The sequence below is a fragment of the Sarcophilus harrisii genome, chromosome 3 (assembly GCF_902635505.1).
Source record: "Sarcophilus harrisii chromosome 3, mSarHar1.11, whole genome shotgun sequence".
NCBI lineage: Eukaryota > Metazoa > Chordata > Mammalia > Dasyuromorphia > Dasyuridae > Sarcophilus > Sarcophilus harrisii.
Window position 1 is genome coordinate 595,759,401 of NC_045428.1, and position 72,089 is coordinate 595,831,489.

The 72,089-nt window shown below is 39.8% G+C and overlaps 2 protein-coding genes across 2 annotated transcripts; both read left to right on the forward strand.

Moving 5' to 3' along the window:
* Positions 1 to 1,101: 1,101 nt before the first annotated feature.
* On the forward strand, positions 1,102 to 9,053 carry LOC100929488 (myeloid cell surface antigen CD33-like). Its single transcript, XM_031963287.1, has 6 exons — positions 1,102 to 1,387; positions 2,450 to 2,821; positions 3,394 to 3,681; positions 4,774 to 4,861; positions 4,981 to 5,077; positions 8,299 to 9,053. The coding sequence occupies exons 1-6, from the start codon at positions 1,354 to 1,356 to the stop codon at positions 8,401 to 8,403; spliced, it is 984 nt and encodes a 327-aa protein (XP_031819147.1). The 5' UTR covers positions 1,102 to 1,353; the 3' UTR covers positions 8,404 to 9,053.
* Positions 9,054 to 23,340: 14,287 nt separating this feature from the next.
* Positions 23,341 to 53,964, forward strand: LOC100920816 (sialic acid-binding Ig-like lectin 10). The gene is made up of 18 exons (XM_023501088.2): positions 23,341 to 23,637; positions 24,456 to 24,827; positions 25,357 to 25,647; positions 26,687 to 26,780; positions 26,897 to 26,993; positions 30,926 to 31,027; positions 40,116 to 40,207; positions 42,148 to 42,227; positions 42,532 to 42,906; positions 45,588 to 45,869; positions 46,572 to 46,619; positions 46,922 to 47,176; positions 47,684 to 47,731; positions 49,634 to 49,894; positions 49,978 to 50,262; positions 50,771 to 50,864; positions 50,957 to 51,068; positions 53,765 to 53,964. Exons 1-18 carry the CDS (start codon positions 23,604 to 23,606, stop codon positions 53,906 to 53,908), a joined length of 3,066 nt encoding a protein of 1,021 aa, XP_023356856.2. The 5' UTR covers positions 23,341 to 23,603; the 3' UTR covers positions 53,909 to 53,964.
* The last annotated feature ends 18,125 nt before the right edge of the window (positions 53,965 to 72,089 follow it).

Here is a 72,089-nt window from a genome sequence, read left to right on the forward strand (position 1 = left end):
ATAAATCTCATTATCTATAAGCAGACAAGCTTTTTTCACACTAGGATTTTTGGAATTTTTCTCCACTCACTAATGGAGGGGGAGGACTAGAAACGTCAAAAGAAGGTAAAACCTTCCTAGGCAAACCTAGACTTTGCTAGCTAACAGATCTTGATGTAGAAGTGCATACATGGGCAATTAGATAAAGTAAATTCTGGGTCAGAATGCAAGGAATCAAACACAATTTTTGAATTAGCATGGGGACCTTGTGCAATCGAACTCATAACTTTCAAAGGAAGGATATACTTTATTCTAAAAGAACAGATGTTATTTTAAAAAATAACAAAAATTTAAAAACAACAGATGTTAAGTGAGGAAATTCAGAAACTAGGAGGAGGAAACATCCTGGAAACTCTGAAAGGATCAATAATGGAACAAGGAAAAGTGACAGCATTTAGGGGATATTTCTGATCAGCTGGACAACCAAAAGTGATAGAAGAGGCTTTAAACATATAATTGAATTTATTTTTTAATTTTTTGATATTTTGTTTTCAAACTCTCTCTCTCCATCAGTTAATTACAGTTGATTTTTCATCATAATTCTTTTATAATTGTAGTAGATCATTGATGTTTTTCTTTTTAAAATCGTATTTCATTTTTCCAAATACATGGAAAGATAGTTTGCAATATCCACCTTGTAAAACTTTGTGTTCCAAATTTTTCTCCCTCCTTCTTCCCTCCCCAAGTTAGCTGACTAATAATGTCTAACATCACATTGTGCTTAAGCTACATGCTAATTATTGTGTTAAGTGCTTCACATTGATTCTCTGACTTGATTTTTAGAACATCAGTGGTGTAATTATGTTCTGCCTTTGGAAGATGTGGAAACTGAGGCAGGCAGGGGTTAGTTGACGTGTTTGGGCTCTCACTGCTGCACATCTAGGAAGTACATGAGGGGCTAGGCTCTAGATTTTGATTGTGACCCTTGGTTATCCTGCACCTTTAGATATCACACATTTCTGTCTACAACATCCACTTCTCTTTTTTTCTCAGTCTTGGTTGGGAAAATGTTGAAAGTTTCCCCTTTTCAATTGTTTCTCACCCTTTTCTCTCATGCACAGTTACAGCCTTATTAGACTTTATACTTCTGGCCTTTTTACTAGACAATGTCAGCGTGGGCAGGTTAGGAGAATCAGGTTAGAAGGTGGTGAGAGTTTCTTTGGGTCCTTCAGCTCCCACCTTGTTTCAGAAGCTGCTCCCTAAGGAGCCAGTGATCCCACCTGGATTTTCCCAATTTTCCCCTTGTTCTGAATCCCTGGCACTCTTTGGGCAGAGTGATCCGGAACCGGAGCCTGGTCTGTTCTTGATTCAGAGATGTTGCTGCTTCTGTTTCTCTCAGCCATAGAGGGTGAGTAGGGTCAGGATGGGTGTGGGAATGGGCGAGGAGGCTCCCCTAAGCCTGCGGAGGATGGGGGTGTAGGGTGGAAATGTCCCGGTCATTGGCTGGGGTCCTGCTTCTGAAGCCGGGACAGAGTTTTGGCCACATCACCAAACTTCTCTGATGCTCTTTTTCCTTCTCAGTAAATACAGGGGTTGGATTAAATGGGCTCTGATGCTTTTTAAAAACCTTTTATGAAGAACTACCTGCACCCAGAGAGAGAACTATAGGGACTGAGTGTGGATTATAACATAGTATTTTCACCTTTTTTGCTGCTTGCTTGGTTTTTTTTTCTTTCTCATTTCCTCCCTTTTTGATCTGATTTTTCTTGTGCAGCGTGATAAGTGTGGACATATATATAGAACAATCACACATGTTTAACATATATTGGATTACTTCCTGTCTAGAGATGGGGGAATGGAAAGAAGAAAAAGAAAAATTTGGAATACAAGGTTTTGCAAGGGTGAATGGCAAAATATTTTTACATGGATTTTGAAAATAAAAAGTTATTTTAAAAATATAAACTCCTGGAGGGCAAGAGAGGTTTCATTTCTATATTTAGAGCCCCATGATTTGACATAAAACAAGTGCTTAATAAATGCTTCTTTTTTTTTTATTTAATAGCCTTTTATTTACAGGATATATATATATGGGTAACTTTACAGCATTAACAATTGCCAAACCTCTTGTTCCAATTTTTCACCTCTTACCCCCCCCCACCCCCTCCCCTAAATGGCAGGATGACCAGTAGATGTTAAATATATTAAAATATAACTTAGATACACAATAAGTATATATGACCAAAACATTATAATAAATGCTTCTTTATCTGAAAAATAAAACCCCTCCTATGAAGTTCTAAGTAAGGTTCAGGTAACTTCTATTTTCAGTGTTCTAAGGTTTGTTGCCACATTGGATCATTACTAGCTCTGACTTCTCTCTGGAAGGTCTTCCCAAGTTCTGACTTCTCTGAGGAGATCTCTTCCTGTTCTTGTTCTATTTACTGTTGCCTGAATCTCTCTCTGCCCACAGGGCTCCAGAACTTGCCACCACCTCATTACATGCAAATGCCAGGGGCAGTGACAGTGCAGGAGGGCTTGTGCATCACTATTGTCTGTACTTTCCATCACCGTCCAACCTCCTCTTCTCCAATTCATGGATACTGGTTGAAGGTGGAGCCTGGTACCAATCAAGGCAAACCTGTGGCTACAAATGATCCAATGCGAGAGGTGCAGGAGGAGTTTAGGGGACGATTCCACCTGGTCGGGGACCCTCTGAAGAAGAACTGCACACTGCGCGTCACAGACGCTCGGAAAGAAGACAGTGGGAAATATTACTTTGACATTAAAATTGGAGGGGAAAAATTCACTTACATCGATTATAAACTTGACCTGAAGGTCACAGGTATGATATGTTAGGGGGCAGGAAGAGCCCAGGATCCCAGAAGCTTTTCTGAATAACTCCCAGGGAAAGGACAGAGCTCAGCATCCCATAAACTTTTCTCGATAATGTCCCAAGGGAAGGACAGAGCCCAGGGGTTTGAATCAGGGCAAGTGGCAAAGCTGGGGCAAGGTCTGGAGGGTGGGAGAGCGGGAGAGGGGGACACCCTCTGGTCTCATCTCTGGGGAAGCAAGGTATGGCTGAGTGATGCACACCCTGAGGACTTCCTGAATGCCCTGAGAAGGGGGGAGGAGAGCCAGTGGTGTCAGAGGAGGAAGGGGCAAGGAGGTGATGAAGAATGGGGGACAGCTTTGGTTCCGTCATCAAAAAGGGGAACCGGTGTGGGAAAAGCAAAATGGCTCAGACAGAAGTTCCAGGAGATCCTGGGGGAATAAGGACAAAACTGGGGCTTGAGGGGTCACACAAGAGATAGGACACCACAGCAACATGGAAAAGAGTGACCTGTGGCATTAGCTAAGAGAGGATCTGGATGCCAGGGGCTTTCTTCCTCACTCCCCCTTTTTATTCCCCTCTAGACCTGACAGAGAAGCCAGTCATCTACAGTCCAGAGCCCCTGGAGGAGGGCCAGCTGGCGACCTTGCTCTGTTTAGCCCCCTCGGTATGTAGGGAGGGGATACCCCCGACCTTCTCCTGGAGCGGGGCCGCTGTCCCTTCCCAGCAGCCCAGACAAACCTTCTATTTCTCTGAGCTGTCCTTTGTGCCAAAGCTCCAGGACCATGGCAGCAACCTCACCTGTGGGATGACCTTCCCTGGAGCCGGTGGGAGAGCTCTCACCGAGAGAGCCGTCCAGCTCAATGTAACCTGTGAGTGGGGGGGCCGGGACGCCTGGAGTCTGGAGCAGCAGGCGGATGGAGGGGGAACATGAGGCTGGGAGCCACAGCACCAGGGACAGGGGGAAGGGACAGAGGGTCCCCCAGGGAGCGTGGGACAGAGTAGGGGAGGCTGCTGTGCCGGATGCTTCCTCTGACTCTTCCTTAGCCCACCCAGAAGGGTGTCAGCCTGTCAGGGACCTTCCTTGGGATCAAGCAGGGTCCTCAGAGCCATCAGGTCCGGCCCTTGCTGCTCATGTTACAAAGCAGGAGAGAAGTGAAGCAAACAGGCTGTGAGCGGGGAGCAAGGAGCAGAGCCAGCATTTGGACCCAGTCCTTGAATCCCAGCTTCTTTCTCTCCCCAATAATAGTTATTATTATTATACTTGTGGTATCACTTAAAGTCAGGAGCTCTCTGGGCCCTGGGCCAACAACCGTTTGAATCTGAGGGGAAAGCCTGGCAACCTTGGCCCCCACTGGGAAGGGGAAGAACCAGCCCGAATCTCAAGTCTTCCCATTCCGGGGGGAGTTCTGTAGGGGGAGATGCTGTGGGGCAGGGAGCCTTGGAGAGTAATGGGGCAGGATGCAGGATCCCAGGCTGAGGAGGGAAATGGGAGCTCAGGGGCCAGTGGCACCCAGACCTAAGAAGAGAGTGAGAGGAAATGTGGTGAGGAGGGAGGGAAAGAAACTAGAATTTGGAGGCAATGAGTCTCTGCCCATGGAGACAAACAAATTCAGTCCCCGGGAGGGTCTGAGATCTTGGTGATGTAGAAAAATTTAGACAGCAGTGAGAAGCTCTGTGGCCTCCCCCAAAGCCCCTGGAATGTGGTTTTAGGAAAGGGAAGCCTGAAACACGGCTCACTTCATTGCCTGATTCCTGGCAGTCCCTCCCGTTCTCAGCCACGGTAACTTTTCTGCAAAATAGAATGATATTTGCACTATGGAGCTTCCAACAACCACGGGGAGTGTTTTCTAGAACTTCTCAATGCAGTGAAAGTTTAGATAAGGGAATGTAGGGACCAGGGACAGGATGCCTGGCTCCTTGGGAGAGCCGCCCTTACCTAATCTTTTTTTTTTTTTTTTCAGCTAAAACAAAGCCAGACCTTTTCACCACAGGGGCACTTTTGGGATCTGGAGTCACAGCCTTTCTCATTTTGTGTCTCATCCTAGCATGGTGAGTGGGGAGCCAACACAGGAGCCCAGACAGGGAGTGGCAAGAGAGATCTCTGCAGGGGTGGAAGTGGAGGGGAAAGGGTTAGGGCTCCTGTCACAGCGTTGGGCTTATTTCTTCAGTGTGAAGTTTCTGAGAAAGAAGAAGCCGGCAGAGGACGGAGAGGTCCAGGAGAGGAAGGAGGTGGATTGTAATGATCAAGTTCCTGGAGTCTCTTTGGTGAGTGAAATGACTATGAGACAGAATACTTATTTATACCCACCAAAAGACAGAATAGTTGGAGTGAAGACATTCAAAAGTGACTCCTCCCATTTATTTGGCAATTCTATGTCCAATCATAGATTTGTTCTTACTGCTTAAGAAAAAATACATAAGCATTAGAGATAAAGAAATTTCCCCAAATTATAGCTTTTGTTATCACACAAATTTCAGTACATTGACTCATCATTGTTCTTGGATGAAATTATAATTTCTTTGATTTGTTCTTTGACCCATTCTTTAGGATTTTATTACTGTTTCCAATTAATTTTTAATTTGTGCTTTAAAGGCTCCATACTGAGTGTATTATTTCTTACATCATGGTCAGAAAAAGATCCATTTAGTATTTCTGGTTTTCTGTATGTATTGATGAGCTTTTTATGTCCTGTTGATTTTTTGAAGGTGCCATGCAAGCTCAGAACAAGACATGCTACTTGCTATTGCCATCTAGTATTCTCCAGAGCTCTGTCATGTGGAACTTTTCCAAAATTCCAATCAGTTTCTTAATTTCTTCCATTTTGTTTTTTTACTCAGATTCATCTAGGTCTGAGAAGGTCAATTTGAAGTTTCCTCTACTATTGTGGTTTTACTATTTTCTTCTATAACTCAATTAAATTTTCCTTTAGTGTCTTGGAGCCAGATTAAATTCAGATAGACAAATCTTCCTCATTTCAGGCCTAGTACTTTATCCACTGCTTAGTTGCCCTTTCATTATTCCCATTGTATAACATATATTCATGCAAATATATACTGAATATATACCCTCCCCCAACGCTGCAGGAAGTTATGGAAAACAGGGTTCTAATAGCTGGGGAATCAGTTAAAGCTTAGGTAGGCACGAGGGATTAAATAGAGTCTTGAAGAAAACCAGACATTCTAAGAAGATGTCAGAACCCTTGGCAATAAAACGGAGAACCACATGAGGGGGGTGGGTTGGAAGGGAAGGAGCAGGGCACCTCCAGAAAATCAACAAGGCATAAAAACCTCATCACTAAATGCAGAAAAGCAGAAATATTAAGTGAATCTTTTTCTGACCATTATGTAAGAAATATCACAGTCAGTATAGAGCCTTTGAAGCACAGATTAAAAATTAATTGGAAGTAATAATAAACAAATCTAGACTACAGAAGTTAACCAAGGACTGACCCTGTATGAGCCTTTGGCTGAGGGATAAATATCTGGAAATTTTAATTAAAACAATGGGAAATAATGAGATCACAAAATGAGAGAATATATAGAGAAAGAGAAGACCCAAAGTAGAATTTTAGGGGATACCCCCTAAAGAGAGTATGACTTGGATGATAAATCACTCAGGAAGAAAGGCAGGAGAATGCAGAGCACATAATCTCTCAACTGGTCACGGGTCAGAGCGATTTTTCAGTCAAAGCTTTATTTCACCAAAGCAGGAAGAGCAAATTTCCTGGGTAAAATAATTGGCAATTAGGATCAACGTAAGAAAGCTTATGTACCATCATTTTGGTTCCAAGCCATGTTGGGAATTGTAGGCCCTAAAAACAGCATTTTGTCAGGCAGTAGCTTAGCCACAGGGTCTGTTAAAAGCAGAATCAGTCAAAATGGCAACTTGGTTGTCTGAGTTCAAGAAACGTTTACTGAGCAAGAGTCCTTCTGTGGGCCCAGCAAGGCGAAAAGTACTAACGTTAGAGGTTTTAGAAAGTGGTTTGGTATTATCTTTCATAAACTCCTGTAGGGGCCAGGATGTCCTTCACACTCAGAGAGAAGGAAGTATCCAAGGGCAGAGCTAGTTAGCTGAGTCAGAAGCACCAGGGACATGAACCTAAAGAATGGGTCATGGGATTGTTCAACAGAGAGATTTTAAGTAGAAAAATTTCAGGTCAACAGTGAGATCAGAAACTTGATAGATGGGACATAAGAAGAGAGAAGGAAAAAGTGCAAGTGGGGGTGTCCCTTCCCTTATCTGGGCCCCAATTTTCTTATTTGTCTAAAAGGAAAAAACTGGTCTCTGAGGTTATTCATATCCTGGTGAACCTTTTGTTCCAAAGCAGGAAAGCCTCAGGCCCTGGTCATTTTCTTTCTCCTATAATGCTCCCCATTTGCAAGGCTCGCAATCAAAACATCATTTTTTCTTTTCTCCCCTGGCTCAGGAGGATCCTTCCTGAAATGGGATCATAAGATCATGGACTTAGAGGTAGAAGAACTTTAGAAATCACCCACTCTGAGCTGCTCACTTCATAGACAAGATCATTAAACATTGTCAAAGGGAGAAAGAGCCTGAGCTGAGGTCCCTTCATGACAGAGGAAATGTTTTCACACGTAGGACTTCTGGCTCCAACCCACATAGTGTCTCCTCTTCAGAGCAAAAAAGCTGCTTAGAGATCAGCCCATCTCAGGATTTTAGAGAATAATACTGAGTCCCAGGAGGGAAGGAAGGTCATACACTTACCTCTTTTAGGTTTTTTTTTTAAATAAAGCAGGGATTCAGACAGGGACAGGGACACTATTTAATGTCCCACAGTCAGTGACTAGTACAATCTTAGTGCCCTACCTCTCCATTCATCTTACATAGTTGTAAACTGAGTCCAAGGGAAGGAAGACATTTATTCAAAAATCTTAGTGATAGCCTGTTATCTTTTCTTTGGGTAAAGCTGAGTCCCAGGAAGGGAAATCTTTGGTCACACAAGAGCCTCCAAATTAGCTCTAGTCTAATTGGAGGTAGACCAAATGGGCAGTAGTGAAGAGGGTTCAGAGCCTCATTTTGATACTTTGTGCATAAATCATGTAATGCCTTTGAGACTCAAGATGCTCATCTGCAAAATGGCACTAATAATTCCTCAAATACCTTCATGAGAGTATTCTGATTCCAAATGAGAAAAGCATGCAAATCACTTGGTAGATTTTAAAATGTTACAAAATTAGCTTTTATTTCAGAAGGGGAAACTGAGACCTCTCCTATGTTCTCCTATGACTTCTAATCCTCTCACTATTTAACACCTCTCCCCATCCCACCTACCTGACTTCTCCCTTCCTCTCATGGCAGATGGGTCACAAGAAAAAGGAAAGAGCATCAAATTGCCCTAATTGAAAGTCTCCTCATCCCCAGACCAAGGCGATTTCCTTTCCAATGTTGGATTCCTGATGGTTGGGCCAAGATCCCAAGATCCTCCCTGGGTCTGTGTTCATTCTTCATTCTTCCCTCTCTGCAGGATCAACAGAGGGATTCCAGACCTCCCACCCCTGACCCAACCACACAGTCGTCCTCAGGAGAGCTGTATTATGCAACCATCAACTTTGGGAGACCCAAGTCCTGAGAAGACCTGGAGAGCCAGAACCCAGGGAGTCTCAGGGGCCAAACCCAACCTTTCAAGAAAGGTTCCTTCCCTAGGAGGTATCTGGGACTCATGGGGAAGGAGAAGAAATAAAGAGAATCCCTTCTCATTCATGCTTAGAAGATGCTCATTTGCTCTTTCTGGAGCCCTCAAGCCCTTTTCTTCTCTGCTCCCCCTGATGTTCTATTAACTGAAGCAGTTTTCCTTCTGCACTTCTCAGGAGTGGAGAGAGAGGGCATTAGAGAATTAGGGAAGCAGAGACTTTTTTCAGGAATATTCCTTTTTTTTCTCTAGGCTACTTCTCAATGGGACAAAACCCCGACTATTTTAATTACTTAATTAATTAATTATCATAGTACACTGAATATCAGAGGTTGGAGGACCCTTGTCTGATATATATTTTGGAACTGTCATGTCCCCTCACGCTTTCATTGTTTTAGGTACTGAGAATCGGTATACTAGTTTTCCTAGGGGAGTAACCCCTACATACTGGGTTTTTTCCTAGTTCTTATGAACCCTCAATAGTGTGCATTCCAACATGACTGACAGTTGATATCAAACAGTCAACCAGACTTAAAGTAATGATTTATTTGTTTATACTAATAATATACTATGCAATATATATAACAATAAGCTAATGATTATTACTAATTAATTGATAATATAATACTTAATAAAATAAATTTTAAAGCTTAAAATATCCTTTTGAAAGAATATTTTCTAAGATGTTATCATTGGAATGGCTGCTATCAAATATACTCCCTCCTAAATGGTCGACACACTCTGCCACAAGTACACCTGGTGTCCAAAGAAAAATGGCTCAAGCTCAGAGAGCACGTGGAGCAAAAAGACAATTCACTCAACCTTCTTGGGGATCCCTTTTTCTGGAGTTTTAAAAATTTCCCCGCAGATCTGGTGTAGCTTTTTTACAGGGCTCTTTGTAGAGCGATGAATTTGTATCCTCTCTTCTTGGATTCCAAATGCTGAATCAGAAGTCTATGGACATTGAAGATGGTGATGGCTGCCAAGTAATGCCATAGTGCATGGAGGGCTGAACATGGAGTCAAGGAGAGACATCTTCCTGATTTCAAATCTGGCCTTAGATTATTAATAGTTGTATGACCTTGGGCAAGTGACGTCACCCTATTTGCCTTAGTTTCTTCATCTGTAAAGTGATCTGGAGAAGGAAATGAAAAGATCTATTATGCTTCATCTGTGCTCAAAAAAAAAGCAGGAAGAGCAATCACAGGTTTAGGTAAGGTCAAAGTAAGTATAGGCAAAATAAAGGGAATTAAGCAGGAAAATTATATCAATCTTAAATCAGAGAGGGAGAACTAAAGGTTGTAAATACTGGAGGTTCCTTAAGAAGCAAGAACATTCCCAGCATAGTCTACACTATATATTGTTGCCAAAAAAACCCAAATGGGATCAAGAAAAGTTAGACATGATCAAAAAATGGCTGAATGACACAATGCTAATGGGAAAGGAGGAAATTCTTAATTCTACACACACTTCTAAATTCACATCCAAGAAGGTGGTCAAGGAGGCAGAGTTGCCCTCCTATCAATCCAAATGGCTTAGCCCACCTTAGTGCTCTGCCTTCTGGTGCCTTTCTCCCGTTGAAATCTTAGCTTACAAAGGCCAGGGTCCCCATTGCATCCAAAGCCATCTCCTGTCCTTCTGATCTGTCTCTGGCCACTGGACCCAGATGTCTCCAGAGGAAAGATCAAGACAGGTGACTGTGACCAGTCCTCCCTCACTTCAATCCAATTCATTTGCATGTCATGGCATGACCTCCTTCACATCATGGTTCTCTTTGAGAACAAAGGACACACAAGAAAAGCAGGACCATTCTTTCTCTTCTGTTTTCAGGAATTTTATTTCTTATGTTCTCTCAGTTTCATCTGAATTAGATTAAAAAGTTAGAGAACAATTTTGCTACTTTCCCCCAACAGATTTCCATTTGGAAATACAACAATCTTGAAAGGGAATTAGGACAGATTAAGGGCAAAGCAAAGGGAGGTGTTAATGTCCAGGACTAAGAGGGAGTACAGGATTGATAAGGGAACAGTCATTGGTACAGCAATCTGAAATGCCAGTCTATCTGTCAACCAGTAAACCTTTCTTAAGCACTTTCTTTGTGCAGTATACTATACTAAATATGGAGGATACAAAGAAATATTAAAGAGAGCCCCTTCCTGCAAGGGAAATGGGGCAAGAAGACGTGCACATAGCCATGTGCTAATAAGAAGGTAAAAGGGGGATTAAGAGTGAAGGAAAAAAAAAGTAAAAACATCAGGGTCTCTGATGGGTGAAAAGGAAAATGAGAACTGAAACACAGATAATAGGATGTTTTACATATAACATCACACTTGCCAATCAAATGCCTTCACTCACTTTCCTACCTAATCCTTTTTTAAACTGTTACTTGTAGAGTATAATGGCAACTAAGTGAAACAAAAATAGGTCATAGAACAGAAGGAATCACAAAATTCGTAATTCTAACTGTGAATATAAATGGGAAGAACTTAACTATAAAATGAAATAGGACAGCAGAAAGGATTAGAAAAATGGAATTTGACAGTATGTTATTTACAAGAAAAATACTTGAAATACACACATATACACACAAAACCCATATACATTAAATGGCAACTTGAATCAAAATCTGTTCTGCTTCATCTGAGCTCCAAAAAAGCAGAGAGAAAAAATGCAGAAAAAGAGCAGGTCAGCAAACCTGAAGAGACCTCAAACAGCAAACATGCATCAGACTGTCCTTCTTTACATGATGCTCTCATAGAAGAGACCATTAAAAGTCTCAAAAGAGTTAGAAGATAAATGGGGAAAGGAAAGAGAAGCCTTACAAGAGACAACAACTTCCTGAAATACGAATTGGAAAAGTTAAAAATTCCCAGGAAGTCCAGGAAACAAAATTGGTGATTGGAAAAATAAAAAATCTCCAGGAAAGTAAGAATTGTGAATTGAAAAAATTAGAAATTCACTAGAAAGTAGGATTTGTGAATTGGAAAAGACAAAAACTCCAAGAAATAGGATCTGTGAATTGGAAAAGACAAAGAACACTCAAGAAAGTAGGATCTGTGAATTGGAAAAAGAAAATAATTCACTAAAAAAAAAAATTAGTGAAATGGAAAAAAAATTCCACAGACCAAAACAATACATTTAAAAACTCAATTGGACATATACAGAAAGAAGTAAAAAGCTAATGAGAAAAATAATTCTTTAAAAATTAGAACTGAACAAATTGAAACTAATGATTCATTGAGACAGCAAGAATCAGTCAAGCAAAAACAAAATGACAAACTGGAAAAAACCATGAATTATCTACTTGCAAAACGACAGACTTAGAAAATAGATCTAGGAGAGATAATCTGAGAGTTATTGGACTTTCCGAAAACTATGATGAAAAAAGAGCCTAGATACTATTTTACAGAAATCATCAAAGAGAACTGCCCAGATGTAATAGAATCAGAAGGTAAAATAGGCATTGAAAGAATTCATCGAACACCTTCTGAAAGAAAACCCTAAAATAAAAACCCAAGGAATATTGTGGCCAAATTTCAGAACTATCAGATTAAGGAAAAAATTTTACAAGCAGCAAAAAAAAACATTTAAATACCGAGGTGCCACAATAAGGATCACCCAAGATCTGGCTGCCTCTACATTAAAGGAAAGAAGGGCCTGGAATATGATATTCCGAAAGACACAAGAACTTGGGATGCAGCCAAGAATAAACTACCAGCTAAGCTGAGCATTTTCTTCCAAGGGAAGAAGATGGACATTTAATGAAACAAATGAATTCCATTTGTTTCTGAAGAAAAAACAGAAACTAAACAAAAAATTTGATCTCCAACCATGAACTCAAGAGATGCAGAAAAGGTAAAAAATAACTCTTGAGAATTGTATTTCTGTTGTGGATATACAAAAGAATACATGTATAATTTGATTGTACTGATATAACATAAAAGAAGTAGATATGGAAAAGGGATGATGGCGAATAAGATGGGAAGGAGGGATAAAGAAACCACATCCCACAAAAGCAAAAGGAAACTTATTATATCTGAGGGAACTTAGAGGGAGGAACATTGTGTGAATCTTACTCTCATCAGAGTTAGCTCAAAGAAAAATAATTGACATTTGTTTTAGAAAAATTCTCCCTCCCTCATTAAAAACGGGGAGAGGAAAGGAAAGAAAAAAGTAATAAGGAAGGAAGGGGAAAGACTCAAAGGGGAGGGAGGGATTATAAAGAGGATAAGCATTGTGATACAAGAGGTACATAAGTTTAAAAGGGGAAAGAGGGTTGGGGAGGCAAGAATAAGTAAAGCATAATCTGGGGTATTAGGATGGCAGGAAATACAGATTTAGTAATTCTAACCGTAAATGTGAATGGATGAACTCCCCATAAAGAGGAGGCAGATAGCAGACTGGATCAAAAGTCAGAACCCTACAATATGTTGTTTACAAGAAACACATTTAAAGCAGGAGATACACATATAGAGTAAAGGTAAAGGCTGGAGCAAAATCTATTATGCTTCCAGGTGAAGTCAAAAAAGCAGAGTAGCCATCCTTATCTCAGATCAAGCAAAAGTAAAACTGATCTAATTAAAAGAGATAAGGAAGAAACTACATCCTGCTAAAGGGTAGCATAAACAACGAAGCAATATCAATATTAAACATATATAGCACCAAGTGGTATGGCATCCAACTTCCTAAGGAGAAGTTAAAGAGTTGCAAGAAGAAATACACAACAAAACTGTAATAGTAGGAGATCTCAACCTTGCACTCTCAGAATTAGACAAATCAAACCACAAAACAAATAAGAAAGAAATTAAAGAAGTAAATAGAATATTAGAAAAATTAGGTATTACAATTAATAATTTCACTCAAGATAATGACAATGATGAGACATCATACCAAAATTTGTGGGATGCAGCCAAAGCGGTAATAAGAGGGAATTTTATATCCTTAGAGGCTTACTTGAATAAAACAGAGAAAGAAAAGATTAATGAATTGGCTATGCAACTAAAAAAAACTAAAAAGACCAAATTAAAAACCCACAATCAAATACTAAATTGAAATTTAAAATTAAAAGGAGAAATTAAAAATATTGAAAGTAAAAAACTATTGAACTAATTAATAAAACTAAGAGTTGGTTCTATGAAAAAGCCAATAAAATAGATAAGCCTTTTGGTAAATCTGATTAGAAAAGGAGGGAGGAAAATGAAATTAGTAGTCTTAAAAATGAAAGGAGAACTTCCACCAATGAAAGGAAAAGAGAAATAGGAGTTATTTTGCTCAACTTATGCCAAAATTTGATAACCTAAGTGAAATGGATGACTACCTCCAAAAATACAGACTTCCCAGACTAACAGAGGAGAAAGTAAATTGTTGAATAGTCCCATTTCAGAAAAGAAATAGAACAGCAATTAAAACAACTCCTAAGAAAAAATCCCAGGACCAGATGGATTTACATGTGAATTTTATCAAACATTTAAAGAACAATTGCTATCTATATAAATTATTTGATAAAATAGGGAATGAAGGGTCCACCAAATTCCTTCTAGACACAGACATGGTACTGATAACTAAACCAGGTAGGCTGAAAACAGAGAAAGAAAATTATAGACCAATCTCCTAATGAATATTGATGCTAAAATCTTAAATAAGATATTAGCAAAAGACTACTGAAAATCATCTCCAAGATAATACACTATGATCAAGTAGGATTTATACCAGGAAATGCAGGCTGGTTCAATAATAGGAAAACTATCAATATAATTGGCCAGTGTTAATAACCAAATTAACAAAAACCATGATCATCTCAATAGATGCAGAAAAAGCATTGATAAAATCCAACATCCATTCCTATTAAAACACTTGAGAGTATAAGGAATAAATGGACTTTTCCTTAAAATAATCAGCAGACATCTGTTTAAAACCATCAGTAAGCATCATATGTAATGGAGACAAAACTGCAACCATTTCCAATAAGATCTGGAGTGAAACAAGGTTGCCCACTATCACCGTTACTATTTAATATTGTGTTAGAAACGCTAGTATAGCAATAAGAGCTGAGAAAAGATTAAAGGAATAAGAATAGGCAATGAGAAACCAAATTATCACTCTTTGCCGATGACTATGATGGTAACTTAGAGAACCCAGAGATTCTGCCAAAAAGTTATTAGAAATAATCACAACTTTAGCTAAAGTTGCTGGTTATAAAATAAACCCACATATGTCATCAGCATTCTTATATATCACTAACAAAATCCAACAGTCAGAGTTACAAGAGAAATTCCATTTAAAGTAACTACTGATAATATAAAATATTTAGGAATCTATCTTGCCAAGGGAAAATCAGAAACTTATGAGCAAAATTACATGACCACTTTTCACACAAATTAAGTCTGATCTAACCAATTGGAAAAATATTAAATGCTCTTGGATAGGGTGACAGGAATATAATAAAGATGACAATATTACTCTAAACTAATCTATTTATTGGCTCTATACCAATCAGACTCCCAAAAAATCATTTTAATGACCTAGAAAAAATAACAACAAAGTTCATCATGGAAAAACAAAAGGTCAAGAATTTCAAGAGAATTAATGAAAAAAAATCAAATGATGGTAGAAGCTTAGCTGTACCAGATCTAAAATTATATTATAGAGCTAGCAGTTACCAAAACTATTTGGTATATGAGAAGCTAGAATAGATTAGTTGATCAGTGGAAAGATTGAGGTTCAAGGGATAAAACAGTCAACAAATATAGCAACCTAAGTTCTTTGACAAACCCAAAGACCCAGCTTATTGGGATAAGAACTTTACTGTTTGATAAAAATTGCTGGGAAAAATGGAAACTAATTATGGCAGAAACTGAGCATTGATCCATACTTAACACCGTACACCAGATAAGGTCAAAATGGGTTCATGACCTAGGCATAAAAGAATGAAGATATTAATAAATTAGAGGAACTACAGGATAGTTTACCTCTCAGACCTGTGGAAGGGCAAGGTCTTATGACCAAAAGCAGAACTAGAGATCATTACTGATCACGAAAATGAAGAAATTTCGATTAATACCAAACTGAAAGTTTTGCTACAAACAAACTAATGTGACAAATTAGAAGGGAAGCAAATAAATTGGAGAAATATTTTACAGTCAAGTGTTCTGATAAAGGCCTCTATTTCAAAATATATAAGAGGGAATTAATTCTAATTTATAAAAATCAAGCCATTCTCCAATTGAAAAATGGTCATAAGATATTAAGAGAATTCTCAGATGAAGAAATTGCAAACTATTTCTAGTCATATGAAAAGATGCTCAAGTCATTATTAATCAGAGAAATGCAAATTAAGACAACTCTAAGATGACTCACTACACACCTGTCAGATTGGCTAAGATGACAGGAAATATAATAATGATTGTTGGAGGGATGCGGAAAACTGGGACATTGATGCATTGTTGGATGGAGTTGTGACGGAATCCAAACCATTTTGGAGAGTGATTTGGAACTATGACAAGTTATCAAACTGTCTATACCATACTTTGATCCAAGAAGGTATACTATGGGATTATATCCCAAGAGATTATAAAGAAGGGAAGGGGACCTGTATGTGCACGAATGTTTGTGGCAGCCCTTTTTGTAGGGGCTAAAAACTGGAAACTGAATGGATGCCCATCAAGTGGAGAATGGCTGAATAAATTGTGGTATATGAATATTATGGAATATTATTATTCTGTAAGGAATGACCAGCAGGATGATTTCAGAAAGGCCTGGAGAGACTTACAGAACTGATGCTGAGTGAAACGAGCAGGACCAGAGATCATTATATCTTCAACAACAATACTATATGATGACCAAGTTCTGATGGACCAGGCCATCCTCAAGCAACGAGATCAATCCAAATCATTTCTAATAGCAGCAGTAATGAACTGAACAGCTATGACTCAGAAAAAGAACTCTGAAATGACTAAAAACCATTACATTGAATTCCCTAATCCCTATATTTATGCACACCTGCATTTTTGATTTCCTTCACAAGCTAATTGTACAATATTTCAGAGGCTGGATCCTTTTGTACAGCAAAATAATGTTTTGGTCATGTATACTTATTGTGTATCTAAGTTATATTTTAATATATTTAACATCTACTGGTCATCCTGCTATCTAGGGGAGGGGGTGGGGGGGTAAGAGGTGAAAAATTGGAACAAGAGGTTTGGCAATTGTTAATGCTGTAAAGTTACCCATGTATATATCCTGTAAATAAAAGGCTATTAAATAAAAAAAAAAACTTCAGTGACCCAGAAAAAAAAAAGGCAGAACAATTAATGTTTTAAGTAAGATTAAAGTGAATATAGGCAAAATAAAAGGAAATTAGCAAGAAAATTACATCAATTCCAAGTCAAGATGGAGAACTAAAGGTTATGGCCACTGGAGGTTCCTTAGGGAACAAGAACATTTCCAGTATAATCTTTGCTTCCCAAGGACCTTAGCTGAGGCTAAGAGGGGAAGAGGAATGCAGGGGTTGGACCCAGGACAAAGCTCAAAAATTAGCAGTAAGAAGGACCACATTTCCTACGGGTGATTATAACAAAAAGCATTTCTATAAAGGAAACCAAAATGAACAGAAAGAATATAACCATAATTAGTTACTATGTGAATAGGGAAGCTGACATTTTTCTTCAGAATTGAAAAAAGGAGTGTCTGAGTGGTGGTTTTGAGGCGTGAGTAGCTGGGAAAAGGGCAACTATGTGGTTCTGTAGAAGAGAGAGTGTGGGGGTTGCAGTCCAAAAGATTCCCCTTCCTGAGTTCAAATCTGATTATATAACCATTTGCCCAGATTTCCTCATCTGTAAAATGAACTGAAGAAGGAAATGGCCATTCACTCCAGTATCTCTGCCAAGAAAACCCTAAATTGGGTCATGAAACATCAGATACAACTGAAAAGTGCCTGAACAACAAGAAGTGGGGGGAAAAGTTTGGGAGTTTGATGTATCCATTCTTCTTTCGTCATAGAATCGATTGAGAGGTGGAGGGCTCTCAGAATTCATCTGGACTAGCCTCCTCACTTTACAGAAGAGCATGAGGGCTAGAAATGTGAAGTGATTTCTTTAAGATCATGCAGGTAGTGATTGTCAAAGCAGAATCTGAATTCAGGGCCATTGACTCCTAAATCATTGCTTTCCCGCTGTATGCCGACTTCATTTCCATCAAGGTTGGCTCCTGTTCTAGCAATTAAATCTATGTAGTCTAGAGATGGTGGTCAGGCAGCCTATTCCACATTTGGACAACACCAATTGCTAGGAGCTTTTTTTTCCATTTATGGAATAAAAATGTGATTCTTTAAGATTTAGCCTGCTATGAAATAAACTAGTTCTTAATTCTGTCCCCTTGTATCAAACAGGGTAAGTTAGTCGCCTCCATTAACAACTTTATGCATCTATCTATGGGTATGCTGTGCAAGTGCCACATTTTCTTTCTCATCTTCCTCTCTGAGTTCAGAGCATTCTCTCTGACCTGGAATTCTCTCCCTCCTTTACTCTGACTGTTGGCTTCCCTAGCTTCCTTTAAGTGCCAACTATAATTCTACCTCCTACAGGAAGCCTCCCCCAACCTGTTTTCACTCTAGTACCTTCTCTCTGTCAATTATTTATGTTTATCCTGTAAAGCCTTCTTTGTATATATTTATTTGCATGTTAGTGGACAGGGACTGTCTTTTACCTCTTTTTGTATCCCCAGTGCTTAACAAATTGCCCTGCATCAAGTAGATGCTTAATAAATGCTGGTTGAGTTGAATAGAATTGAAATGCTATTTGATTCCTTTCTGCCTTACTGACCAGAACTCTTGCTTTCTTCCAGTTTCCTGTCAACTGTGCCTCTAATCTCCCAGGTTCTTTGAGCTAGACCTCCAACTATCTTTGTCTTTTTCCTTCTCCAAGGACCACCTTTTTCAATGATCAGAGTAATGCTCCTCCTGCTCTTCAAATGGCCATATGCGCATTTGAAAATGCTCAGAGTTCAAAGGGATATAGAGTTTACTGAGTCCAACTCCAGCATTTGGACAAATGAGGAATTGGGCTCAGAAGAATTGAGATCATATTCAATGACATGATTAAAATTTAAACCCAGGATCCCTAGAGATCATGTCCATCTCATAGAAGTCACAGCTTCAAATGCTATTCCTATTACTTCTAGCCCATGAAAGTATAGGTAGTACAGGAAAGAGTATTTGTACTTCTGTTCTTATTATAACTTTAAAGCACACATCTCATTGTGAACTCTAATTGATGTTAAGTATTTATGTAGAGCTAAGCTGTTAGTCATTAGGAGCTCACAGTGAGAGGAGCAGAGAATGGAAGCTGCAGCCACTTGCATTAAAGAAAAAACACTTCAGTCTCTCAATTGTTCTCCCATAATCCTGAACTCGAGAAATAAATGGCCTTCTGAGAGAATGAGTCCAGCGTACTTTCTATATTCTGATGGATGCTTGGACTTAAAATCCAGGAAATCAGGAAAACCTGGAATATTAATCCTACCATTGACACTTACTGGCTGTGTGACATTGGAAAAATCACTGAATTTACCTAACCCTCAAGTACTTCATCTCTAAAAATGGATCTCATAATAGTGCCACCTCATAATCTTATCATTATGATCAAATGAGATGATGAATATGAAATGTTTGATACAACTGGGAAATTTAATAACATCTCCTGCTAAGGGCTGTTGTGTGGATTAAATGAGGAAACAATACAAAGCACTCTGTACACCGTAAAGCACGTCAGAAGAGGTAGCTATCATTATTGTCACTAAGTAGTCATCATCATCATCATCAAATGTCCATTACCTGTATCCCCTGCCAATCTAGTTGTTCAAAGAGACATCTTGTTCGATCTCATTCTATCAAAGCCACACTGACTTTAGGGTTCAGTATCTTTGTCTCTAATTCTCCTAATTGCATGCATAACACAATTTCTTCTCATCGTACCTCTTTTTTTCAATATTTCAACTTTCTTCCCAATGTACTTCTGGTCTAGTTTAGTCTCCATTTTGTCCCCTCAAAACAATCTTCCATCTTTCTATTTATATGACTTTAACTTCGATTGATTTTTCTATCTTCATTAACATCCTTATATTTTCCTATCAATATGTTTTTGGCCCAATTTCCTCTCAGATTTTAAAATCATAGCTTAAAATATAGGAATGAGGAACTCAGTGTACTTCATAAAATCTAGTTAAAAATGAATGCTAAAAAAAAATTTTAAAATTAAAAAATAAAATGCTAAAAGTAAAAGAAATGCTAACATGAAATACTTGTGGAATAAAATGGATATAGAGTCTAGATATCGATATAATTAGATTCATTCAGAACTAGTTAAGTGGCTTGATGCAAAGAGTTATTATCAGTGGTTCCATCTCAACTTGGAAAGATGGGCTTCAGTGAAGAGTCCCAGTGATCTGTGCTTGGTCTGGTGTATGTATTATTTTTATCAATGACCTTTGCCATAATTATCAAAAATTTAAGTTCGCAGAGTAGGCTAACAGAATCCAAAAAGATCTACAGAGAATATTGGATTGAATCTAATGAGATGAAATTTAGTAGATATACATGTAAAGTCCTGTTGTCTGCAGGATCAAGTACAAAATCCTGTTTGGTATTCAACACCCTTCATTCAAAAGCCTTTTCCTATCTTTCTAGTCTTCTCACACCTTACTCCCCACCACATATTCTTTGATCCAATGCCACTGGCTTCCTGGCTATTCCATGACCAAAACACTTTACCTCTAGTCTCTGGGCATTTTCTCTGACTGTCCCCCATGTCTGATGTGTTTTCTCTCTTCCACTGAGTACTGACCTCCCTGGATACAAGAAACCTGTTATTACCATGTTTATTGATAACACAGGTTTAGAAAAATCATCATTACAAATATAAAATAGGAAGGGAAAGGCTCAACAGAATTTTAATGGATAAAAGTCATGAGGGTTTTCATGAATTGTAAGCCAAATATGAATCATTATTGTTATGCGGTAGGGAAAAAAAAAACCAACAAAAGCCCTCATGTAATACTCAGCAGCGTTAAGAGAGATACTGGTAATTGTGCTCTTTACTCTGCCTGGATCATCCCACATTTGGAAGAATGAAAATGGTACAGTTTAAGAAGGACATTGATTCAGTTAGAATTTTTAGAAAAGTGTAGTCAATGCTGTGAAAGACCTAAATGATTTGGTGAATCACTAGAAAGGATGGTGATTGTGTAGCCTGGAGAATAAAAGGCTCACAGATTTTTGTCTTAATGTTTTGAAAGGCTGCCATATGAAAGAGGGACTAAATTTATACTGTTTGGAACCAGGGATATGAAATAGGAATCATTCACAAAATGAAAGACATTGGTTCAACACCATTAAAAACTTCATAAAAATTAGACCCATCCCAAAAAGAAAAGGGATGCCTTAGGAAAGATGTGGTTTCTTCTCCTTGGAGATTTTCAAGATGAGTCTTCATGAACAGTTGCTGAGTGTGATGTACTGGGGATTCATTTTGGTGTAGGGGGGGATGTTTGGGGCTCAATGGATCAAAGACTATGGAATTCCATGATCCTGGGAGATGTCCTAAAGTCTCTTGGAATCCAGGCAAGAGATCTTTAAATTGAAAATGGAAGGGTACAGAGAAAAACCCCATAGTTCTATTAGGCCATATTTGGTACCCTAAGAACAGCACATGAAGTATAGTAGAGAAGGATAGCAGTGGAAAGGCTCTGGAGTACTCAGGGACCCATTTCCCGGAAAAGAAATATTAATAGAGCAGATATAGACTTGCTATAAGTAACTTTTTCTCTTGCAAGTCTTGGATCGGCTGCTGTGCAAGAAGCCCGAGTCCCTAAAGACCCTGGAACTGTATTTTTGCCACATGTAAGAAAAAGAACTCTTATTGAAAGAGCAGGCCTGGAAGGTGTAATTTTCCAGCACAGCAGGAATTTAAAAAAAAAAAACCCAACTTTTCTGGAGAAGTCTAGGGGAGAAGAATGGGAGAGAATCTGAAGAGAGGGATTAGTGGCAGGCAGCTGAACTGGCAGGTGGGGGCAGTGGTAAGGAATAGCAGAGCCAGTAGGAGATGTTGTAGGACTCTAAGACTTCTAGTACCTGCAGACTTTCTCCCCTGGCATCTTAGTTTATATAGAGAATCCAATGGATAAGAAGTGAATTCTGACTTTTCAGAGAAAATGTAGAATAATAATGCATCTCTTCCTCTGTGTTTCTCCCCCTTTCTTTTATTGCTCCATGTTGATGTTGATAATGCAGTGTTCCCATTATTTCCATGCTATTTGAATATCTTTCTAACTGATTATTTAAATAATAGCTTTTTGATTAAAGATAACTTAAGCTGAAATGGTGTTTTTGCTAAGTAGAATGTGAGAGAGGAAAGAGAAATGTGCAAAACTGATGAACTGAATTTAGTTATCAGGAGCATCATTCTCTTGGTTTTATTCTAAAATGAAAAGATCAGAGCTGAAGAGAAAATTTGACATTCGAACACAAGTTTAAGAGAAGCATAAAAAGGGAGACACCAGGAAGAAATCATAGGCGACTGAACAAAGTTAAATCATTTATATTCCTATATAGGGAAATTATTCATGTGATCCCTCAAAAAAGGTGATTCTATTATGTTGGGATTATCGCAAAAGAAGAATGAAAGGGTGAGAAAGAGGGATGCATCAAAGGAGGGAAAAAGAGGAACAATGGCTTTGGGGGTTAGAGTAGTTTATGAAATCTACAAACTACTTGTATTTTCAGGTTCTTTAAAAAATCTTTTCAGAGAAGCCAGATAGAACTGAGACTTTCAGTCTAGACTAAAAGCCCTTCACACTAATTTATTGCCTATAAGCAGACAAGTTTTTTCACACTATAACTTTTAGAATTTTTCTCCACTCCTACTAGAGGGAGGAGGACTAGATCTCTCAAAAGAAGGTAATGTCCTAGGCAAACAAGGCTTTGCTAGCTAACAGATGTTGATGTAGAAGTGCATACATGGGCAATTAGATAAAGTGAATTCTGGGCCTGAATGCAAGGAATCAAACCTATTTTTTGAACTATCATGGGGACCTTGTGCAATAGAACTCATAACTTTCAAAGGAAGGTATACTTTATTCTAAAAGAACAGGTCAGATAATGATTTAAGATGCTATGTGAGGAAATTCAGAAACTAGAGGGAGGAAACATTCTGGAAAGTGTTTGTGTAAGGATCAATAATGGGACAAGCAAAAGTGACGGCATTTAGGGAATATTTCTGATCACCTGGACAGCAAAAAGCAATAGAAGAGGCTTTAAACATATATTTGTATTTATTATTGAATTCTAAGTTATTTTGTTTTCAAAATCTCTCCCGCCATCAGTTCTTTATAATCACAGTTGATTTTTCATCATGATTCTTTTGTAATTGTAGATCATGGTTGTTTTTTTTTAAATAGTATTTCATTTTTCCAAATACAAAAATAGTCTTAAACATTCATCTTTATAAAACTTAGCAATCTAAATTTTTCTCTCTTCCTCTTCCCTGCCCAAGATAGCTAACATTACATTATGCTTGCTACATGCTAGTTACTGTGTTAAGTACTTCACAATTAGTCTCTCACTTGATTCTTACAATATCCCCTTTTGCAGATGAGGAAAGCAAGGTAGGTGGAGGTAAATTGACTGGTTTGGGCTCTCACAGCTACAGCTATGAAGCATAGGAAGGGCTAGACACTAGATTTCTCTTTTGGTTGTGTCCGTTGGTTACCCTGGCACCTTTCGATATCATACATTTCTGCCTAGAACTTCCGCTTCTCTTTTTTTCTGTTTTGGTTGGAAAAGTTTCAGTTTCCCCTTTTCTATTGTTTCTCAACCTTTTCTCACATGCACACTTATGGTCTTATTAGACTTTATACTTCCTGCCTTTCTGCTAGGCAATGCCAGCTTGGGCGGGTCAGGAGAATCAAGTTAGAAGGTGGTGAGAGTTTCTTTGGGTCCCTCAGCTTCCACCTTGTTTCAGAAGCTGCTGCCCAAGGAGCCAGTGATCCCACCTGCATTTTCCCTTCCAGTTTCCCCCTTGTTCTGAATCCTTGGCACCCTTTGGGCAGAGAGATCCGGAATCAGAGCCTGGTCTGTTCTTGATTCAGAGATGTTGCTGCTTCTGTTTCTCCCGTCCATAGAGGGTGAGTAGTATCAGGTTGGGTGTGGGAACCGGCAAGGATGCTCCCCTAAGCCTGTGGAGGATGGGTGGGGTGGGGTGGAAATGTCCTGGCCATTGGCTGGGGTCCTGCTTCTGAAGCCGGGGCAAAGAGTTGTAGCCACATCACCAAACTTCTCTGATGCTCTTTTTCCTTCTCAGTAAATACAAGGGTGGGATTAAATGAGCTCTGATATTTTCTCTTTTTTTTGAACTATGGAGACTGAATTTGGATCACAACATAGCATTTTCACCTTTTTGTTGTTGTTTACCTGCTTTTTGATTTTTTCTCACTTTTTTCTTTTTTGATCAGCTTTTTCTTGTGCAGCATAATAAATACGGAAATATATTTAGAAGAACTGTATCTTTTTAAAAAATTGAACTATTTGCTATTTAGGGGAGGGAGTGGGAGCGGAAGAAGAAAAATTTGAAACATAAGGATTTGCAAGGGTGAATGCTGAAAATTTATCTTGCTTGTATTTTGAAAAAGAAAAGTTATTATTTAAATAATCCTAGAGGGCCACAAAGTTTTCATTTTTATATTTATATCCCCAAGAGTTGGCACAGCACAAGTGCATAATAAATGCTTCCTTATCCAAAAAATAAACCCCTCCTATGAAGTTCTGTTTCTAAGTAAGGTTCATGTAACTTCTATTTTCAGTATTCGAAGGTTTGTTCCTGTATTAGGTCATTCCTAGCTCTGACTTCTCTCTGTGAGATCTTCCCAAGCTCTGACCTCCTCTGAGGAGATCTCTTCCTGCTCTTGCTCTATTTACTGTTGCCTGAATCTCTCTCTGCCCACAGGGGTCCAGAACCCACCTCCAGCTCATTACGTGCAAATGCCAGCGGCAGTGACAGTGCAGGAGGGCTTGTGCATCACCATCCTCTGTACTTTCCATCACCCTCCAACCCCCTCTTCACCAGCTCATGGATACTGGTTTGAGGAGGGGTCCCAAATCAATGAAGTCCAACCTGTGGCTACAAATGATCCAATGCGAGAGGTGCAGGAGGAGTTTAGGGGACGATTCCACCTGATCGGGGACCCTCTGAAGAACAACTGCACACTGCGCATCACAGACGCTCGGAAAGAAGACAGTAGGAACTACTTCTTTCGGATAGAAAGGGGACAGGAAAGATTCAGTTATGTCAATTATCAACTTGCTCTGAAGGTGACAGGTATGACATGTTATGGGGCAGGAAGAGCCCAAGATCTCAGGAAATTTCTAGATAATGTCCTAAGGGAAAACAGGACCCAGGGGTTTGAATCAGGGTAAGTGGCAAAGCTGGGGCAAGGTCTGGAGGGTGGGAGAGCGGGAGAGGGGGACACCCTCTGGTCTCGTCTCTGGGGAAGCGAGGTAGGACTGAGTGATGCACACCCTGAGGACTTCCTGAATGCCCTGAGAGGTAGGAGGAGAGCCCGGGGTGTCAGAGGGGGAAGGGGCATGTGGGGCAAGGAGGTGATGAAGAATGGCGGACAGCTTTGGGGCTGTCATCAAAAAGGGGAACCGGTGTGGAAAAAGCAAAATGGCTCAGACAGAAGATCCAGGAGATCCCTGGGGGGTAAGGACAAAACCGGGGCTTGAGGGGTTACCTAAGAGATAAGACATCCCATCAATCTCTAAAGAAGTGACCTGTGGCATTAGCTAAGAGAGGGTCTGGATGCCGGGGGCTTTCCTCCTCACTCCCCCTTTTTATTCCCCTCTAGACCTGACAGAGAAGCCAGTCATCTACAGTCCAGAGACCCTGGAGGAGGGTCAGCTGGTGACCTTGGTCTGTTTAGCCCCCTGGATATGTAGGGAGGGGACACCTCTGACCTTCTCCTGGACCGGGGCCGCAGTCCCTTCCCTGCAGCTCAGCCCAAACTTTTCCTATTTCTCTGGGCTCTCTTTCGTGCCGAAGCTCCAGGACCATGGCAGCAACCTCACCTGTGGGATGACCTTCCCTGGAGCCAGTGGGAGAGCTCTCCTGGAGAGAACCATCCAGCTCAATGTAACCTGTGAGTGTGGGGGCCGGGACGCCTGGAGTCTGGAGCAGACGGCAGATGGAGGGGAAACATGAGTCTGGGAGCCAGAGCACCAGGAACAGGGGGAAGGGACAGAGGGTCCCCCAGGGAGCGTGGGCAGAGCAGGGGAGGCAGGTGTGCCAGATGCTTCCTCCAACTCTTCCTCAGCCGGCCCAGAAAGGCGATCCTCCTTGGGATCGAGCAGGGTCCTCAGAGCCATCAGGTCCGGCCCCTGCTCCTCATGTTACAAAGCAGGAGAGAAGTGAAGCAAACTGGCTGTGAGCGGGGAGCAAGGAGCAGAATCAGCATTTGGACACAGTCGTTGAATCCCAGCTTCTTTCTCTCCCCAATAATAGTTGTTATTATTTTTATTATACCTGTGGTATCACTTAAAGTCAGGAGCTCTCTGGGCCCTGGGCCAACAACCGTTTGAATCTGAGGGGAAAGCCTGGCAACGTTGGTCCCCACTGGGAAGGGGAAGAACCAGCCTGAATCTCGAGCCTTTGCATCCTGTGGGGTCCAGTGAGGGGGGATGCTGTGGGGCAGGGAGCCTTGGAGAGTAATGAAACAGGATGCAGGATCCCAGGCTGAGGAGGAAAATGGGAGCTCAGGGGCAAGTGGCACCCAGACCTAAGAAGAGAGTGAGAGGAAATGTGATGAGGAGGGAGAGAAAGAAATTAGAATTTGGGGACAATCAGTCTCTGCCCATGGAGACAAACAACTTCAGTCCCCGGGAAGGTCTGAGATCTTGGTGATGTGGAAGAAATTTAGAAAGCAGTGAGAAGCTCTGTGGCCTCCCCCAAAGCCCCTGGAATATGGTTTTAGGAAAGGGAAGCCTGAAACACGGCTCACTTCATTGCCTGTCCCCTGGTAGTTTTCCTTCCGTTCTCTGAGCCACAGTAATTTTTCTGCAAAATAGAGCAATATTTGCACTATAGAGCTCCCAACAGTCACAAGGAGGAATGTAGGGACCAGGGACAGGATGACCCTGGCTCTCTGGGAGAGCCGCCCTTACCTAATCTTTTTTTTCCAGCTAAAACAAAGCCAGACTTTTTCACATTCACCACAGGCACACTTTTGGGATCTGGAGTCACTGCCTTTCTTGCCTTCTGTCTCATCCTGACATGGTGAGTGGGGAGCCAACACAGGAGCCAGGGAGTGGGAAGAGAGATCTCTGCAGGTGTGGAAGTAGAGTGGGGAAAGGTTTAGGGCTCCTATCACAGCATTGGGCTTATTTCTTCAGTGTGAAGTTTCTGAGAAAGAAGAAGTGGTCAGAGGATCGAGAGGTCCAGGACAGGAAGGAGGCGAATTGTAGCAATCAGGTTCCTGGAGTTCCTTTGGTGAGTGAAATGACTATGAGACAGAATCCTTATTTATACCCACCAAAAAACAGAATAATTGGAGTTGAAACATTCAAAATGACTCCTCACATTTATTTGTCAATTCGATGTCCAATTTATTGATTTGCTCTTTCTGTTTTTTTTTTTAAATTGACATAAGCCTTTGGAAATAAAGTTTCCTTAATTATGGTTTTTGCTATATCCCACAAATTTTAGTATGTTGTTTCATCATGGTTGTTTTTAAAAGAAAGGATCATTCATTTGATTTGTTCTTTGACCCATTCTTTAGTATTTCATTATTGTTTCCAATTAATTTTTAACTTGTGATTCAAAGACCCCATAGTGCCTGTAATATTTCTTACATTACAGTCAGAAAAAGATCCATTTGATATTTTAGTTTTATTATATTTATTGATGAGGTTTTTATGCCTTGTTAATTTTCTGAAAGTGTCATGCACAGCTAAGAATTAGATATACTCCTTTCTATTCCCATCTAATATTCTCCAGAGGTCTATCATGAGGAACTTTTCTAAAATTCTAATCATCTCTTTTTTTTCATTTTGTTTTGTTTCCAGATTCACCTAGGTCTGAGATGGGCAATATGAGGTGTGTCCCCCTGTAGTGTTCTTTTCTAATATATAATGGTTCTCTGGGAACAGATTTCTTGTGGGGGCTTCTCAAGGCAGCCTTAATTTCAGTTCAAATCAATAATCACTCCAGCTGTTAAAAGTTCAGTCTTTTATTGTCTCTTCCAAAATAGACTAGTTAGCTTTCTTTGGTTCCGAGAGCTCTCGTCGCTAGTCTTTTGCTTCTGCCAGCTTCTGCCTCTCCTCTTCTGAATCCTTCATTCTCCATATCCCAAAAGTCTCTAGTGCTTGTCCTTTTATATGCTCTTTTAGAAGTGTGAATTCAAACGTTGACTCCTCCTTCGAGAGTTGGATTATGGGTTCCTGACTTGTGAATCTCCCCCAGACTTGTGAACTCTAATGTGTGAGCTAATGTGTGAACTCTCAAAGGTGTAAATTCAAGTACATAAGCATGTTTCTATCAATTCCAATGAGTTAGCACTTTGTAAGGATTCGAACATCCCCCAATATTATAATTTTACTATTTTCTCCTATAACTCAATTAAATTTTCCTTTCTTGTCATGGAGCCAGATAGAATTCAGAGAGATGAGTCTTCTTCAATTCAGGCCTGGTACTTTATCCAATGTTTAAATGTCCTTACATTAGTCCCATTCCATTCTAATATGGGGTTTAACATACATTCATGCAAATATATACTGAATATATACCCCTTCCCTGCCAAAGCTCAAGAAGGTTATGGAAAAACAGGGCTCTAATAGCTGGGGAATCAGTTAAAGTCTCCAGTAAACACCAGGGCTTAAATGTAGTCCTGAAGAAAACCAGACATTCTAAGAAGTACCCTTGGCAGTAAAAGGGAAAACTACATGAGAGGGGTGGGTTGAGAGGGAAGGAGCAGGGCATCTCCAGAAAATCAACAAGGCATAAAAACCTCATCAATAATGCAGAAAAGCAGAAATATTAAGTGAATCTTTTTCTGACCATTATGTAAGAAATATCACAGTCAGTATGGGGCCTTTGAAACACAGATTAAAAATTAATTGGAAATAATAATAAACAGAGATCTAAATTACATAATTAACCAAGGAATACCTGTTAGGAGCCTTTGGCTGTGGGATAGGTATTTGAAACTTTTAATTAAAACTATGGGAAATAATGAGATCACAAAATGAGAGAATACTCGCATAGGTCCTCAAACTTTTTAAATAGAGGGCCAGTTCACTGTCCCTCAGACTGTTGGAGGGCCGGACTATAGTAAAAACAAAAACTTTGTTTTGTGGGCCTTTAAATAAAGAAACTTCATAGCCCTGGATGAGGGGGATAAACATCTTCAGCTGCCCCATCTGGCCTACGGGCCATAATTTGAGGACCCTGAATAGAGAAAGAAATGACCCAAAATAGAATTTTGGGGGATACCCACAGTAAGAGAGTGTGATATGGATGATAAATGACTCAAGAAGAAAGGCAGGAGAACCTAGAGTACATGATCTCTCATACTCTACAGAACATTTGGTTTGGATTCTCTTTAAGGCAAAGCTTTATTTAGCCAAAGCTGGCTGGCCAAATAGATGTGTAAACTAATTGGCATTTAGGGTCAGGGGAGAGAAAGCTTATGTACCATCATTTGGTTCTGAGCCATGGTGGGAATTGTAGAACTGTTAAAAACAGTATTTTTTTCAGGCAGTAGCTTAGCCACAGGGTCTGTTAAAAACAGAATCAGTCAAAATGACAACTTGGTTGTCTGAGGTCAAGAAACAATTTACTGGGCAAGTGTCCTTCTGTGGGATCAGCAAGGCTAAACGTACTAATGTTAGAAGTTTTAGAAAGTGGTTTGGTATTACCTTTTGTAAGGGCCCAGCATGTCCTCCATGCTCAGAGAAAAGGAAGTATCCAAAGGCAGAGCTAGTTAGTCGAGTCAGAAGGAGCAGGGACATGAACCTAAAGAATGGGCCATAGGATTGTCCAACAGAGGCTGCTGGTGATTTTAAGTAGAAAAGTTTCAGTTCAACAGTGAGATCAGAAACTTGATAGATGGGACATAAGAAGAGAGAATGAAAAGGAGAAAGTGGGGGTGTCCCTTTCCTCATCTGGGCCCCAATTTTCTTATTTTTCCAATGAGTAAAAAGAAATAACTGGTCTCAAGTTATTTATGCTCCAGTGAACCTTTTGTTCCAAAGCAGGAAAGCTTCGAGCCCTGGTCACTTTCTTTCTGCTATAATGGCTTCCATTTGCAAGGCTCTGAACCAAAACATCATTTTCTCTTTCCTCCCCTGCCTCAAGAGGATCCTTCATGATTCCTAAGATCATGGACTTAGAGATAGAAGAACTTTAGAAATCACCTGCTCTGAGCTGCTCACTTCATATACAAGAGCACTAAAGATTGTCAGTGGGAGGAAGAGTCTGAGCTGAGGTCCCTTCATGACAGAGGAAATGTTTTCACACATAGGACTTCTGGCTCCAACCCACACAATGTCTCCTCTTCAGAGCGAAAAAGCTGCTTAGAGATCAGCCCATCTCAGGGTTTTAGAGAATAATACTGAGGCCCCAGGAGGGAAGGAAGGTCATACACTTACCTCTTTTAGGTTTTTTTTTAAATAAAGCAAGGATTCAGATGGGGACAGGGACACTTTTCAGTGTCCCACAGTCAGGGATGGTATAACCTTAGAGCCCTACCTCTCCATTCATTTTACACAGTAGTAAACTGAGCCAGAGGAAAGGAAGACATTTATTCAGGAATCTTAGTGATAGCCTCTCTTAACTTTTCTTTGGGTAAAGCTGAGTCCCAGGAAGGGAAAGGGGGTTATCTTTGGTCACACAAGAACCTCCAAATTAGCTCCAGTCTAATTGGAGGTGGACTGAATGGGCAGTAATGAAGAGGGTTCAGAGCCTCATTTTGATACTTCGTGCATAAATCACGTAATGCCTTTGAGACTCAAGATGCTCATCTGTAAAATGGCACTAATAATACCTCGAACACCTTCATGGGAGCATTCTGAGTCCAAATGAGAAAAGGCATGCAAATCACTTGGTAGATTTTAAAATACTACAAAATTAGCTTTTATTTCAGAAGGGGAAACTGAGACCTCTCCTATGTTCTCCTATGACTTCTAGTCCTCTCACTATTTAACACTTCTCCCCTCTCCCCATCTCACCTACCTGACTTCTCCCTCCTCCCATGGCAAGTGGGTCACCTGAAAAGCAAAGAGCACCAAATTGCCCTAACTGAAAGACTCCTCATCCCCAGACCAAGACAATTTCCTTTCCAATGTTGGATTCCTGATGGTTGGGTCAAGATCCCAAGATCCTCCCTGGGTCTGTGTTCATTCTTCATTCTTCCCTCTCTGCAGGATCAACAGAGGGATTCCAGACCTCCCAGCCCTGACCCAACCACACAGTCGTCCTCAGGGGAGCTGTACTATGCAACCATCAACTTTGGGAGACCCAAGTCCTGAGACAACCTGGAGAGTCAGAACCCAGGGAGTCTTGGGGGCCAAACCAAACCTTCCAAAAATGGTTCCCTAGGAGGCATCTGGGACTCATGGGAAGGAGAAGAAATAAAGAGAAAGCCTTCTCATTCATGCATAGAAGATGCTCATTTGCTCTTTCTGGAGCCCTCAAGCCCTTTTCTTCTCTGCTCCCCCTGATGTTCTATCAACTGAAAGAGTTTTCCTTCTGCACTTCTCAGGAGTGGAGAGAGAAGGCATTAGAGAATCAGGGAAGCAGAGACTTTTTTCTGGAATATTCCTTTTTTTCTCTAGGGTACTTGTCAAGGTGACAAAGCCCTGGCTATTTTGACTAGGGTATCATAGAACACCCAGTGTCAGAGGTTGGGGGACCCCTATATGGTATATATTTTGGAACTCTCATCTCCTCTCACGCTTTCATTGTCTCAGTTACTGAGAATCTGTATAGTAGTTTTCTAGGGCAGTAACCCTAGGTATTGGGTTTTGTCCTAGTTCTCCTGAAACCTCACTAGGGTGCATCACAACATGATTGACAGTTGGTATCAATCAGTCAATCAGACAAACTAGTGATTTCTTAATTTATAATAATAATATACTATATAATATATATATATAACAATAAGCTAATGATTATTACTAATTAATTGATGATTAATATAATACTTAATAAAATAAATTTTAAAGATTAAAACAAAATATCCTTTTGAAAGAAAATTTTCTAAGATGTTATCATTGGAATGGCTGCCATCAAATATACTCCCTCCTAAATGGCCGACACACTCTGCCACAAGTACACCTGGTGTCTGAAGAAAATTGGCTCAAGCTCAGAGAGCACATGGAGCAAAAAGATAATTCACTCAAAGTCCTTGGGGGTTCTTTTTTAAGCTTTAAAATATTCCCATAGGGATGATAGAGTTTTTTTTTTTACAGGGATCTTTGTAGAGCATTAAATTTGCATCCTCTGTTCTTGGATTGCAAATGCTGAATCAGAAATCCTATGGACATTGAAGATGGTGATGACTGCCAAGTAATGGCATAGTGCATGGAGTGCTGAACCGGGATTCAAGGATAGACATCTTCCTGACTTCAAATCTGGCCTCAGATAATTAATAGATATATGACATTGGGCAAGTCACTTCACCCTATTTGCCTCAGTTTCCTCATCTGTAAAGTGATCTGGAGAAGGAAATGAAAAACTATTTTTGAACGTGAAATAAAATGTTATGCTTCAACTGAGCTCAAAAAAAAGCAAGGTGAGCAATCAAAGTTTTAGGTAAGTTAAAGTAAGCATAGGCAAAATAAAGAGAAATAAGCTGGAAAATTACATTGGTTTTAGGTCAGAGAGGGAGAACTAAAGGTTGTAGGTATTGGAGGCTCCTTAGGAAACACAAACATTCCCAGCATAATGTACACTAGTATTGTTGCCAAGAAAACCCCAAATGGGATCAAGAAAAGTTAGACATGATCAAAAAATGGCTGAATGACACAATGCTAATGGGAAAGGAGGAAATTCTTAATTCTACACACACTTCTAAATTCACATCCAAGAAGGTGGTCAAGGAGGCAGAGTTGCCCTCCTATCAATCCAAATGGCTTAGCCCACCTTAGTGCTCTGCCTTCTGGTGCCTTTCTCCTGTTGAAATCTTAGCTTAAAAAGGTCAGGGTCCCCCATTGCATCCAGAGCCATCTCCCAATCCTTCTGATCTGTCTCTGGCCACTGGACCCAGATGTCTCCAGAGGAAAGAGCAAGACAGGTGACTTTGCCCAGCCTTCCCTCACTTCAATCCAATTCACTTGCATGTCATGGTGTGACCTCCACATCATGGTTCTCTTTGAGAATGAAGGACACATAACAAAAGCAGGATCATTCTTTCTCTTCTGCCTTCAGGAATTTTATTTCTTATGTTCTCTCACTTTCATCTGAATTAGATAAAAGAAGTTAGAGAACAATTTTGATACTTCCCCCCAACAGATTTCCATTTGGAAATACAATATACTTGAAAGGGAATTAGGACAGCTTAAGGGCAAAGCAAAGGGAGGTGTTAATGTCCGGGACTAAGAGGGAGGACAGATAAGGGGACAGTCATTAGTACAAAAATTTGAAATGGCAATCTATCTGTCAGCCAGTAAATTTTTCTTAAGTACTTTCTTTGTGTAGTATACTATACTAAGCATAGAGGATACAAAGAAAAATTAGAGAGCCCCTTCCTGCAAGGGGAAATGGGGGAAGAAGACATGGAAATAATCATTTGCCAAAACCCTTTTTAAGAAGGTAAAAAGGGTTTTTAAAGTGAAGGAAGAAAGAGTAAAAACATTAGGGTCTCTGGTGGGATAAAGGGAAAACAAAAGCTAAAACACAGATAACAAGATGTTTTACTTCTAAAATCAGAAGTGCCAATCAAATCCCTTCACCTACTTCCCTCCCCCAATCCTTTTTAAAACTGTTATTTGTACAGTACAATGGCAACAAAGTGAAACAGAAGTACATCATAGAACAGAAGGAATCACAAAATTCGTGATCCTAAGTGTGAATATGAATGGGAAGAACTTAACTATAAAATGAACTAGGACAGCAGAAAGGATTAGAAAAATGGAATTTGACAATATATTATTTACAAAAAAAATACTTGAAACACACATATACACACAAACCCCATATACAGTTAAATGACAACTTGAATCAAAATCTGTTCTGCTTCATCTGAGCTCCAAAAAGGCAGAGAGAACAATTAATTTTTTAGGGAAGGTTAAAGTGAAAATAGGCAAAATAAAAGGAAATTAGCAGGAAAATTCCATCGATTCCAAGTCATAGATGGAGAACTAAAGGTTATGGCCACTGGAGGTTCCTTAGGGAACAAGAACATTTCCAGTATAAGCTTTGCTTCCCAAGAACCTTAGCTGAGGCTGAGAGGGGAAAAGGAATGCATGAGTTGGACCCAGGACAAAGCTCAAAAATTAGCAGTAATGCTGAGGTTTAGATTTGGGGTACCCAAATGAAATTAGGGTTTCTGTTGGTCAGGGAGTTAAATGAGATCTAGTGGCTGCACAAGGTCCTCTGTAAAGGAATTTACAGACCCAAAAACCTAGATTGATAAAAGAAGTTTATTATGGGGATTGGAAGTAAGGTTCAAGTCTAGTTAAGGAAATAGATGAAGGTAGAGAGAAGAGGGAACTGGAAACAGTATTCCAGTGGGCAGAAGCTCCTTGGGGTGCCAAACATGGGGCTGACATGTTTGGAACCTCTGCAAAGAGAGGATTTTAGTTTGGCTCCTTTTATAATGAGAGATTTAATTAAAGGGGCCCGTGCGTGGAGTCCCAAGTTGGCTCAGATCCGGTTGGGGCTGGGACAAGCCCAGATCTCCTATTGGAATTCAAAGGGGTTCTTTTGACCAGGATTTGGGAATCAAAGGTCCTAGCTTCTTGAGTTGATAATGCATCAGCTAGGAGGAGTTGGGAATCAGAAAGGAATAAATCAATCTGAAAGGACTAGTTTCTTAAAGGGACCACAACCTGCTTCAGTAAGAAAGCATCTCCTACACACACATCTCCTACAGATGATTATAACAACAAACTTCTATAAGTAGAACAAAAAAGAAAGAATATAACCATAAGTTACTATGTGAATAGGGAAGCTGGTATTTGTCTTCAGAGAAGGAAAAAGGAGTTTTTGATTGAGTGGTGGTTTTGAGGGGTGAGTAGTTGGGAAAAGGACAACTAGGTGGTTCTGTAGTGGATAGAGTGCTGGGGCTGGAGTTGGGAAGATTCATCTTTCTGAGTTCAACTCTGATTGTGTAACTGATGGGGGTGAGCCCTGAAACTGTCCTCCTCAAGACTGTCCTCCTTTTGGGTGAGCCCTGAAACTCTCCTCTGACAGGGGCCCACCTTTAGGGTCAGCTAATGGTTTCATTAAGATTAGCCCAGGACCATTCCTTACTTAGAGGATACAGCTACTCAATAGAAATATCAGATCTCCAGGTAAATGAGACCACTTAAGTTCAAGCTAAGTATCCTCTATTGAGCTGAAAATTAGTCCAGGACTTAAGTGGTCTCATTCAATTGGAAATCTAGGCCTGGGGACAGTGATAATATTGAAGGAATCTCATTCAATTGAAACTTAAGTCTCAGATTTCCTATAAAAAACACAATTTTAAACTCATTTTCTTGCAGAGGTCCAAAGCAGGATAATTGTGCCTTGTCAAGGAACCTCTCTCCTTGGCATTACTGCCTGCCAGGACTCTTGCCAACTGTGAAGACATTCTCTTCTCAGTGATAACCTCTTTTTATTTCTCTGCCAGGATTTCTCTATTTCCCTACCAGGCCACTGAGAAAGTGTGCCTTCCTAACAAAGCTGACTACTCAGTGACAAAAAAATTCCCTTTTTTGCCACTAATATTTCAGGTTCATGAATTCTTTCATGTTGGACCTGTGTTAACCAAAAGGAGGATTCCCACAACGCTCTACACTGCCACTAACCACATCATAACCATTTGCCCAGGTTTCCTCATCTGTAAAATGACCTGGAATAGGAAATGGCAATCCACTGCAGTATCTCTGCCAAGAAAACCCTAGGGTCATGAGAAGTCAAGTACAACAAAAAAGTAACAAGAAGTGTGTGTGTGTGGGGGGGGAATTTGGGAGTTTGATATGTCCATTCTTTCATCATAAAATCACACACCATAGATTGAGAGCTGGAGAGGGTCTCAGAATTCATCTGGACTCTAGCTTTCTCATTTTACAGAACAGCACGAGGGCTAGAAATGTGAAGTGATTAAGGTCGTGCAGGTCAAAAGTGGAGTTCAAATTCAGGGTCATTGATTCCTAAACTGCTGCTTTTCCATCTGCATGCTGACTTCATTTTCCGTCAAGGTTGGCTTCTGTTCTAGCAATTAAGCCTACTGATGGTAAGAGGCAGCCTATTCCACATTTGGACAATACCAATTGTTAGAAGTTTTTTTTCCTTTTATGAAATAAAAATTTGACTCAATGAAATTTCCCCATTCTTCCTCTTCTTTCCTCCTTTGATACATCCCTCTTTCTTACCCTTTCATTCTGCTTTTGAGTTGATCCTAACATAATAGAATCACTTTTAGGCTTGCTATCCAAGTAAACTCTAAGGTTTCTAGTGAAAAGAAAAGTTTCGAGGAATTACAAGAATAATTTAATATAGGAATGTAACTTTGTTCCGATTATGATTTCTTCCTCATGTTTACCTTTTTATGCTTCTCTTGAGTCTTACATTTGAATGTCAAATTTTCTCTTAAGCTCTGATCTTTTCATTAGGAATGCTAGAAAGTCCTCTATATCATTAAATTTTAATTTTACCCTGCAACAGTATACTCACTTTTTCTGGGTATAATATTCTTGGTTGTATTCCTTACTCCTTTTTCTTCTATAATACCATATTGCAGACCCTCTACTCTTTTAAAGTGATAGCTGCTAAATATTGTGTGATCCCCATTGTGGCTTCACAGTACTTGAATTCTTTCTGGATGCTTTTAGTAGTTTCTCCTTGACCTGGGAGTTCTGGATTTCAGCCATGATATTCCTGAGAATTTTCATTTGGGGATTTCTCTTAGGAAGTGACTGGTGGAGTCTTTCAATTTCTAAATTTGCCCTATGGTTCTAAGACATATGGACAGCTTTTCTTTTTGATTTCTTGAAACATGATGTTCAGGTTCTTTTTTGTTCATGATTTTCAAGTAGTCCAGTGATTCATAAATTTTCTTTCTTCAATCAATTTTCCAAATCAGTCTTTTTTCCTTTGAGACATTTTACATTTTTTCACATTTTTTTTCAGTTTTTGACTTTATTTTTTCTTGATAACTCATAATCATTAGCTTCCACTTGATCAATTTTAATTTTTAAAAAGGGATTTTCATCAGTCAGTTTTTGTGCCTCTTTTACAAACTGATAATTCTCTTTTGATAATTTTCTGGCATAGCTCATTTCTTTTCTCATTTTCCCCTACTGCTTTTATTTGATTTTAAAAAACATTTTTTGCTCTTTTTTAAACCTTTTTCTTTAAATCTTCTAACAATTCTTTGTGTTGAAAGTGCATTTTTCCCTTTGAGACTTTTTTTTGTTGATGTTTTCAAATCATCGTTTTCTGCATTTGTGTCGTACTTCTTGTCATCATAGTTCCTTAAAATTGTCAGGGAATTGTATTTTCTTTTTGTTTGTTTTTCAAGTCTACTTGTTTTAGACTTTATTTTACATAGAGACATCCTCGCTTTTTATTTAGGAGGGAGGAAAGAAGAATTTCTGTCTTTTTCTGCTGATTTTACAATTTAATCTAAGAGCCTGTGTAAATTTTCTGTGTTTCTGTGGTGTAATCTGGGGAAGAGGTCTACTCCTTGCCCTCCTGGAATGTACTCTGCAAGTTCCTGACCTGGTTTGTATATGTAGATTTGTATGTTATTGAGTTTCATTAGCTTGCTATTGGATTTAGTCTCTAGCCAGTCACTGAAAAACTGCTGGCTCCCTTTGGGTTTTGGTCTCCTACCCTAATTTATTCTACTGTGGGCTTATGTGTAGGACTAATGGTTAGAACTGAGTCTCCTCTCCGTTAAGTTTCTGGTTTGTTACTTGCTCCTTGCAGGTAGATCCCCTGCTGCATCACAACCACAACTCCCCACACTGGAACTGTGATCCAGGTCTAGTTAATGGCTGACTGAACTGACACATGGCACCCATTCTGTTCCTAGTGCCAGTGTTCCCTGAGATATCTTTTTGCCAAGATACTTTCTCCCCTGATATTAAGTTCCCTTTCTGTTTCTGGAAATTCTGTAAACCATATCATTGCTCCTACTACTACTGAGATGCTTCTGTACTTCCCCTTGATCAGCCCCCAAGCCAATGTTTGTAGACTTTCCTATCTTCTTAAACTGCCCTGAGGTTGGAAGAAGTGACTCATTGTGCTTTTTTCTTGGCTTTCCTTGTCAAAATTCGGTCTAGAACATTTTCTATGTTGGGAGATCTAGAGCAATGCTTGACCATCTTGACCCTGACTCCAGGGGATGAGGTTTTTGCCACAAACTTAACATGAAACCATGGCCGTGTAGTGTTGGGGCACTTTGTTAATAATACAAATAGGGAATTCACTATTTTACCCAAAATAGGGAAGTGGGGAAATTCCTGGCTAACCTTAATTATAATTTACTTCTTCATAAGGAAGTGACTGTGGGAAATGATATTTTTTACTTGATTCTTACTCATAGAGAGGAAATGATGGCTAAAATAAAAATGATGGGAACTTTGGGGAAAAGGGAGCCTTTCATCTTTAAATTTGTGATGTAAAATGAGAGAAAAGTTGAACACAATCTAATAGGAACCCTAGATTTTAGGAAACTGGTTCTCAAAAACTTCAGTCAGAGCATCGGTAGAATCTCATGGACTAAAAGTTGGCCGAGAAAAAGTTGGTAATTCTACAAAATGAAGTGGGGAAGAAGAAAAAATAAAAATGATTGAAATTAAGTGATGTAGGAACATAAAGAACTCATTTATTACTCATTAAAAATTTTTTTTAAAAGAACATAATTACTTTTGAATACTATTATATGCCAAATAGTGTTATTATTTTATTTTCACAGTAACCCTGTCATAGATTTTATAATTATCCTTATTTTATAATCTAGAAATCAGAGGCTCATAGAGGCTAAATTACTTACCCAAGGTCACATAGTTGGAAGGCTGGATTCGAACTCAGGTCTTCCTGACTTCAGGCTTAATAATCTATCTATTATGCTACCTAGACGCGTTTTATGAGAATAATTTTTTCAGAGTTCAAAACTTTATATAAAGGGTAGATTTTTAAAAGATAAGCTTTATAGCATAGGTGGGGGGAAGAGAGGGAAGAGAGGGAGAAACAGAGACAGAGATAGAGACAGAGAGACAGAGAAAGAGAGACGCAGAAAGATACAGACACAGAGAGACAGAGAGAGGAACTGAGTAAAGGTATCTGTCTTTAACCTTAATTTTCCTCTTTGCAGCTCACATCCATGGTATTGGTTCTGATCTCTGGAGTCAAACAAAACAGATCTTTTCCATCCATTACATAACATTTTTATATACTTGAAAAAAGCCTGTCATCCTCCTTGGAAATTACCTTTTACTTCAGATTAAAAATTTCCCATTCCTTCAAATATTTCTCATATGATGTTACGATCAGTCAGCTCACTATCCTTGTTGCTCTTTGGACATCCTCCAGCTCGTATGGGTGGATTTTCAAAATGTGGTGCTCAGAACCAGATGCAGTCTTAACAAGGATATAGCCCAGGAGGAACTTCCTTGCCTTTTTAATCCTGGAAGGGATGTCGCCATTAATGAAACACAAGTTTTCATTAGCATTGTTGGACCATGTTCCTCCATACAGTCTCTTATGAGCAATCCAAATCTCTGGATTTCAATTGCAGGATGATCCAGTTTCCCCTCCATGTTGTACCCACAGTCTATTTCTTGAAGTATAAAACTTTGCATTTCCCTACATTTGAATAGTCAGAGGGGATTCTGGTACCATCTTCTGGGATTGTCTCAGGATGCTCAGGGTTCAGACCTCACCCAGTTCCAGCTAGAAAGAGTTGCTAAAACTCTCCACACCTCACTGATGCAGTGCACCCATAATTCCCCTCTCCACATTCTGAGGAGGCTTTTCTGGTTCATTTTTAGAAGCTGGTCTTTTGATTTTTGTCTGTACTGCCCGATGCCATTGCACTGCTGGTGATGTGATGGCTGTTGCAACATGTTCCGTCTGAAAATGCTGTGGAAACCTGGGTCCCCAAGAGGCTTCTCACCATTCTAACACCTGCAGCCCAATGCCCAGGGGACTGTGGCTGTGAGGGCGGTGATGTGGGATTCATGACTAAATCATTGCTCTGCCCTTAGTTAGCCCTGAATAATAAGACCTGTTCTGACCCAGCATTGCATCACTGTGGGCCATTCACCCAAACCCTGGGTGGAATTTGCATGATGACTAAATGTCATATTATTAGATTCAGGGCACTCTAACCTCTTCTTGAGCCCGGGGATTACTTTAGGGCCAAACTGTTTCATGCGGTGGGCTTGATATCACGCCCAGCTTGTCACCTGCCAATCTGAAGAGCATGTGACTGAGAAAAAGGTCATCATCAGTAAAAGTTCAACAGCACCAATGGATCTGCGGCAGATCCCGTGAGAAACACACGAGAGATATTTTCTATGATGACATTAAACCATTAACAACTAGTCCTTGGACATGGCCCCCAAACCAGTTAAGCACAGAAAGCCCCCCATACAACGTCCCCCCACCTGCACACTGCAGACAGGTACACACACATAATATACATGTATATACACATACATACATCTAAAATGATGTGAATATGGCTGACATATAATGAAGATTTCTCTTGATTGAATTTTTTTAAAGTTTAACTTTGAGATGAATGATTACTTTTCTTATTTTTTCCGATAAATTTCCCTCCTGATCATTATGCTTGTGTATATTTCTTATTTCCTATCCCTGCTAATTTTACTTCTACCAGTTAACTTGCATTATTATTACATCTCCCAGCTGACCCCCCTGCTCTATGGATCCTTACTTTAATTTCTCCCCTACATTTTCCCTCTCTTTTTATCCCATTCCTATTAGTCTACACACTTTATTTGACTCCTGTTATCTAAACATCTTTCTAGACCCCACTTTATCCTATGTCACCCTTTTCCTTCCTCTTTATCCCTTTCCAATTAATCTACACATGTCCATTTTAATTCAATATGATACTTAATTTTACTGAATATATTATTCTTGGCTGCAACTCTAGTTTTTTTGATTGTTAACATACAGTGTTCTAGAATCTGTGGTCTTTTATTGTAGCCACTAATAAATCCTGTGCAATTCTAATTGTGGCTCCAACATATTTGAATTGTGTTGTTGTTGCTGCTTGTAAAAAAAAAAAAAATCTCTGACTTGGGGTTTTTGAAATTGAGCAATTATGTTGCTCTATATCTACTTTGTAGAATCTCTTTAAGGTGATGATCAGTGGATTTTTCCCCCCTATTTTTACTTTCCCCTCTTGTTCTATCACTTTAAGACAATTGTCTTTAATTATTTCTTGAATTATTTTATCAAGGTTCTTTTTCTGGTCATAGCTTTCAGGTAGTCTAATCGTTCATATGTTTTCTTGATTTATTCTCTAGATCTGTCTTTCTTATAAGATGTTTCACATTTTCTCCAATTTTCCCATTATTTATGTTTTGTTTCTTCATATTATTATTTTTTGGTCTTTTACAATATCATTGTTTTTTTCCTTGCCCAATTTTAATTTTCAAAGAAGGGAAACAAAGAAAGGGAACAATTATCCACATTAATCCTGCCCCTCCATCAGTCTTTCAGGGTCGAGTTTTTCATTGGAAGACCCAGCTAGATTTGCAATAAAACACAGACTCCTTGAGAAGGGCACCTCATATCACCAACGCCTATGAAAGGATCTAGAGCTTTATGGGTTTTCAATATAGATCATATGTCCCTGAATTAGGAGATCAGACCTAGCTAAAGGACTCTGAGCTTGCTTCTCCCAGCTTCGACACTGAATGTTCTGGGGTCCCATTTAGCTTCCCACAGCTCTGACATTTTTTACCTCCCCTTTGGCGCAGCCTGGACTGAGACAGTTCTATCTCTGTTGCCCAGGGCTATTTGACGCCAACAGTGGTTTCAGGTTTATGCATGGGACTTTCACTTCTCCTTCCTCTTCCTCTTCTTTTTGTGGGGTAACTCTGGGTGGAGAAGTGCTCTCCCCTTCATTTGTTTCTCTCTCCATCCTTCTGACTGCCCCCCCCAACACACACAGAGCTTCATCCCTTCGCCGCTCCTTTCCTTCCCTCCCTTCCATTTACCCTGGACCACTGTCCACTGCAGTGGGGCTGGGTCAGAATCTAAGATGGGCTGGAGTTTGAGCAACTCGCCTAGAAGGGAATGAAAGTTCCTGTGTGGGGCCCAACCCCTGCTCATTTAATGCATCATTTCCCAGAGCTGTGAGCCTGCCCCCCCCTTTTCTCCTTACAACTTCTGCTTTGTTCATGAACCTTGGGGCTGACCAGACAGAAGAAACCATGGGTCCCGGGGAATGAAAATTTGTAGATAAGAGCTGTATCTTTCCTGGTTCAGACATGCTGCTGCTGCTGCTGCTGCTGCTGTTACTGTCCTTGGGGGGTGAGTGGGAAAAGGGCAAAAATGGGGATGGGCAAGGATGCCCTCAGGGGCTTGCCTTGAAGCCAGCAGCCTCTTACTCTGGTTGTGGGACTTTAGGCTAAGTCATAGAAATCTCTCCTGGTCTCTGTTTCCTTATTGATCTTAAAATGGGACTAGACTGAAGTCTCTCTTAAGAGCCTTCTCACACTAGCATTCTTTGGGCTGGGTTCTCTGAAACCTGTGATACCTAATACTAATAGTAATAATAATTATTGTCATCATTATTTACTGCTTAATGTTGTGGTCTGTATGTCTCTGTCCGCAGGGTCCCAGTTCCAAAACAAAGGATATATAATGGAGGTGTCACCAACACAGACGGTTCAGGAAGGGCTCTGCATCTATATTTCCTGCACCGTCATATATCCTCATTCCTGGTTTGGTACCATTTTTGGCTACTGGTACAGGGAAACGTCTGGCCATTATTATGAACATGACCTTGTGGCCACAAATAACAAAGGAAGGGCCGTGGAAAAGGATGCTGAGGGAAGATTCCACTTAGTCGGGGACGTCATGAAAAACAATTGCTCCCTGAGCATCACGGATGTCCAGAAAAAGGACAGTGGACAATACTACTTCCGTATAGAGAAATGGAATGATGGATTCAATTACATAAATCATAAAGTCAATCTGAATGTGAAAGGTAGGGACCTCTGGGAAAGGGAAGGGACTCTGGACACAGAAAAGTGGGAAGAGGAATGGGCTCTATGTCCCAAGGGAAAAACAGTCCCTTTGGCCAAGTGGGAGGTGATTCAAGTGGACAAAGACTGGGGAGAGCTTAGAGCCTATGGAAGAAGAAGTGGACCTACTCTGGGCTTCTCTTTGTGAAGAAACCAGTCCTCAGGCGGGGTTAAGTGAGTCCGTTGGGCATTGGCAATCCACTCAGACATCCTGGGTTAGGGATGCTGAAGAGCTCTAAAGAGAGGAATCTAACAATATTTGAGGGACAGTTTCTTGGTCATCACCAATTGGGAGCCATAAAATGGGTTCTTCTCTGTGGAGAAACAGGACTACAGGCAGGAATGAGTGGCACAGAACCTAGGCATGTAGGAGATCTTTGAGGAAGGAGGAATTGTGGTGGGGTCTACTAAAGTGACAGGATCCTGAGGGGAGTGTACTAATAAATTTTTAACAACCTGACTCCAAATTTTTATTTTTGTGAATATTTTATTTTCCCTATTTACATGTAAAAATAATTTTTAACATTCATTAATTATTTTTGCATTCAAAATTCTCTCCCTTTTCCCACCCTGAGATGACAAATAATTTTAACAGGTGATATATATACGTGCAATCATGAAAAACGTATTTCCACATTTGACTCTGAATTTTTAATAAATGCATGACATTTAAATTCTGAGGATAATACGAGAATTAGCAGTTTTTACAATCAAGAATCACCTACCTCGCAAAACTAAGTATAATCCTTCAGGGGGAAAATATATATTCAATGAAATAGAGGATTTTCAAGTATTCCTGATGAAAAGGCTAGAACTGAATAGAAAAACAGACTTTCAAATGCAAGACTCAAAGGAAACACAAGAAGGTAAACAGAAAAGGGAAGTCATAAGGGACTCGATAAGATTTAACTGTATCTTCCTACAAGGGAACATGATACTTTTAACTCATAAAAACATTTTCATTAATAGGGCAAGTTAGGGGTATATACTGATAGAGGGCACAGATGTGAGTTAACTATGAAGGGATGAAATCTAAAAAATAAAATCAAGGAGTGAGAGAGTGGAATGCCTTGGGAGAAAGGAAAAGAGAAGAGCTAAAGGGGATTATCTCACATAAAAGAGGCAAGAGAAAGCTTTTACAATGGATGGCAAAATGGAGGAAGTGCTGAGTAGGGAGTGAGTGAACTTTGCTTTCATCTGAATTGGCTCAAACAGGGAATAATATACATATACACAATTGGGAATAGAAATCTATTTTCCCCTACGAGAAAGTTGGAGGGGAAGGGAATAAGAGAAGGGAGGTGGTGAATAGAAGGAAAGACAGATGGGGGGAGATGGTAATCAGAAACAAAACACTTTTGAGAAAGATCAGGATGAAAAAAGAGAGAATAGAACAAAAGGGGGAGGGCAAATAGAATGGAGAGAAATACATTTGGCAATCAAAACTTGAAAAAGAATTTGAAGCAAGTTTCTTTGATAAAGGCCTCATTTCTCAAACATATGGAGACTGGAGTCAGTTTTATAAAAATAGGAGCCATTCCCCAATTGGTAAATGATTACGAAATATGGATAGTTTTCCGATGAAGTAATCAAAGCTATCTAGAAGACAGATGAGAAGGTGCTCTAAATTGCTATTGATTAGAGGAATGCAAAGCAAAACAATACTGAGGCATTACTTCATATTTATTAGATTAGTTAATAGGAGTGGAAAGGACAGGAAACAAGTCTGAAAAGGAATGGCAAATATTGGAAGGGTTGTGAGGAAAAATATATATTAATGCATTGTTGGTGGAGTTGTGATCTGATTCAACCATTCTTTAGAGCAATTTGCAACTATGATCAAAGGGCTATAAAACTGTACATACTCTTTGACTTAGTTCTGCCATTACTGAGTCTGTATCCAGAAAGAGATTAAAAAAAAAAAAAGGAAAAGGACCTATATGTACAGAAATATTTATAGCAGCTTGTTTCTGGTGGCAAGAAACTGAAAATTGGGAGGATCCCCATCGATTGGGGAATGACCATTTTTTAAAATATGATTGTGATGGAATAGTATAATGATAAACAGGATGTTCCCAGAAGAACTTGGAAAGACTTATATGAACTCATGCAAAATGAAATGTACTGTGTGCAAAATAACAGCAATATTGTAAGATGATAAGTTGTGAATGACTTAGCTATTCTCAGCAAAACAATGATCTAAGGCAACTCTGAAGGACTTAAGATAAAAAATATTATCCATTCCCAGACTGATGGTGTCTGAATCCAGATTGAAGCATAATTTTTAAACTTTATTTTTCTTGAAATTTTTGAGCCTATGTTTTCCTTCACAAAATGACTAATATGGAAATAGGTTTTTCATGACTACATATTTATAAGCTATATCAAATTCCTTGCTTCCTCTATTAGAGGGATGAGGAGGGAGGGAGGGATAGAATTTGGAACTCAAAAGTTTTAAAAATGAATGTTAACAATTGTTTTTACGTGTAATTGGAGGAAAATAAAATCCCATTGAAATATTGATACTTGACTCTCCAGAGACCATAGGTTTTGGCACATCCCTGATCCTTACACTAGTAGCTGAGAAGATGCCCTAAGTGTTCCATCTCTAGGATCTGGCTCATTCTATTTCTTCTCCCCCCAGCTCTGACAGAGAAGCCAGACATCTATAGTCCAGGGATCTTGGAGCCTGCACATCCTGTGACACTGATTTGTGCAGCCCCCTGGGTCTGTGGGAACGGGACACCCCCCATCTTTTCTTGGATAGGGGCTCTCTCCAACCTGACACACCGTCAAAGGACTCCCCATTTCTCTGAGCTGATCCTCACCCCGAGACCCCAAGACCATGGAGCCAAACTCATCTGTCAGATGTACTTCCCTGCAACTGGAGTGCAAACAGAAACAACTGTTTCGCTCAATGTGGCCTGTGAGTGTTCAGATGGGAGGGGAAGGAGAGGAGAGGGTACCTGGGGGTAAGAGAGAAATCTAAACCTGAGAAACCCAGAATCCCAGGATCCTCTAGAGGGTAGGAATCCCTGGGGAGCCTAAGGAGCGAAAGGGAGTAATTTGTGCAGGGCTTCGACTTGGAATAGAGGGTTCAAATCCTGTCTCTGATTCTTCCTTAGCTCACCTGATGGGCTCCTTAGTTTGTCAAAGAGTCCTCATGCCAAGATGCAGGAGCCTTGGACACTTGTTCATCCTCTTTGAATTTTCCCTAGGAGGCAGCAGTGGCTCTGAATGAAAAATGGTTTCTCCCCAGACCACAGAGGAGAGAAGCAGAGGAGCTAACATTTTATCCCAGAAACTGTCATTTTATGTCCCTTGATTTCGATGTGTTCCTTTGCAAAGAGAGGACAGTCATATCTGCAGGGCTTCTGCTGCCAGGAAAGCCTTGTTCTATTAGTTGGGCAACCCTAGGCAAGTGAGAGCATCCCAGAGCCTCAGATTTCTCCTCCAGGTCTGCCTGGGGCAGCTTCAAGAGAAGCGTTTATAGATGTAGATTAGTGGTAGTTAACACCCAAACCTCACTCTGTGTGTGTGTGGGCGGGGGTGGGGTGGGGTGGGGAGGAGGGAGGTCCCAGAGAGTGAATAGATTGCCTACAGCTTAACTTTATATTTTTTGTTGTAGATCCTTTAAAAAACTTTGGAGTTCGCTTTGATTGGGAAAACGGAAAAGGTATGAAGGAGGGAGGGATAATGGGGAGGAGAGACCCTGGGAAAATGGGGAGACTAATTTTCTCAGCTCCAGTGGAAAAAGACATAAAATTCAAGAGGACCAGAGAAAGAAAATAATGCTATTCACCTTCTCTCTCCCTCCCTCTTTTTCTCTCTCTCTCCCTCCCTCCTTCTCTCAATCTCTCTCTCTCTCTCTCTCTCTCTCTCTCTCTCTCTCTCTCTCTCTCTCTCTCTCTCTCTCTCTCTCCCCCATACACTCATCTTCCCTACCTCCCTCCCATCCTCTCCTTTCCCTCTTTCCAGGCTCGGAATCCACATCAAACTTTTCAGTCCTGAAAGATGAATCCTTACAATTACGCTGTGAAGCTGAGAGCAACCCTCCAGCCATTTTGAGCTGGACCCACGAGGGCCGGGTGGTGCTTTCCTCCTGGCCCACACGTGATGGGATCCTAGTCCTGCGGCTAACTCGGCTGGGGATAAAGGATGGAGGAGAGTACAGCTGCCAAGCTCAGTACAGGATGGATACCCAAAATGCCTCCTTGAACCTCTCTGTGCTATGTGAGTCATCCCATTTCAGAGTTGGAGGCAGTGAGGGAGGAGTTTAGAAGGCAGAGATCAATGCTGGATCTGCCCCTGTGTGTGGGTGTGGAGCTGGAGAGATTGGACTTGCAGTGTTTGATGAGAGGGGAAAGTTTGGACTTGAAATCAGATCTTTTCAAAGACTTTCTGTGAAACTTTGAGCAAGTCATTTCCCCCTTTTAAGCTACATGTCCTCATCCATAAAGTCCTTATCTGTAGAATCCTTCAGCAAAAGCAAAAAACAAACAAAAAACATGAGGTGGGGACAGCAGACAACATATGCGTTATATCCCTCAAAGCTTTGACAGGTGGGGAAGGGATTGTTACACTGTTTAAATGGATGTTATTATAATTGCTCCTGCCTCCTGAAGGTCTCCTGAAAGCTTTGGGGGTGACAGTGTTTGCCTTCTGTCTCAGCATTGCTCCCTCTGTGCTTTTGGGAGCATCGGGCTTCCCCCAAGAGCCAATGTCTTGTGTCTATTATAGATGCACCAGAGAACCTGAAGATCAGTGTTTTGGAACCAAACAGGACAGGTACAGGGAGATGTGTATGTGTGTGTGTGTGTGTGTGTATCTATAGGGACGTGTGTATGTATGTTTGTGTGTATGTATGTGTAAGTGTATGTATATGTGTATTTGTGTGTGAAAAGGTGTAAGTGTATGAATATTATGTTTGCGTGTATATGTGTGTTTGTATTAGTGTGTAGTTTGTATGTTTATGTGTTTGTGTATTTGTAAAAACAAGTTTGAGGGGGATGTTACTGATGTTGGGACAGATAAACAAAACATTCTTATGAATTCTGGATGTAGGAACCCGCACCCAGTTTTGCTGCTTGCTCTGTACCCCAAGACCCTGTACTTGATTGTTTGCTACCAAACATTTTTGTTCATGAATTGGACAAAGACTTTCAGAGATACTTTACTAAATTTTCAGATGATAAACTACAGGAAGGGATAGCTAACATCCTGGGTGATAGTTATGAAGTGAAATGATCCCCAAAGTCTAAAAAATTGGGGTGATTTTAATAAAAAAATAAAATACAAGAGAAAAAAAAAGGCTAAGTCCCTGTTGGAATCTTTACAAACTGTTAAGTCATTAGAGTTGATAGAGACAATTATTATCTAATTGAGCATGGTTCAATATGATTGATTTGATCTTACAAGGAGATATTTTGGGCCAGAACTTGAAACAAGGTACTAAGTACAACTAATAGAAACGATGCTTGTGTTCACACCTTTAGAGAGCTCATAGACGCAAGAAATAATTAAGTACTCATTGGAGTTCACATGTTTGGGAGATTTCAGGGTTTAGAAAGAGATATCTGAATTCATATCTCCCTTAATCCCTGCTGCTATTTCTTCTTTTTCCTTATTTTAATACTTATCAGGAAATGGGCTCTTCTAGCAAAAATTAGTGAACCATGGCCAGATAGCAGTTTTTCTGAAAGTGATTTGGGGTTTCTAGATGGGGCAATGGTTCTAGAATAGTTCTAGAATCAGGAAAACTTGAGTTTAAATGTGACTTGAGACACATACAAGCTATGTGTCCCTGGAAAGTCACTTAACCTGTTTGCCTCAGTTCCTCAATTATAAAATGGGAATAATAAAAGTACCAAGATTGTTGTGAAGATCATAGGAGATTATATTTGTAAAAAGTGCAAGTACATAATTGGTGTGATATAAATACTTATTCCCTTCTCTTTTATCTTATAATCTCCAAATGAGTCAGTAGTCCAATGTGGCAGCCCCCAAGGCTGAGGCAATCTTGGCCTGCCTTGGGAAATGCAACTTCCAGAAAGAAGAGGTCTTGATCAGCCCTTTTCTGGTGTATTGCATTCACATCTGGATATCACAGTTTAAAAAGTACTGGATGGCATCCAGGGAAGGGTAGGTGAGAAGTCTATGTGCCACCAGGTCCTTCCCTAGGAAGGCTGACAGAAGGAATTGAAACTTGGGTCACTAGAAGGAATTAGAACTTGGGTCCTTTAGCCTGAGAGAAGTCTCTGGGGTTCATGACAGGTGTCAATCTGTCTACCAGGTTGCTCACATGGTAGAGGGGGAAAAACTCCTCTCACCTGACCCAGAGGGTCAGGGTTTTATGGAGGGGGAGGGGAATCAACTATCACTGTCCCAAGGTGGAATGATTTTGCCTAAAGAGGGGATAGGTCCCAATTTCCTAGGGCTCTTTAAGGAGAAGTTGGATGTCTAGTATTGAGGTGCTATAGAGAGAATTCTTGCTATCAGGTGGGAGAGACTTGAAGATGTCTGAGGTTCTTTCTGATTCGGAGATTCTGTGATCATGAAACCGTGTGACTTTGGGAATGTCCTGTCCCTCCCTGAGTCTCAGTTTCCTCATCTGTAAAGAGGGATCCTTTGACTGAATTCGACCTAAGGTTCCTTATGCTTCTATGCCTTTCCCTCTATGGTCTTTATCAGTTGCCATCCTGGGAAATACCTCCTCTCTGGTGGTCCTGGTGGGAGAGTCCTTGCAGCTGGAGTGTGCTGCTGATAGCAATCCCCCTGCCAAGATGAACTGGGCCAAAGGAAGCCAGCCTCTAAACTCCTCCCTTCTCTCCAGTCCTGGGATCCTGTGCCTAGAACTGGCTAATATCCAGCCAGAGGATGGAGGAGAGTACACCTGCCATGCTCAGAATATCTGGGGGACCCAGCACATCTCCGTGAACCTCTTTGTGCAGTGTGAGTACCGGGGCATTGATTGCAAGATGCCTGGGTCCCAGAAGGTGAAGTCTACTAATCCCTATTCATGTTCTTTCCCACAGACCCTCCAAGGTTGTTCAACCCCTTTTGTTCATGGGCTGATGAGGGCTTACTCTGTACCTGCTCTGTTCAGGCAGAGCCCACCCCATCTTTGATTTGGTGGGTGGGGGAGAAAACGGTAGAAGTCGATGGTAATGATGACATCCTCCAGGTGATGTCTTCCACCTCGGGTGCCTGGACCAACAGTAGCCTGATCCTGAGGGAGAAGTGGGACCTTGACCTCAGCCTCTGCTGTGAAGGGAGGAACCAACATGGGGCTAACAGCCTTGTTGTCCTGATGGTGTCAGGTGGGGTCCTGGCAGGGCCGGAAACCCAGACTCCTCAGGGGTATAGGATCTGGGTCCACTTGCTTGGGATCCAGGAGGAGCACGGTAGATCAGAGATGAGGAAAATCTAGGTATGAGAGTAGTCAGGAAAAGGGGAAGTAATTAGATATAGGAAGGAGGTGGCTCCTTGCTCACAAGTAGCCAAGCAGATTCAGTATCTGAGGGCTCTGGGATCAGAGATTTAGAAAACAGAGGCAGGCTGTCAGAAGAGTTACAAAGACTCTTCTGTGGATTCTGAACTTCTAAGCTCAATTGCTGACTAGTTCCTTCCCATTTCTGAGTCACGAGTTCCTCATTTATAAAAATGGAGATAATTGCATCACACAACTCACAGGAAAACCACTAAAAAAAAAAAAAAAAATTGAAGAAATCTTAAAGCCTTAACAGAAGGGGAGATTAAGGGAGAGCTCCGTGGATAGGATAGCTGGGTCCTAGGAGAGTCACGCGATCAAATCTTGTCTTTTTGCAGATAGGACAAGCGCAGTTGCCCTCGCGTTCTCCAAAGGGGCATTTCTGGGAGTCGGGATCATGATCCTTCTTATTCTCTGCCTCATGCTTGCCTAGTGAGTGGGGAGCAGGGCATGGGAGCTGGGAAGGGCAACGGGCAGGGAGGCTTCTGTAAGGCCTTGACACAATACTGGGTGTGTTTCCTCAGTAAGAAGTTTCTGAGGAAGAAGCAGACAGAGACCGAGAAGCTAGGGACCGCGAAGCTAGGGACCGCAGACTCCCAGAGCAACGAGGAAATGGACTATGTTAATCTAGACAAGGTGAGTGAGCTGACCGTGGTACTGAAGTTCCACTCCCACTCATCAAGTTTCATTCAATTGGAGTTTGAAGAAAATCATGAATAGTCTCTGACTCTTACTGGGTATGTGACCCTATTAGACAAAGGGGGAAAAAATCCAAATCCAAGCCTCAGTTTCATCATCTGTGTAATGATGGGTTTAGACTGGCTTCGATTCAATTCAATGAGTATTTTATGAAATGTTGCTGTGTGTGAGGCAGAAGAAGCAGCATGGAGGGACGGACAGGGAGGGGGCTGGTTTCAGAGTCACAGATGGGTTGTGTGGCTTCAAACAGGTTCCTTCACCTTTTCCTGATCCAGGATACTCTCCAGGTTTGTTGCAGAAGAAGAGCTGATTTATAAGGATAAGGGTCTCATTGGAAGGTAGTAAGCCTTGCAGACAAAATAACAGGTCTGGTTGAAAAGATGAAAAGATATACCAGATGCTATGTATGATTAGCTTTGTAGGGGTGAAACAGAGATGAATTAGTCCCTGCTTCTACTTGTGGAATAGAAAGAAGAATCAACATGAATACTAATAATTATGAAAGATGTTATTTTATCTATGGCATATGTGAAATCTATACAAAGTCCTTTGGAAAGGTGAGGTTATAAATTACTTGGAGGAATCCAGAAAAACCTCTTGCAAGTCATGAGCCCTGCCCTGAATCTTAAAGGGTAGCACACCTCAACTAAACAGAGGTGAGTGTCCAGAGTGAGTGCTGTCCATGTGGGAGATGGAATCATGTGAAGAATGTACATAAAATGTACAGAGGGTGCAAGAGTCAAAATAAGGGATGATTTCAAGAGTTCAGCAAAAAAAGGATAAGAATTTAAACTCAGATAGTGACTTATCTGAGTATAGTGAAGGGCATAGATGCAAGGAGGGGAGGGTAGTAAAATAGATAAAACTCATGACTAATATGGGAACTGATTAGGTCACCAAATGGTAGACTGTAGAGAGAGGAGGATAAAAGAACACATCCAGAGAGTCAGAGGGTGTGATTAATTAGCTAGAAATACTGAGGATGGTTCTACCTGAAAGGAACCCAGAGAAAGTGGTGACATAAAAATCCAGAGTGGTATCCAAGAGAAGAGGGCAGTTAACATTGCCTCAAACTGCAGACAAGAATAGAAGCCATGAACTGAAAGCTTGTTGGAGATTTTGGAGAGGATGGGTTCAGATGAGTTATCAAGTTGAAGCTGGTTCATATCAAGAGAGAAGGGAGGTTAAGGAGAGAATGTGGAAGGGAAGTCCCTTCCTTTTTCAAGGCCTTGATTTTCTGATTGAAAAATGGGCATAAGGAATGAGGTGGTCTCTCAGATTCCTCACACAATGACAATCTGCTCCCCTGTCTCTAAAGCTGTAGCCTGCTTAGTCCCAGTCATCACTTACGTTTAATTCTATCCATTGGCAAGTCTCTGAGTCAACACACTATAACATTAACTCCTCATCCAGGATCATGGATATAGGAGTAGAAGGACCGCAATCAGCACTCCAGATTCCTCATTTCAGAGATGATGAAACTGAATTCAAAAAAGAAAGTGATTTAACCAATATTACTTTCTGCTTGAGCTAAGATTCAAATCTAAACTTTTTTGATTCTAAATCCAGAGTTCTTTTCTAGACACGCCTGTGCTTCCCCTTCAGAGTAGAGAAGAACTTTAGAGATCGTATTATTAATTAAATCTTCCCCAATTTTATGGAAGGTAAGATTTAAGTCCAGATGGGAAAATGATCCAGAAGGTCTGTAGACTTTAGGGAACAAATAATCCCACCCCCTCATTTTATAGAAAGTTGAGAAGGAAAGTAACTTATCCAAGATCACATACTTATTGGCACCTTAGATTCCTTAGAGACTATCTAGTATAATTTTACTCATTTTTTGTAGGTCTGAGTTAACCTCAAGGATTTTATATATCAGATTATCCAACCTTCCTCATTTTCACCAAGGAAAACTGAGGCTTAGAGAGGGCAAAGGGCTTACCAAGGTTATGCAATAATAACAGACATCCTCTAGTGCATCAGCAGCTTGGCAGAATGGGCTTGGTGTGGAGCCATAAATAGCTTGGTTCAGAGCCAATTTCTGACTCTTGCTGGCTATGTGAGAATGGCCAAAATGCTCAATCCCCTCCCCCAGTATCCCTCCCTTCGGCCTGTGTTATCCTTGCAGAACCTCAATGTCATCATCTGAAAAATGAAGATCTAATACCTAGAATGCGTGTTATGAGATTCCCATGAGATGACATATGCAAAACATTCGTCAGCTTTTAAAGTGTGACATAAACACAGGTTATTTTTACAGAAGAGGAAATATACTCTAAGAAAATAAAAAGTCATAGAGGCTCAGGCTTAGGGACCATCAATTTACACCTATTCCCATTTTTAGGACTTAGAAAATTGAGGTCTGAGACAGAGATAAAGTTTTATTCAGACATTTAGAGGCAAAGGCTAGACTCAAATCCAGTATTCCTGACTCTCAGCCTAGGATCCCCTCAGACCATACTGTGAAACGGTTTAGCAAGCAGATGGCATCTACCTGCCAAAGAGAAAGACTTCCCACTCCTTAGAGATGACAATCTCTTTCCCAAACCATTATGGATTCCCACGGGCTGGCAAAGACTCCCAGAATCCCAGTCTTATGATAAATCCTTTGATCCTTGTTCCTACAAAATCAGGGTACAGTTCCCAGACGACCTGCACCTGACCCAGGCACCCAATCCCAACCAGAGGAGCTACATTATGCGTCAATTAACTTCAGAAGACTCAACCAGAAGACTCAACCAGAGGCACACACTGAGTATTCAGAGATCAAATTCTAATCTGGAGTGAATAGAATGGGAGGAGAAATAAAAAGAATGCACTTTATACCTGAAAAGGGCTTATTCTGTGTGGAGACTAAAGCCTAAGACTCTTCATTGCTCTGATCTTTTGATTCTGAGATGGTATTTTTCCCAAGCTAAACCCAGGAGGGGGATAGAGAAACAGAGTTTCACTATGAAAAACTTGGTAAGGGGACAAACTTTGGCTATCTGAGCTAGGAGATCATAGAACACAGTTGTATCAGAGTTGGGAGGATCATAGAATGTGAAATCTGGGGGGTAGCTTAGAACATAGAATATCAAGAGTTTGAAAGGATGTTACGACACAAAATATCGGCGTTGGTTGGAACCTCAGAGCTCGTTTCATCCAAACTGTCTACCAGTATGGGAACCTTCTCTAAAATATTTTCCAAAATGTGAAACTAGAGTTTGGTTGAAGACCTTCTAGACATGGGGAGCTTCCTCCCTCCCACAATAATTGACTCCATTGTTAGGTCATTCTGATTGGTTGTTTTTCCTAACATAAATCCATCAGCGAATCAATAAACAAAAATACACCTATTAAGCATCATTAAGTTCCAGGCACTGTGCCATGTACTGGGGACACAAAGTCAAAAAATAAAATCGTCCCTGGTCTTGGTTTCTATTCGATCAAGGAGCCATTGTGTACATATCCAAGTGTAACATTCCTCATTGGGCTCACTCTCTGCTCCCATTAGCCCTATCAGTTTGGATCCACAAATCAGTGGCTGCTCTTTCTCTTCACCTTCTAGTCTAGTTGAACAATAGGTGACCAGCTTCCTAACACAAACTCATAAACTTTCATGAGTAGATTTCACCTAAATAATGAGTTAGTAGACTACTTTTAAAATCAAAGTCATGGAATAACACGGCAAAGCAAAATCAGTTGTTCAAAAGCATCCGCCCTCCAAATCTAGGATACATTCTCTCACATATGCATAATCTCTGAAAAGGGAAGTAGACTGGACATCGACTAAGAGCACAGTGGAAAGGGGGCACATGTGACCAAGGCAACTCACAGCTCTGGAATTTTGATGCCTCCAAGTCTAGTCTTTCTCCAATGGGTCCTATAGACGTTAAATTCAAGATATGACATGGTGGGTAGAGGAGTTAATTCTCTACCCAGCCTGGGCTGAAATTTCACAATCATGGAAAGGTAACTTTGCTGCTGGCCTGGATCGGCCAGATCATTAGGCTACTGAGTGGACTCCTTCTAGTGGCTCTCTGTTCTTGTTGGGCTGGATCTTCAAGGGCATCTGACACTCCAACTCCAGACGTGGCTGGGCAGTTCTCTGTCCTGCTGACTTCTTGCTCTTGGAAAAGGTCAGACAGATTTCTGAGCCAATAAGACCAGAATATAACCCCTAGACAAACCAATTAGTTCATCCTTTAATAAGCAACTTCATTCTTTCCCTACATCAGTCCCTTGCTCGTTGAAGTGACAATATGTTCCCTTCTGTTGGAGCATTCTTTCAATAAGAACAATGACATTGAGATTAGGGCTGTCAGAAACCTGCTCTCTGATTCCCTCAGAGCCTAATATATACTACATATATACCAATATATACTACATATACTACATATATACTACATATATACTACGTATATATACTACAAACACACAATACATCGTGAATCTGCTTCTTACATTAGGAAACATCCACAAACACATGTTATGATGGAAGTATTTAATGATGTCAAGATGGCAACACCTTCTTCCCCAATACCATGTCCAACCTCTTGGAGAATGGGAAGGAAAATGATTTCTAAGTTATTGCCTCAAGAGTTGGACCAATTGAAGCAGAGTTTATATAATGTATCCAACCTCCTCAGACACTGATTTAGAAGCTATCACTCAGGAAATCAGCCTGCCACCCAACCAATAAGCACTTATTAAGTACCTACTATATGCCAGGCATTGATGATAAAATGATAAAAATAAAATAGTTCTGTCCTCAGCCAGCTAATATTCTATCAGAAAGACAACATGTGAATACACAGATAAGTACAAAATCAACATGGATAGAGACTCGGCCTGTGACTTTAGGAAAAGTTCAAATCTGGCCTCAGACACTTGCTGGTTATATAACCTTGGGCAAGTCACTTTGCCCCAGTTTTTTTCACTGGCACAGGAAATTCCAAAGTGAGGAAATACTATTTACCAATGCAGATCAGCACTTTCTCTGCCATTTATTATCTTAGTGAATTGACTAGAGTTCTGAGATGTTAATTGACATACCCTGGGTCAAAGGTGGGACCTGAATACATTTGTTCATGGCTCCAAGATTGGCTTATGAAATTCAAGGTAATTATGGGCAGAGTGGGGTTAGTTGGGGGGCTCAGAAAAGGTTTTATGTTGAATGCAGTGGTGGATCTGAGGAAGTAAAAAATTCTGGGGGCAGGGAGAAGGTGAAGAGGAAGGAATGACAACTAATGCAAAAAGTCAAAGATGGGGAGAGGAGTTTCAGAGGAGAGTGAAAGCCAAGAGGTCAGGTTTTTTTTTAAAACAAAATATCATCTGATTTATTTCTTTTTCTTTCTTCCTTTTAAAATTTTTAATAGCTTTTTATTTACAACTTATATGCATGGGTAATTTTACAGCATTGACAATTGCCAAACCCTTTGTTCCAATCTTTCCCCTCCTCCCCCCACCCCCTCCCCGAGACAGCAGGATGACCAATACATATTAAATATATTAAAGTATAAATCAAATATAAAATAAGTATACATGTTCAAACCGTTATTTTGCTGTACAAAAAGAATCGGATCACGAGGTCAGTTTTATTGGACTGAAGGGAACAGAAAGGGGATTCAAATCTAGCAAGGCTAGAATGATGGATTGGGATGGGTGTGGGTCATGGGTGACTCAGAAGCAGATAGCTAAGCTCTTGGATGTTGTGGAGTGCACATCTCTGTGACTCTCTTAAAGCAAGGGAGGAGGTACAGGATATGTTTGGACTGTGATGGAAATTCGAAGATAAAACAGGAGTGTTTATTCCTTTTGTATTAAAAAAAATCCCCATCAATCTGTGGGTTAGAGACATTTTACTACAGTTAGAATTACTATTGAGCACTGGCTTTTTAGGCAATGCCTCTGTAGAAGTCCTGCCAGCCCTTACACCTGTCCCCATCCAATGGAAAGTTAATACTCTGTGTGGATGGAACAGTGGTCCTTAACCAGTGAAAAAATTCAGGCCTTATTAGATATAATACAGGAGCAACTTGACCAAGGACACTTACAACCTTCTCTATATCCTTGGAATTCCCCTGTATTTGTTGTAAGAAATAAATCTGGAAGATGGAGGATGTTGACTGATTTGAAGAAGGTGAATGAACAAGTGGAGACAATCGGAACTCTTCAGCCTGGACTTCCATCTCCTACTCAGTTGCCTAGGGAATGGCCTTTTTGGGTTGTAGACATTAAGGAGTGCTTCTATTTAATCCCTCTGGATAAGGAGGATATGAAAAGATTTGCCTTTTCAGTGCCCAGTGTTAACTTAGCTGAGCCTGTTAAAAGATATGAATGGACAGTTTTGCCACAGGGAACAAAAAGTAGCCCTAACATTTGTCCCATATATGTGGCTGCTGCTCTTGCCCCAGTAAAGAAAGAGTTTCTACAAGTTAGGCTATTACACTATATGAATGATATTTTGGAGTGTGGCCCTGAGGAGCAAATGATAGAAGTCTTTAAAAAAAACCATAGGAACTCTAAGGAACTACAAATTGCATGTAGCTCCAGAAAAAAAAAAATTCATAGATATCCTCCTTTTCAATATTTAGGATATGAAGTATATCTTAAGGTGCTCACAGTACAAAAACTGTCCTTAAGAACAGAGAAGCTAAACACCTTAAATGACTTTCAGAAATTGATAGAAGATATCCAATGGATGCATGTAGTATTAGGCTTGACTACCTATCAATTGCAACCATTGCATGACATTTTAAAGGGAGACAGTGCTTTAAACTCATCACACCAGCTTACAAAAGAAGCTCAAGAGGCTTTGAGAGAAGTTGAACTGGCTTTATCTAATGTGGTTGAAAGAGTCACTCAAAAACTCTTGGAAATATCAGTTTTTGCTATAGAAGAGGCACCCACAGCAGTCCTTCATCAAGGAGACAGTGTGATAGAATGGGTGAACCTCCGAGCACAACCAGAACAAAGCCTTACTCCTTACCCAGTGCTTGTGGCTAGAATTTTATTAAAGGCCATTAAGCGAGCAGTACAATTATCTGGGATGAGACCTGACAAGATATACACAAATTAATGTGTCCTGTGAGACCATCCCAGAGTGGCAAATTTTATTAGCCATGGCTCCAAATTTTACACACAGGTCTCCATTAAAGATAACCAGACTATTACATAATTGGCGATGGATTCTTGAAGAAAAGGATTCTAAAGTTCCTCTTAAAGGATCAACTATCTTTACAGATGTATCCAAATATAACATCTGTGCTGTATATTCTGGTGACTTAACTATAAAGAGAGTAGTCAGAACTTTTCAGTCCACTCAGCAGAATAAATTATATGCAATCTTTCTAGTTCTTACTTATTATCCAGGAGATATAAATATAATATCTGATTCAGCTTATTCAATAAGTGTGATACAAAGAATTGCTACACCGCAGATAAAATTTGTAGCCTCTAATATATATCAGCTCTTTAAGAAACTTTAAGAGCAAGTGTGAAGCTGTCCAGGTAAGTATTACCTCTTGCATATCCCTTCTCATACTGGTCTTCCAGGATCTATTTTTTATGGAAATTCAGAGGAACATAGCCTTCTCACCATGTTAGCCAACATTCCCCTATTTCAGGCAGCTCAAGAATCTCATTCTAAATATCATCAGGCTGCTTGAGCTTTACGTTTGCAATTTGGGACAACAAAAGAGGAAGCTAGGAGCATAGTAAAGGCCCGTACAGCTTGCCTTCCTTTCCACGCTCCTATGCTCCCTCCAGGGAAGAACCCTCATAGTTTGAGACCTAACGAAATTTGGCAGATGGATGTGACCCATTATAAATCCTTTGGCCATCTGTCTTTTATCTGCACTATCATGGACACTTTCTCAAGATTTACTTTTGCAGTACCAGTGGCAAAAGAGATGGCTCAGGTAGTCACTGAATGTCTTACACAGGTCTTTGCAGTTAATGGTTCAGTTCCAGATCACCACAATAAAATGAATATCATAATAAAACAGGTCACATGAGTTTTAAAGTTTCCCATTGCATATATAAATTATGTTTATACTATAATGTGTACATTAAGTATGCAATAATATTATGCCTAAAAAACAATGTACATAAATGAAAACTTGTTACATATTTTGACTTCTCCCTGATGTTCTGAGGGGCATAGGACAATGTTTTGTTTTGTTATTTTTTTCCTTTCTTTTTCTATTCTATTTTTTCTTATTTTATATTTAATTTTAAATAAATAAATAAAATAAAAACAATGTATATACTTAATTAAATATGCTTTATTGCTTAAAAATGCTAACCATTGTCTGAGCCTCCAGTAAATTATAATTTTTTTGCAGGTAGAGGGTCCTTTTCTAATGTTAATAGCTGCTGACTGATCAAGATGATGGTTGCTGAAGGTTGATTGGTGTGATTGTGTCAGTTTCCTAAAATAAGACAACAATCAAGTTTGTCACATTGATTGACTTTCACTTGGAACTTAGAGACCATTTCAGGTCGTTTATTAACAAAATTTCAAATATTTTTCTGTCTCAGAGAACAGAAAAGTCTGAGAGAAGGAAGAGAGATGGGGAATAGTTGGCGAGCGGAACAGTCAAAAGACACATGACAAACTGTGCATACCCTTTGATCCAGCAGTGTCTCTACTGGGCTTATACCCCAAAGAGATACTAAAAAAGGGAAAGGGACCTGTATGTGCCAAAATGTTTGTGGCAGCCCTGTTTGTAGTGGCCAGAAGCTGGAAAATGAATGGATACCCATCAATTGGAGAATGGTTGAGTAAATTGTGGTATATGAATGTTATGGAATATTATTGTTCTGTAAGAAATGACCAGCAGGACGAATACAGAGAGGATTGGCGAGACCCACATAAACTGATGCTGAGTGAAATGAGCAGAACCAGAAGATCATTATATACCTCAACAACGATATTGTATGAGGATGTATTCTGATGGAAGTGGATTTCTTCAACAAAGACAAGATCTAACTTAGTTTCAATTGATCAAAGGTGGACAGAAGCAGCTACACCCAAAGAAAGAACACTAGGAAATGAATGGAAACTGCTTGCATTTTTGTTCTTCTTCCCAGGTTATTTATACCTTCTAAATCCAATTCTCCCTGAGCAACAAGAAAACTGTTCGGTTCTGCATACATAGATTGTATCCAAGATCTATTGTAATCTATTTCACATGTATAGGACTGCTTGCCATCTTGGGGAGAGGGTGGAGGGAGGGAGGGGAAAAATCGGAACAGAAGTGAGTGCAAGGGATAATGTTGTAAAAAATTACCCTGGCATGGGTTCTGTCAATAAAAAGTTATTTAATAAATAAATAAATAAATTGGGGGGAAAAAAAGACACATGACATTTATTAAGTTCACCATCTTATATGGGCACACTTCATGGTGCCCCAAAATAACTACAATAATAATATCAAAGATCATTGATCACAACTTTATATAACAAGCATAATAATAATGAAAAAATTTGAAATATTGTGAAAATTACAAAATGTGACACAGAGACACAATGTGTGCACATGCTGCTGGAAAAGTGGGCCAATACACTAAACTAGCTTAACTTAAGATTGTCATAAGCCTTTAATTTGTAAAAAAAAAAAAAAAAAAAAAAAAAAAAATCAAGATTTGAGTTCAATAAAGCAAACTCACAATAAATAGATAAAGTAGACAGAACATTATTGTGTGTATGAAAGGTTATGCAATATTCCATTAAACTTGAGAGACAGTTAGCTGGAGTCGAATGTTCTAATGACCCAAGTCATTAGACCCAATGACCCAAGAGGAGAGATCTAGATATATGAATTGTGAATTACTTAGCACGTGAGGAGGATAAGATGCTTTAAGATCTAGCCCCTCTATCTGCCAAGAGAAACACAAGAACTATATGAACACAATTACAAAATACTTCTCACACAAATAAAATCAGATTTAAAAATTGGAAAAATATAAATTGTTCACGGATAAGCTGAGCTAATATAATAAAAATGACATTTCTGCATAAATTGGTCTACTTTTTCAGTGCCATACCAACCAAACTGTCAAAATATTATTTTATAGAACTAGAAAAAAAATAACAAAATCCATCTGAAAGAACAAAAGATCAAGAATATCGAGAAAAACAATGAAAAAAAAAATACAAAGAATGGTAGCTGAGTAATACCAAACTTAAAACTTTATTATAAAGTAAGTCATTATAACCATTTGATACTGGCTGAGAAATAGAGTGGTGGATCAGTGGAATAGATTAGATACATATGATACAATAAATAAGGCCTATAATAATCTAGTATTTCATAAACTCCCAAACTCCAGCTTTTGGAATAAGAACTCACAAAAAACTTGACAAAAATTGCCGGGAAAACTGGAAAATAATGTCAGAAACTTGGCATAAACCTACATCTCACACCCCATATCAAAATAAGGTCAAAATGGATACATAATTTGGGCATAAAGGATGATACCATAAACAAATTAGGAGAACAAGGGATAATTTTCCTACCAGATCTTTGCAGAAGGGAGAGATTTATGTCCAAAGAACTAGAGAACATTATGAAAGGCAAAATGGACAACTTTGATTACATTAGATTAAAATGCTGAGCTGATATCATAAAAATGACAATTCTACTTAAATTGGTCTATTTGCTCAATGCCATACCAATCAAGCTACTAAGAAATTATTTTAGAGAACTAGAAAAAATAATAACAAAATTCATCTGGAAGAACAATAAGGCAAGAATATCAAGGGAATTAGTGAAAAAAATTACAAAGTATGGTGGCCTAGCAGTACTGATCCTAAAACTCTAGTATAAAGCAGCAGTTATCAAAACCATTTGGTACTGGATAAGAAATAAAGTAGTACACACACCTCTTAGATTGGCTAAGATGACAGGAGAATATAATGCTAAATGTTGGAGGGAATGTGGGGAAAATGGGACACTTATACATTGTTGGTGGAGTCATAAACTGATTCAACCGAGAGCAATTTGGAACTATGACCAAAGAGCTATCAAATTGTGCATACCCTTTGACCCAATGGTGTCATTATATGACTGTATCCCAAGAAACGGATCTCCCATAAAGGAGAAAAAAGGACACATATGTGCAATAATGTTTGCAGCTCTTTTTGTGGTGACAAAGAATAGAAAAATGAGTAGATGTCCATCAATTGGGAAATGGCTGAACAAGTTGTGATATACGACGGTAATGGAACATTATTGTTCTATAAAAAATGACAAAGAAGCTGATTTTAGAAAAGCCTGGAAAGATTTACATGAACTGATGCTGAGTGAAGCGAGCCGAATTAGGAATACATTGTACATAGTAACAGCAAGATTAAGTGATCAACTGTAAAAGATTTGGTTCTTCTCAATGGTTCAGTGATCCAAAGCAATCCCAATAAATTTTGGATAGAAAATAACATCTGCATCCAGAAAGAGAACTACAGAGATTGAATGCAAATCAGCACATGCAATGTATATTTCTTTTTCCCTTCTTTTTCTCTCTTGTGGTTTTTCCCTTTTATTCTGATTTTTCTCTCCCAACATGATTCATAAAGAAATGTGCATTAAAAATATATAGAGAAAATTAAAAAAAATTTTTTTTAAAAGAGAGAAAGAAAGCAAAGAAGGAGGAAAGGAAGGAAAAAAAGGAAGGAAGGAAAAAGGAAAGAAAGAGTAGTTATTCAACTTATAAGAAAATCTATCCTTAAGATCCACAGCCCTTACTTCCTTTTCTTTCAGCATAATTTTTCCTTAAAGAATCCTTTACAATTATTATTATGATCTTTCCTTCCATAGTAGAAATGCTTTTGAAATACCCAAAGTTGGGGCAGCTAGGTGGCGCAGTGGGTAGAGCACCAACCCTGAAGCCAGGAGGACCTGAGTTCAAATGTGACCTCAGACTTCCTGGCTTGTGACCCTGGGCAAATCACTTAACCCCAACTGCCTCAGCAAAAATAAATAAATAAATGAAATGCCCAAAGTTGTTTGGATATAGTCCGCGACATGCCCATACAACAATATAATTCAATTTCTAATTTTGGAATTATGATTTCCCCCCCCACCCCCCAAAAAAAATTACCTTTTGCCAAGTGACTTTAAATGGCTAATTAATTAATCTTAAATTGAGATGGTGGTCTTCTCCTTCAGAATCAAAGCTGATTTTTTCTCATCAGCCCTTGAACCAGCCATGCTAAATAAATAATAAAATTGGCTGAGATCTAATTAGCTAAAGATTAGCAGTTGCTAATATGCCCACTCCTTTTCCCTCCAAAACAAAACAAGAGCCATTTTATTTTCAGGAAGTGCTCTGAGAAAAAGCCTTTCTCTGATTTCACTTTCAAACGTGCCAATTTTTATAAACGGGGGAAAGTTCCCCTTTCTCCATCTATCTCCTGATTTTGGCTGCAATTTAAAGACGGGGAATTTTTTTCTTTTCCTTTTTGTATTTTTCTGAAATTTTATTTTCAGATCGAGCACCAGCCCTGAAGTCAGGAGGAACCGAGTTCAAAAATAAACTCGGACACAACACTTCCTGGCTGTGTGACCCTGGGCAAGTCACTTAAACCCATTGCCTTAGCAAAATCAAATCAAATCAAATCATTTTATGGGATGAATCAAGCATATATATATATATATATATATATATATATGTCCAAATATTATATTATATAATATAGTAATTATATATAATATACATAATATATTATAGTAAATATAATAAAATCACAAAGATGATTGCATCGGAAATGGCAGATCTTTTATGTACAACTTGTTATTCCCTTTAAACAGATATTCTTCCCCAGTTTTTTCCTATTTGTCTCCCTCCCTGCTCTACCCCCTGCGGCAGAGATGGCTACTGTTACACACAACTAGCTGTGCGTGTGTGAAATTATTGCCCCCCTTTACTCCCTTTTCAGGACCTGTAAGGGAATGGCCGGAAGGGATTGGGGGCTGAAAGAGACGCCCGCGTCCTACGTCATTTTCAGTCCCCCTCTGATTTATTTTTAATTTTTTTTTGCTGCGTCTGATAAACCACAAGTCCCCAGGTGGTTCATAATCCTGACGCAGGCGGGGGGAGACACGCAATAAAAAGTCTGATCCCATCTTAAGCCCTCGCCCAGGACACACCCGGAACTCGGCTGCGGTTTCCTGAGGCGCCCAGTGGCACGGGGCGGACACCTGGGGGACCCGCAGTCCCATCTGGAGCCCGGGAGCCCTTGGCGGGAGGCTCGCGTGCAGTGCCACCTTGTAGCAACTCATACACTACACTTAATGGTAATTTATCAGGTCTTTATAAGCCTGAAGGAAAGCAGGAGTTTGGGCTGCTCACACCTCGAAGTAGATCTTGTCAAAATGTGCCCCTCTGCAATGCTTCCATTGTGTGCATGCTGTCCCCTTCCTCCTTCTCTCTTCCCTTCCCTCTCCTTACCCCCCTCCTCCTTTTCCTTCTCCCTCCCCCTCCTTTTCCCCTCCTCTTTCTTTCTTTCCCTCTCCCTCCTTCCCTTCTTCCTTCCTCCCCCTCCTTCCCCTCCCCCTTTCCTTTTCTCTCCCCTTCTTCCCCCTCCCCTTCTTCCCCCTCCCCTTCCCGTTTTCCTTCCCATTCCTCTCTTCCCCCTCCGCCTAAATTCTCTCCCGCCCCCTTTCCCTTCTTCCTTATCCTTCCCCCTACCTCTCCTGTTCCTCCTTCCCTCCTCCTACTTTCTTCCCCTCTTCCTTTTTCCTCCCCCACCTCGTTTTTCCCTTTCCCCTGCTTCTCCCCTTCTTCCTTTTTTCTTCCCTTCCCCTCCTTATTCCCTTTCCCCTTTTTACTCCCTCTCCCTTCCCCACTTTTCTCTCCCTCCCCCTCCTTCCCTCCTCCTTTCTTTCCCTCCTCCTCCTTCCCTTTCTCCTTCCCCCTCCCCCTCCCCTTCTCCTCAGAATAGGGACAAGATAACGATTGTCAGCTCCTTTCATTTTTTCCTCCTTCCTAGAGTCATTCCTTCAGTTACCCCCAAGTGGAGCTACCATCATCTTTCTTCTCCTTTGAATCCCGAAGCCAGGAGTTCCCCAAGCCTGAAAAAAACTTGAGGGTTGCAGAGATCTGAAGACCTCTCCCCTTTCCCACTTTCCCTAATTCCACCTTGACTCTCCCCAGGGATGGGATGTGGATCTACAGCCAGTGGTTCTCAAACTTTTGTTTTCAGTATCTTTATCCTATTAAAAATGACTGAGGATCTCTCCAAAGAGTTTTTGTTTATCTGGATTATATTTATAGACATTTACCATATTGGAGATAAAAATTTTTGAATTTTGTAGATCCTCTAAAAGGGTTTCAGAGAGCCCCAGGATTCTCTAGACCATACTTTGAGAACCACTGATCAACACCAATAAGCAGACAAAACCACCCCAATGGACTTTGGGACTAGCATTAGAGAAATGTAAAAAAACCACCTGATGGAAAAAGTTAGAGAAATGAGAGAAATGATTCTTTTTTTCTTACAGTAATAACCATCTACTATTGGAAACCTCCAGGACTTTTTCCCTTCTTGTTTCTTCACTCTCTACTAGATTAAATCAGCCCCTGAAGAATAGGGCTGATGACTAGATTGGATTTTACATTTTTCCCAATCTTGTTCAGATCCCACCTAACTGGGAAAGTTTAGATCTGATCAAAGTGAAATCCAGTCCATTGTGTTCTAGTCAGAGAGATCTAGGTGGAGGTCTAGAATGGAGGTGGGGTTTGAGTGATCATTCCACTCCCCCCCCCCCCCATAGAAGATGTTGTCCTTTCATTGCCATATTCTTTCTCCGCAATAATTAACTAATCAGAGTTGATTACCATCTGTCAGAAAACCCACCTTTCCAAGGGAGAGATGGCCAAATTATTACTTTATTTATTATTTGCTAGCCATAATTAATAGAATGATCAATTACCCAGAAATTAGGCCCCTTGAACTTTTCTTTGGTCAGTCTGGTGACCCACAGAAAGGGCCAAAGCTCTGCAATTCAGGTTCTTAACAAAAAACTGGCCTGTAGGTCTTTTGGGGCCCAAGTGGAGAATTTCTCCATTAAGAGAAACTCTTCTTCTTTTTAACAGCAATTAAATTTTCTCTGGGTAAATGTATATGTTCTATATCTGTTTATCTCTTTTTGTGTTTCAGCCCTCTCAAGAGCAGTAGAATAAATACCATTTGGCAAGAACCCCTCAAGCCTGACTTAGGGGGGGATATATTCAAGTGTGGGAAGCTTCTGTTTAAGAGGGTCTTGAGAGAAGCTTTTTTTTTTTTTTTTTTTTGCTTTTATGGGGGGAGGGATGATCCGGCTGAAATATGGAAACTGGAGATCCATTTGGAAATTGCGGCCTGGCATTTCATGACTCGATGTTCCTCGCAGGTAAGATTTCCTACAAACAAACAGCAAAGCCAGCAAACTCTGAGTTCTAGGATTGCTTGGGTCCCTTCTGGAGGAGTGGGTGTGGCTGAGGCTGGGTAATGATTGGGTGTGGCTCTAGCTGTCCCAGGATTGGGTGGGCTGGGTGAAAAAGTGCTGGGAGCTCAGGGGGCAGCCCAGTAGGAAGCCAGGGACATGGAAGCAAGAGGGATTGCCTTGAGCAGTGTGGATGGCTCTCCCAAGCTAGAATAGTGACTTTTACATCCAAATTTTGAGCCTCTGTGCTTTTGGTCTGTCTGTCCCTTTGTGTCTGTAAGATTTGCAAATAATAGTCTGTGTTTTCTGCGGGAAAGCTACTGGAAGACTCAGGTTGTAAAGCTTAAAAGGGGTAATCTTAAGGGGAGGAAAAAGTAAGAATTCTTTTTCTGTCTTTTGATTATGGCCATAATCAAAAGACCCAGGGAAAAAGGGGGAGCTTTCCCTACTATGTAAAAATGCTAGGTTTTATTTGGGGTGGGTTGTTAGCAATGGATCCCAGACAAAGTGGCTGTTAACCCAGCCGTAGTCTGCAAGGAACGATGAGGAAATTTTAACTTTGATTCTGGGTGGGTAAATCACCACCTCAAGTAACATTAAATAAATAGGCACTTAAAGGCACTTTACAAAAGGGATTGTTTGGTCATTCCCAAGTTTGTGAATTCAGGTTTATTGGATTCTAAAACTAAAATTTGTGATTATGATTAATTAAATCTAGGCAACCGTCTTTGCCTAAACTGTTGGACATCAGGGCGATGTATTTAAAACTGCAAAAATAAGGGATTTTTTCTTGTCCTTTAATGCGCTTTGATCAAAGATTTTTTTAATCAGTAGCTTCAGATCTTTAGCATTTTATGTTAAAAAGGTATATTAATTAATATCACAAAAGCTGTTTGTATAAGCAGTCTTGGTGAAAAATTGTAGAGGAAATACAACTCTTGTGATTTGTGAATCAAGTGTTAAGTCTTCAGATTCTGAAAAAGTGAAGAATAGCAAGAAAGAAGAAAGGTAAGTGTAATTTTTTTTTAATTTGAAAAACTTGTAGTTTTACATAAGGGCCTCTGAAGTAATTTTAAAAAAATCATTACTAAAAATGAATAACTGGATTTTTAAAAAAGAGATTTATTCTACAAACTTCTCCCTGGATTAAGAATGATAGTATAGATTTATTTTCTTTTAGCAGACTAGGAAAGGTTTGGAGTTCTTTTGATCTAGTATATAACACCAGAGGTGTAGCCAATCATACAACGGGTTGTAATTTTGGTACTTAAATTTGAGAATCACCTGGGTTGAAATGAACCCTGTAGCCTTGGGAAGATTTGAGGATTTAACAACAGTGGGTACAGTTTGGGAGAAGGTTGCAATGTAAAAGAAAACTGAGTAATGACTTTGAAAGATTTGTAAAGAGAAATAAAAGCTGGTGGGAAACTGTGGAAAGTATTAAGAAAGCTTAGGGATCAATGAGGGACCTGGAGAGGAAGGCCAAGTGCTTTAATGCCCTTTTTTCCCTGGGCAGTTGCTCTGTCTACCCAACATGCCAGTTTCAGATGGTCTAAGCTTCTTGGAGAGGTATAAGAAAATTTAATTTTTCTGTAAATAGATTGAGAATGAAAATTTTGTAACTTGATATGAATCAATACACTGTTGTAGGGGGTTAGGAGAAATTTGACAAGCAATATGTTAAGTGAGATAAGTAAAATCTCTTAGATATTGTCATTTTTAATATCTCTGGCAGTGGATTAGCTGGAAATAGCGAATTCCATAATGTGAAATGCTTGGAATATATAGCCTCGTGTAAAATGTAATACTAAGTCATTGATATTAAAAATTGAAGTTCCATGTGATATTATTTGGAAACTAGATCCAGGGTAAAATAGAGGTATTCCTTCTCTTCTGTGTTATTAGATATTCTTTTTTTAAAAAGCTAGATCCAACAAGAAGATAAAATAAAACTAAACAGATTAATATGAGAAAAGAAGTGATGAAATCACTTCTGTTTGGAGATGACAGGATAGTTTACTTCGAAAACTCCAGAAAATCAGCAAAATCACTAATTGATATGATTAATAGTTTCAGTAAATTATCACAATATAAAATGAACTGGCAAAAGTCACTAGCACTTCTCCATACGGATGTAAAATCTTATGGAAATGACAGAAAATAATAAATTCCTTAACTGACCGTTAGAAAGCAGCCACCATATATTTTCCAGATACCAAAATAATTATAGTGAATGCAAAGAAAATATAAAATCATCTCTTATATCAAGGAATTCCCAGGCTGTTGGAAGAAACTTTAAATGTACAAATTAATATGTGGTATGAAAATGTACAGTGAAAGTCCTAAGTCACTTCTTGGATGGAAGGCACAGGCCACTTTTGATATAAGACAAGACTTTATGTAGGAAGCCTGAGGTTCTCAGGAGGAGAGGAAAGGAGAAAATCCACTCCGCCATATGAGCTGGCCCCCACGTTAGCACTCATCTTTACCTTAGAAAATCCTTCTCTAAAAGTACACCTCCACCTTTCCTTATCTTTCCTGACACTTCAAATTGTTAGTCTTCCCTTCCCAATTGCCTTATTTTGTTTGTCCCCTTATATTTATTTATATATTCTTTCATATTTGTTTCTCTCATTATGGGAGCTTTTGTTTCTTCCTTTGTACTCAAATAATCAGTGTTTAGCACAATGCCAGGAAAATGAGGAGTGTAAGCAGATTAATTTTCTTGGACCTACAATGTGTTTAGAGGAATAATAAATAATAAACTTCTATACTAGTTTATTTGGTGATCACATCAGTTACCCTAGATTCAGTTTTAATCATCATGCTGATGATTCTCATTTGTCAGCTCTTTCCAGAAGCATCTCCAACTGCCTATTAGAAACCTTATTGTGGTCTCAGACACTTAACACTTCCTAACTGTGTGATCCTGCTTAATCTCAATTGCCTCAGCAAAAAAAAAAAAAAAAAAAAAAAAAAAATCTTATTGGATGCCTTGTAGACATCTTAAACTCATTGTGTCTGAAACATGATGTCTGACTGTGAAACGTTTTTTAAAATCTATTTTGTTAAAAAAAAATAAGAAAAATGAAAAACAGAAAAGGAACATAAAACAAAATAAAGCAAAAAAGAGCATTGTCATGTGCCCAGCAGAACATAAGGGAGAATTCAAAATATATAACCATATCAGTTCAAGAAAGAGTGTGTGTGTGTGTGTGTGTGTGTGTGTGTGTACACTTGTAAGTTTTTCTTTTATTCTCTGGTGTGTACCTTTTTTTCTTTATTCTTTTTCATCCTTCCCATCTCCTCCAAGCAGGTTATAGTTAAGAAAGGATATATTTATGTATACATATGTAGATATATACCTACATTTACATACATCTTTCCTATCCTTGCTGATTCTTTGCTTTAATTTTGCTCTTTAACTTGCTTTGCAATTACTTGAACCTCTCCTTCACCCATGGATTCCTTTCTTGTCTTCTTCTCCCATCCCTTGCTTCCCCATGCACCCAAGTCTCCCCCCTTATTTATTTAAAGATTTTGGAGGGTGCTATATACCCTTCCTAGTATATATGTAGTGTTGGCTATTTAACCTATTCCTGATGTGAATAGTTTTTTCAGAACCATGAGTCTTCCTTCTTCCTCTAATGCCTCTGTGTCTATTCTTTCTCTGCACCTCATTTATATGACATAATTATTATTCTTACCTTAGCTCTGCCCCAGTCTGTTAATCTTAAAACATATGGTATATATATTGCCATGTAAAAAAGAAACCATAAACAATTTGTCCTTGTTAATTTCTTTTAAATTGATTTTTAATATTGGTTCTTATATATTAAAATTTTCTATTGAGTTGGGTTTGCTTGATAGAAAATCCTGAACATTTTCAAGTCCATTGAATGTCCTTTTTTTCTCATTCAATATTATGGATAATTTTGCTGGATATGATATTTTTGGCTGCAGGCCTAGTTCTTTTGATTGTCGGAAGATAGACTTCAGGGACCTGGGAGCTTTTATTGTGGCTGCTGATAAGTACTGTACAATTCTAATTATAGCTCCAGAATATGTAAATTGTCTTTTCTTGTTGCAAAATTTTCTCTTTAATCTGGGGTTTGGAAATTTGGCAACAACATTGTTAGATATTTTCCACAAAGGATCTCTTTGAGGTGGTGATCAGTGGATTTTTGTCTATTTCTACTTTCCCCTCATGTTTTATTACTCCAGGACAATTTTCTTAGATTATTTCTTGCATTTTTGTGTCAAGGTTCTCTTTTTTTCAGTCACAACTTTCGGGTTGTCCAGTTATTATTATATTTTCTCTTAATCTGTTCTCCAGGTCCGTTATTGTTCTTAAAAGATGTTTCACATTCTGTTCTATTTTTAATTCTTTATAATCTGTTTTATTTCTTAGTCTCTCATAGCTTCACTGGCTTTCTTCCCCTTGCCCAATTCTAATTTTCAAAGGATTCACTTTTTTTCATAGATGGTTTTTTAAAAAAATTTTTCCTCAATGTCTCTCATTTGATTTTTAAGTTCTTCTATAAATTCTCTCTGGGCAGGGAGCCATTCCCTATTACTCTTTGGAGTAGAAGCTTTTTTTACTTCAGTATTCTCCTCTGAAGATAAACATGAACCTCCATCTTCCCAGTTTCCATAGTAAGTTTCTATCGTTGGGTTCTTTGTTCTTTGCCAATTCATTTTGTTTTTAAATGAGAAATTCTAGTGTAAGCATCTCTAATCATGGGGTGGCGCCCCTAGTTTCCCTTCAGCTCTTCCTCGGACCAGGAACCCAACACAAGAGTTCACAGCTCCTGCAAGTGCCCACAGCCAGCAGGTCCCTGCCCCCTGCTTGTGCACTCGCTGGATGCTGGCTCCTTGCCTCCCAGGACTGAGTCCCTGCAGCACAGCTGGCCCTGGCGTCCCAGTCAGTCCAGGTTCGCTCAGTCCTGGACTCATTCCCAGCCCACACACAGTCCTGAGGTGAAAGTCTCTGTGGTTTCTGCTGAGGCTCCAGCCATACCCAGGGAGCCGCAGGGGGTCCCACTGGGTGTTTCTGCAGAGCTGGTCAGGAAGTGTTTGCACTTCATGTAGGACTTTCGTGGGTTGCACCAGGAGGATCCCTGCTCTGCCCCAAGTCTCCTTGATTTGTCACCAGTCCATGTTCTCCCTGAGGTGCAAATTTGTTCTATTTGTGGGGGAAACCTGGAGAGCTTGAAATTTCCCAATCTATTGGACTCTCTTCCCAGAATCCTCTCCCACGAAGACCAACCTGAAGAGTTTATTTGATTATAGAAACCACAGAAACTGGAGCTTTTTGAGTGGGAGAGGACTCTAGTTACTTTGTCCATTATGTGGGTAATGGACTTGAGAGGGCAGAGTTCAGGGATGCAACTAATTGGAAGGGTATTGCAGTAGTTCTTGTGAGGTGCTGATGGTACAAACTATGCTGTGGCTATTTAAGTAAAGAGAATGGAGAAGAATGCAAAAGGTACTGGTGAGATAGACGTGACCTTGTTTGGCAGCTGGTGGAGAGGGAGAAATCAAG

What these genes read in the sequence shown, in the direction of transcription:
- LOC100920816 (XM_023501088.2), top strand. Translation starts at nt 23,604, where the DNA reads ATGTTGCTGCTTCTGTTTCTCCCGTCCATAGAGG. An exon ending in TGTTTCGCTCAATGTGGCCT is followed by an intron (nt 45,870 to 46,571) that starts GTGAGTGTTCAG and finishes TTTTTGTTGTAG; the next exon opens with ATCCTTTAAAAAACTTTGGA. An exon ending in ACTATGTTAATCTAGACAAG is followed by an intron (nt 51,069 to 53,764) that starts GTGAGTGAGCTG and finishes CTACAAAATCAG; the next exon opens with GGTACAGTTCCCAGACGACC.
- LOC100929488 (XM_031963287.1), top strand. Translation starts at nt 1,354, where the DNA reads ATGTTGCTGCTTCTGTTTCTCTCAGCCATAGAGG. An exon ending in ACTTGACCTGAAGGTCACAG is followed by an intron (nt 2,822 to 3,393) that starts GTATGATATGTT and finishes ATTCCCCTCTAG; the next exon opens with ACCTGACAGAGAAGCCAGTC. An exon ending in AAGTTCCTGGAGTCTCTTTG is followed by an intron (nt 5,078 to 8,298) that starts GTGAGTGAAATG and finishes CCCTCTCTGCAG; the next exon opens with GATCAACAGAGGGATTCCAG.